The sequence below is a fragment of the Arachis hypogaea genome, chromosome 9, assembly GCF_003086295.3.
Source record: "Arachis hypogaea cultivar Tifrunner chromosome 9, arahy.Tifrunner.gnm2.J5K5, whole genome shotgun sequence".
Lineage (NCBI taxonomy): Eukaryota > Viridiplantae > Streptophyta > Magnoliopsida > Fabales > Fabaceae > Arachis > Arachis hypogaea.
The window spans coordinates 107,611,585-107,675,470 of record NC_092044.1 but is presented as its reverse complement, the minus strand read 5'-3'; the positions used below and the strand labels follow the sequence as shown (position 1 = coordinate 107,675,470).

The 63,886-nt window shown below is 35.1% G+C and overlaps 5 protein-coding genes across 7 annotated transcripts in view; 3 read left to right on the top strand and 2 right to left on the bottom strand.

Annotated features, from left to right (window-relative positions):
• LOC112711560 (uncharacterized) overlaps nt 1-865 on the top strand; it is a 1,575-nt gene extending 710 nt beyond the window's left edge. Inside the window, exons 2-4 of the mRNA XM_025764241.3 lie at nt 113-223; nt 361-441; nt 561-865. Coding sequence (XP_025620026.1) covers nt 113-223; nt 361-441; nt 561-644 — 276 coding nt within the window. The 3' untranslated portion in view covers nt 645-865. The remainder of the gene's footprint in view (nt 1-112; nt 224-360; nt 442-560) is intronic.
• Nucleotides 866-5,090: 4,225 nt separating this feature from the next.
• LOC112711558 (protein GLUTELIN PRECURSOR ACCUMULATION 3) lies at nt 5,091-9,645 on the bottom strand. 2 transcript variants are annotated; one of them, XM_025764239.3, is made up of 15 exons: nt 9,434-9,645; nt 9,253-9,350; nt 9,006-9,147; nt 8,891-8,919; nt 8,670-8,766; nt 8,532-8,587; nt 8,303-8,410; nt 8,075-8,131; nt 7,589-7,680; nt 7,234-7,318; nt 6,809-6,961; nt 6,303-6,403; nt 5,766-6,043; nt 5,560-5,641; nt 5,091-5,310 (listed from the first exon to the last, which is right to left on the bottom strand). In XM_025764239.3, exons 1-15 carry the CDS (start codon nt 9,493-9,495, stop codon nt 5,239-5,241), a joined length of 1,512 nt encoding a protein of 503 aa, XP_025620024.1. In that variant the 5' UTR covers nt 9,496-9,645; the 3' UTR covers nt 5,091-5,238. The 2 variants fall into 2 exon arrangements, with proteins under 2 accessions (XP_025620024.1, XP_025620025.1); XM_025764240.3 differs by lacking the exon at nt 8,891-8,919 and having other exon boundaries at nt 9,434-9,509.
• A 187-nt stretch (nt 9,646-9,832) lies between these two features.
• LOC112711557 (uncharacterized) lies at nt 9,833-14,912 on the top strand. 2 transcript variants are annotated; one of them, XM_025764237.3, is made up of 7 exons: nt 9,833-9,973; nt 10,068-10,135; nt 10,266-10,386; nt 10,564-10,994; nt 11,570-11,661; nt 11,748-11,881; nt 12,869-14,912. In XM_025764237.3, the coding sequence occupies exons 2-7, from the start codon at nt 10,095-10,097 to the stop codon at nt 14,570-14,572; spliced, it is 2,523 nt and encodes an 840-aa protein (XP_025620022.1). In that variant the 5' UTR covers nt 9,833-9,973; nt 10,068-10,094; the 3' UTR covers nt 14,573-14,912. The 2 variants fall into 2 exon arrangements, with proteins under 2 accessions (XP_025620022.1, XP_025620023.1); XM_025764238.3 differs by lacking the exon at nt 10,266-10,386.
• A 686-nt stretch (nt 14,913-15,598) lies between these two features.
• Nucleotides 15,599-17,170, bottom strand: LOC112709462 (uncharacterized). Its single transcript, XM_025761343.1, has 3 exons — nt 17,159-17,170; nt 16,288-17,070; nt 15,599-15,607 (listed from the first exon to the last, which is right to left on the bottom strand). Exons 1-3 carry the CDS (start codon nt 17,168-17,170, stop codon nt 15,599-15,601), a joined length of 804 nt encoding a protein of 267 aa, XP_025617128.1.
• Nucleotides 17,171-24,635: 7,465 nt separating this feature from the next.
• LOC140175199 (uncharacterized) lies at nt 24,636-25,097 on the top strand. Its single transcript, XM_072202143.1, has one exon. It carries the CDS (start codon nt 24,636-24,638, stop codon nt 25,095-25,097), a length of 462 nt encoding a protein of 153 aa, XP_072058244.1.
• Nucleotides 25,098-63,886: the final 38,789 nt, after the last annotated feature.

Below are 63,886 nucleotides of genomic sequence, written 5' to 3'. Positions count from 1 at the left end.
AAAATATTTCTCTATGTAGTATTAGAATCTATATATTTTCATTATTTGTGTTTAATTTTAATCATAATTCACATATCTTCAATGTGTTTTCAAATTTCATGATTTGTACTAGGAGCTTGAAGTGCTAGATGATCCTTTGAGGAAAGAAGTTGCAATTGTGCGCAAGAAGATTGACTTGGCTATCAGAGATTTGAAGCCATTGGGACAAAACTACCAGAAGAAGGTAAAATTCTTGATCTTGAGGCTACAAAATAAATACTAGTCCACCCCTAGTATATAACATCCTACTCTACCAGTTTAAGGAAAATTTAATCATGAATGTGCAGAACTCAATAATGAATAACTTTGGTTTACTTATAGGAGAAAGAGTATAAAGAGGCCTTGGAGGCTTTCAATGAAAAGAACAAAGAGAAATCTCATCTTGTAACCACACTAGTTGAGGTATAGTTTTATATAGTTAAGATTGGGATTTTATAGAGACAATTAGTTCTGATGCTATGTTTTTAACTTTCTTGGTAACTGTTTAACGTCTTTTTATGTTATGCAAATTTCGTTTATAGCTGTTAACTGAGAGTGAAAGACAGAGGATGAAGAAACTGGAAGAGCTATGCAAGACCATAGATTCATTGTCAAGGAAACAATAATATTTGTATGCGGGTGCTATGTTTATTATATTAAGCTTGATTTGTTTAATTTCAGTGGCTTGTATTTAATTGTACTTACATTTTTATGTTATTCAAACTGTTATGTTGCTGTGTTTATGATGAAAAGAAAAAAAAGACAATGCAAGCAATGTACTAACTACTAATTGTTCACATTTTATCAACTGAAAGAGGCAAAGAGTAGCCAGAAATTGTGATGGCCATTCTAAATCTACCAACAAATTTCAACATCAAAGGTTATGTCCATGAGCGCTAGGTATGATTGATAGTTCGGTGGTATCTTTGCTGTGTTATTTGGCGAGTAAATAGTCTCTCAAAAATTACGCGATCTCTAATTTGATCCGCAAAAGATTTTTTTAATCAAATTCATCCCTGAAAATTTTTAGTTTAGTCACGTTAATCCTTCCGTCACTTTTTACGTTGATGGCGTTAAGAGTAGCTGACGTGGCACATTAAGTTACATGTCAGCACACCCCTCTACATCCTAATTGGCAGCCAGCACAATATCTTTATGAAATTTGGTCAAATCAGTCCTAAATGACAAATCCTAATCCCAAATATTGCATATATATATCCCCTTCCTATGGAGTGTAGTTGTAGCGATTGAGACGGCAATATTTGAGGTCGCCGACACGATGGTTGGTAAAGATGGAGGTCGCGGTGGTAGAACTAATCAACTTTGAGCTATTGAAAACGTTTAATCAACTAGAACGAAACCCTAACCCCAAAATTAATTTTCAATTTCATCCAAAAATCACCACAAGAAATAGAACTTAATAATGGTACAATCCTAAAAAAAGTTCACTAAAGATAAATTAAAAGAAACTTCCTTTCCCCAAAATCGAATTCCACTAAGAAAATGCAAACCCCAAAACCAAATAACAAAACAAACACTAAACATAAACAATGATAAGAGAAATTGGTAACGAGTGCTCCTTTAATATTCAAAAAATAGAACCATTGATCAACTTTCATAAATCAACAAAGAGCAAAATTCTAATCCCATAATCGGTTTCAGTTCCAACAAAAAATACTAACAAAAAAAATTTTTATCAATGGCACAATCCTAACCACAAGGTTAGTAAGCAGAACAAAATAAAACCTTAAACAATGACAAAAATGGTCGTCAGTCATGTCTTCAATCACTGTTCTGAAGCCACTCCTCAATGGCGAACTTGCAAACACGCTGTGTCGGATACTTCAATCGGTGCCAATGATGATGACTTGTTCGTCTTCTCCTCAGCGTCGTCAAAAATGAAGTGAGAGGGAGAGTCTTGTGAGAGAAAACAGGAATGTTCCACCGGATGCTTCAATTGACGGTGATGATAATGAAGGCTTCTTTTGTTTTCTCCTCAGCAATATCGAAAAGAAAGTGAGAAGGAGACTCTTCACTCTTGTGAGAGAAACAAGAAAAAATAGGGTCTTATGTATTACTGTGAGTGAATGGAAGTGAGAGAGATCAAAATGACCTAGTTTCAATGTCGTGAACGATTCAACGAAGAAAATAATGGAAGGCTTAAAGTGACTAAACTAAAAAAATTTTTGGGATAAATTTGATTAAAAACTTTTTTTGAAAACTAAATTAGAGATGGCGTGATTTTCAGGAATCAATTTAATCATTTACTCTTGAGCCATTTTAAAATAAATGTCTCTTTCACTTTTTAGATTCATTGAAAAATTAAGATATTTTGAAAGAGACATTTATTTTATAACGAGTAAATTATTATTTTTACCCACAAAAATTATAAACACAACAAATTTACTTATGAAACATAGAAATTAAAATTATACCTATAAAAAATTAATTTTCTACTATAAAATTATCTAAATCCTAAAAAATTACCCAAAATTTTTTAAATTACTTTCGTCTCTACTACTATTATCATCGTCTTCTCTCTCAATCTTCAACATCAATTTATTATCCCTTTTTCGAGCAACCACCACCCATCACCCTCGTCTTCGTTTGCCGCCGTCAATCCCAATCACCACTCATTACACCGCCAAATTCTCAGTCTCATAATTCTATCTTTTTACCATCACTAACACTCTTACCCTCTTCATCTTCTAACTGCAGTGGTACAATTCCACCGTCACTAGCATCTAATCATTCAACAACAACAAATGTAACAACATTCAATTTTAAGTTTTTATTTTTTTTAAAGAAAAAATGCAGAAATAAAAAAAGACCATGCAAAAAAAGAAGTAAAATTTCAGACTAAAACTTTAAAGTGGTCTCTAAGATTGGGCGAGTTACCCATAATCGTTTTTGACTTTTAAAATTTTCTAACAGTATCTCTCACATTCAGCTCAGAGACCCATAGTTGTCCTGTGACCCTTTTCGGCGCACAGTCAGCAAACGGAGTAATGGTCTGGCACCTCTCATGCCATGCTGGAGCCAGCAACGGCTAGCTGACGTGGCAAATCTTAATTTTCTACCCAATGTGGTCCTGGTCCCATTAAAACCTTAAAAACTAAGAATGATTATTATATGTAATATCTCCGTCCCATAATTGTGGTCCACCATTGTGATTTAACGAAGATTTTATTGATGCTTTGAAGCAATGTTTGGAGATGAAGGGCAAACCAGTTATTATTCAGCTAAGCATAAATGCCCTTTATCTCAATCTACTCATTCCATTGATATAATATATAATGCTAAAAATACAAGGAAAAAAATTTTGGGCAAATGATAAATATTCATAAGTGAATTTCAACCTTAATTTTCAAACATGCAATCCAGACCACTGTGCTAGATTGATAATAGGAATAGAAGAATAATTAATACCTAGTTCTTCCTCCTACCAAGTGGGTGATTAAATTTGCAATTGAATCCAAATTTGCAAGTTCCAATTTTAAGATAGAAAGCACAATCTTCAGTATCAGGCCTCAGTGGATATTGCTATTGAACTCTACCACTACTTCTATCTTTCTTCTTCTCCACTTCTTCATCACCTTCAACTTCTACTTCATCATCACCATTACCATGACCATCAACATCAAAATCTCCACTTACCTTATCAACCTCACTCTCTTTCACATTCTCATTCCAGCCATAACCCTCATCATCACCCCAACCATCATTATCATCACTCCCTTGTGCTTCACCTGTTTTCGAGGGCACAACCACCTTCACCACCCAATTCCTTACCACCATATTCTCCACTACCAGCTACAAAGTCCGAATCTTTCTTCTCATTTTCAGCTACCCTTTCATCCTCATCCTTCAAATCCAACTTCTTGTGAAACTCTGCACCAAGTTCATCACAGTTTCATCCTGAACCCCAAATTTTTACTGAGATCTGGCTCTGACAGGTTGATTTTATTATGTGGAAAGCACCTTTGTACATGTCAATGAAATCTCTGTTAAATTACAATGGTGGACCACAATTATGGGACAAAAGAGAAGGGAAGAAGAGATACTACATATAATAATCATTCTTAGCTTTTAGGGTTTTAATGGGACCAAGACCACATTGGGTAGAAAATTAAGATTTGCCAGCTAGCCGTTGCTGGCTCCAGCATGGCATGGGAGGTGCCAGATCATTACTCCGTTTGCTGACTGTGCGCCGAAAAGGGTCGCAGGACAACTATGGGTCCCGGAGCTGAATATGAAGGATACTGTTAGGAAATTTTGAAAGTCAAGGATGATTATGGGTAATTCGCCCAATTTCAGGGACCACTTTGGGATTTTAGTCTAAAATTGTCTCTAATGGAGATATAGAAGACAAACACAGAGGTGGAGGAAAGAAGGTAAGGAAGAGGGCAGTGTGGTGGGAGGAGTTAGAGAGAAGATCTCCCCTGCAACTGAATTCGTTGTGAAGGACCAGCTGCCGGCCACCAATTCAGAGACATCGAAGGTCCAACCTCCCTGCCTCCCGCCAACCTTCTTGTCTTCTCCTCCTCTTTACCCTCTCGAGGTCCACCGCGAGGAAGAGCTTCGCGACCTCCATCCTGGACGAAATTAGCGTCATTCCCTGCATCACCGCAACTGTCACCTATCGTCGGCTGCTTCCCCTTGCGGTTCGTCATGCCACTAGATCTGAATAATATCTCCACCAAAGTCGTCTTCTCAAGGAGCTGCAAATTGCTGCTGTTGTACACGAAGAACGCAAAGATGTTGCTAACTTGGTTGCGGTAGTGTTGGTGAAGGAGGTGGTGAAATCTATGAAAAGAATACAGGGAGGGGTACTCATGTTTGGGGAGTAGAGTTAGGAAGAGGGTAATTCAGAATTTTAAGTGATTTTGTAGTGTTTGGATAATTTTACTTCTTTTTTTGTTAGTAAATTTTGTCAAGCGTTTAAATTTTTGTGGGTAGAAATGGTAGTTTATTCTTTTATTATAATCATATTTCACAAATGGCGCCTATGAATATATGCTAAATAACCAAAATTTGCAAAATATATGAAAAAGTATATAGTAATTCAGGAATATCTTGCAACAGAGTTCTGCATTTCTTATAAATTAGAACATATTCATCACAGTGCTCTGTTGATCCTTGTTTTCAAGGAGACAGTTACAAAATCATCAAGCATATGCTGATATACATAATGAGATACCATTAATTGAGTGGGACTATCTATTTGTCAATGCTCATCACAGGTAGCAGTTTGTACTCTGCCAATAGTTTTGGAACATCATCCATGTGCAACTGCAATAGGATCAAAGGGGGGAATCAATGAGAGGGAAAAAGGGGTATAGATAAATTGTGATATTACTAAGGGTAACTTGCACTTAGTATTATCGGTGCACACTAGACAAATGAGAAAGAAAATATAATGAAGTGTCTTAGGTGCATAATTCTTGTTGGTTCAAAATGAGAAGCCATAATATCCAATAAGAAAGAAAAGAACATTTGAGTTGATAGACATAACATGAAACCTCAAAAAGCAGACCTCACCTGAGAAACATTTCTGACATGGTAAAATTGATGCATCACTTTTTCACCAATTCCCGGTTCTGCATCAGATGCACTTCTTTCTCTGAAGTTACAAACACAACAAAAACAAATATTCATCAGTCAAGTTCAAAAGGCAGAACAAGCCTTGTAAAAATTAAAGGGCAAGATAGTAAAAAGAAAGAATTTTTGGAAGATATAGTTCTTACAGATAGTGCCGGTAAATTAGACGTTGGTAGTCGCGAAGAAGTGGTCCAAGCTCCTTGAGTTTAACTAAATTCGGATCAGACTTCTTCCAGTGCTCACGAAGTGCTTCGATTGCCTTGTCACTTGTAGAAATTCTTCCTCCAATTAATCTTGATGCTACTTCAAGAAGCTCTTTATCTTCCAATTCACTTACAATTGGAAGCCTAGAATTGGACACTGGAACTGATATTTGCAATCTTCTTTGCAATTCTGCGAAAGGAAATTTTTCCACCTGGCTTTCCTGGCATATCAGCAGTCAATTAATCTATAGACATAACGATGAGTCCATAAAGATGACGGAAAAAAGCATATAGTGTAAGTGTTCAAAATTTACAACAGAACTAAAAGGTGAAATTCAAGATTTTAAAGATTAACATCAAAGTCATAATAATCATGGGCTACATAGAAAAAGAAATATTGAAGGTGTAAACACTTTTTCCAAAATCTAGAACAGAGAAATGGAGGGTGCTTTCACAACTCGCAACAAATTTAGCCAATACCTTGAACTGATTTTGAAAATCATCATTCAATGATGCAGCATCCCTACTTTCAGGAATATTTCTAGGTGGAGATGCAGTTAATCTCTTTGCAATTGGGTCATCTGAAGAAGATGAAACAGAAGCAAAAGGAAATTAGGATATGGTTTGACTTTAGAGCCTCTATGACTGTTTTACTGTTCAGTTCTTTTAAAACTTGTATAATCTTGAAATATTTCTGCATCTAAGAAAATATTCCCTATCAAAAAAGAGCATTTACTAAAAGATCACTTTCAATTGGGTGTTTCAAAGCACAAAACAAACAAGAAAAAAAAAATCCAATATTAGAGTATTTCTGTCTGAGAGAGAGAGAGAGAGAGAGAGATGAAATCTTGCATCAGTTGAAATCAGTGCCAAATAAAAAACAGTTGATCAGTTAACTTCATTTGCATACTTTATCAGTCAAAATATATGGATTCAAAAATGAGAAATCAACAATTAAACCAAATAATAAATTAGCTATTGAAAACCTTGAGGGACCAACCACCATGGATCACCGTATGTTGATTTTCCATCAAAGCCACCTATTAGAAGATACCGCGAACCAATTACTGTCATAGAGTGGTATGCTCGTGCAGGAGGGGGTTCGTTGCCAATGGGTAGCCGCTTCCATTGTGCCGAAACTATAAGCAACAGCATAGCAAAAAAATTAACCTAACCCAACAACTAAGTCAATCTAAAATCAAAAATAGAAAACAAATTTCTTCAACCAGAAAATAAATGTTAATCATGCAGCATCAGTAGTAATGTATACAAGTCTGCAACAGGCAACAGATCAACATGGAGATTCAGAAAGCTAACATCAAAAGGAAGGATGATTCCAGAGATTATTAACCAGCTGGATTTAAATAGAACACATTACTAGAGGCACACATATAGATAGAAAACTTCTCACCTCTGTCTAAAATAATGCAATCATTATAATAGATGTCGTAGCGGCTCAACCATCCACCAGTCCCATGCCCTCCAAACATCAATAACTGCAAAATAATTCCAACAAAATAAATAAATAAATGAGGTGAAACTATCACTCATATGGAACAAATAAAGAGTTAAGTCCCCAATGGGAGAATGGGGGAATTGGAACCGCATCAGAAACAATATGATGATAGAACCATAATACTATCATTATTTAATCTTTGTAATTGCAGACGATGAATTTAAACTCTTTCTAATCAGAAAAGCTTCATTGGAAGTTAACAAGTATTGTGCTGTAATAGAACAAGAAAGGATTGTGCTGATATGATTACATAGTGTCCTCCAGAGACAACAGTATGGCCACAACGAGGAGAAGGAGCTTGACCCGGAAGCTTTAATTGAGTCCACCCAGGAGCTTCATTTTCTTCCCTCCACAACATATACAAACTATAAGTAAATAACCGAACTGAATAAGTAGATACCTAGAACTAAATATTTCTTTTAGAATGAGAAACTGTATCATGATTAGAGAAGGAAGGTGCGACTTGAGGAACCATAGGATTTGCTTCAAAGTTCAAACAAAGTACCCCATCTGTTTCATAACTATGGCTCGACCAATTTGGTACATACATAAATCAAGGTATCTTGGTCAAGCAATAGTTGTTATGAATCAAAGGGAGTACAATCTATGGAAGAACCGATGAGAATTAAAATAAATTACAACACCATTTAATCACTATACATTTGAATAGAAACAGATAATCAGATATGATGACTTGCAGAGAACGACACGAGATAAAGATGGTGAAAATACACACCTTCTTCAATAAGGCCCTTTAAGGCCCATAAATCACCCATGATTGGTCCACCTCCTCCTGTTAAAGTAAGGGTTGGGAACGTATTTCAGCTAATAACTTCATACACAAAACACTTACACACGCCCCTATATTTATTTTCTTCTTTAATTTGAATAACAAGGCTAAATTCCTTAAAATTCAACATCAAAGAAAATCAATATTTAATAGAGGAGAACGATGCCACTTAACCTCTGCCGCCATAAACAAGCAGCCTTTTTTCAACCATGGTAGCACTGTGGCCACATCTAGGGTGTGGCAATGTTCCAGAAACTGAGAGCTCCATCCACTCAAGCGATACTACAACAGGAAAAGAGAATAAGAGAATGTTATTATGTTGCCACTTTCTTCCACAGTATAACAACATTTTCTTTTGGTGCATAAAATTTATATTTGGAAAGCCTGGGAAAAAGGAATATACTTGTATCCAAGACATAAACATCAGACAACCACTTTTTTCCATCCCATCCACCAAACCTGCATCACATTAAATCCATCTAATTACATGGCTTTTAAGGAGAAAAAAGAATGCGAGAAAATCAAATGCCATAGGCCTTACATAACAATTTTCCGGTTTCCAACAGCAGCGGCTGCAGCAAAATCTCGTGGTGAAGGCAAGTCACCGAAACTGGTTAGTTCAGACCATTGCCATATATCTGTAACAACGATCAGATCATTTGTTCCACAAGTGTCATTATGCCATGAAATGAAAGCATTAACCCAAAACACATCAACTCTCACAATAGAAACACAACTCAAAGACTATACAAGATGTCATACCAGTATCCAATACCCAAAAGTCCCCTAACCTGATGAATTCAGAGCTTATTAGAAACATTATACACACGCATTTAGAGCAGCTAAACAAAGTGAGTGTGTCATTGAAATCACAAACCTTCTACCACCAGAACGGCCACCAAAGATGAACATGTGACAATCAATGGCAACAGCAACATGGAAAGCCCGCGGGCTTGGACCCACAAGCCCATCATCTGACCCACTTCCTGTGCACTCTGGCGTAAACCATAGCTTGGCCTCTGAATAAAGCAAAAACAAGCTTTAATTTTGTTGAAAGTAACAAAAATACCATCTTTTTTTAAAAATTAAAAAAAAATCAAAACAAAGAGAAAAAGGATGGGAACCAGTGTCATAGACAGCAATGTCGGAGAGGAACTTCTTATCGACAAGACCACCGAAGACTACAACCTTGGATTTGCCGATGTTAACAGCAGAGTGTCCACTAAAAGAAAAAAGAAAAAGAAAATTCCTTGAACCTAATCCATCGAAAAATTAATAGAGAGAGATGTGTGTTGTGTTTGTTACCTGCGAGGTTGGGGAGGAGTTCCAGCGAAATCAGAAGAGGTGGCTCGAACCCAGTAATGCATGGTTCATTCAATCAAGAAAGGGTTTTAAGAATTGAAGTTGTTGAAGATGCAATCCAATTAGAACTTAGTAGTAAAGTGTATGAATGAATCTCTTGTACAATCTGAATCTAGAAGTAGTTGCGAGGGACACGTGGCACTGTTACAGCTGTGCCAAGTCAGATCCTCATGTGTTGACAAATTTTACTATCTCACCATAGAGTTTCCCGCAAGAAAATAGATGACGATCGGGGCAAGAGCAAGATCCGGTAGTGTACCTCTCTCCCTTCCCTCCGTCGTGAGAGGTCGAAGGTGGAGTTGGTTAGAATGAGATTACCACTTCAAAATCAAATGCTGCCCCAAACAACCAACTCTTATTCATTATTAACCTAGGTTAGAATGGCATAACCTAGGGTTCTTCATCCACTTTTCTTTTCTTTCTTTTTTTTTTTTCCCTTCTCCTTCTTATATTCGCCTACACCATCTTTTCCTCCTTTCAAAGGTACATTCCTTTTCTCTTTTGCACAATTGGCTTCTCTTTCATTGGTACTGTTGAATTCTTATTCATTATTCCTTTATTATTTTTTTATGAGCAGCTGAATTTCAAACTTGGAAGCTTGTTCATGGTTGTGCAAATCTCTTTGATGGATCCACTTAATCGGAGGTAATTCGATTTTCACCATTTTAAGGTGCTTCCAATGTTTTACTATGCTGTTTTCAATGTTGCTGGTTTTGTTCTTCTGTATTGGATCTTCTTTTGAGCCATATTAATTAGAAATGTATTCATAACTTAGGAGAACTTCCCTCATGGAGGATTCCACTATATTAACTATTGAATTCCTTCGGGGAAGGTTGCTTTTCGAACGGTCCATCTCAAGAAGAGCTAGACAGAGAGCTGAGGATCTGGAAAAAAAGGCATATTTCTGGTTCCTCAACCTTCTCTTTACAAATCTTTAAGAGCTGTTCCATGGTTCATCCTCTTAGGTTTTAGCTTTGTGATTTTTCATTTTTTCGACGTCAGCATCCTCGATTCTAATGTAGCCTTCTCTTGCAATTGCATTTTCTTTTTCTATCCAAAATAAAACCAATCAGGTCATTGAATTAGAGGAACAAGTTAAGATGGTGACTCTGCAAAGGAAGATAGCTGAGAAAGCAACGGCAGATGTTCTTGCCATTTTGGAGAATCATGGACTAAGTGATTTATCTAATGAATTTGAATCTGAATCAGGCCGTGATACACCATGTGAATATGGTGTGAATAATGATTCTGGAAACAATGGTGAGAGGTTTTTGAGCTCAAAAGGGAGACAGAATGGACCAGAAGCGCTGTCTAGTTCTGATACGGATTCTTCACCACTATATGGTAGTTTCCCTTGGAAAGGACATCATGATTCTTCTCATTCTCGAAAAAAGTACAACAATCCCAAACATAGAAGGGAAACCAGTTGGTCATCTATCAGTTCTTCTTCAAAGAATCATCACCATGGAATGTCTTTTCACAAGATAAGACATAAAAAAACGAGGTAACTCTTGGTGTTTTACTCTCGTTAAATTTGTACTCTTGCCATTTAATTTATCAGGTCTACTAATAAGTATAACATTGTTCCTTTTTTTTGTTTTTCCCTTTGTGCAAGATAACTAATGCTAAATTCACATTTCTATGTTGTTGAATTTGGTTTGATCTCTTTTGTCTAATCCAGGAGGTTGTGTTGTGTGTAATTGAAATTCAGCACATAGGGTGTATATTAACTTACAGTGTGAGAATAATAAACTAAACAATGGTGATAGTAAAGTGGAATGGGGACCGATAATATGAGTATGCACATGATATTGATATTAATATTATTGATCAGAGCAAATTGTGAGGAAAATATTTTTTTACTTTCATAACTTATTCTTTTTCTGCTGAATTGGAAGAAAGAAAAGGATAATTATAATAGAAAAGACAATCATCAAAGGCTGAAAGCTCTTAATTGCAATTCTATTTTAAACTTTGACTAAGCTGGCTATGATGTTGGGTAATTACTTTTATATTTCTCTTGGGACATTTATCTTTTCCGTTGCCTGTTAAGTTAATAATTAGTTTTATCTTTCTCAGATCAGCATCAATCCCTGGATACATTTCTGGTGAGGTTGACTGCCAAGAAAATGAAGTTGTGCCCTATTTTGAAGGATTTCAAAATTGCTCAGGTGAGCCTGATGTGCCAATAATATGTCATAATATTAAGAGGATGATGATTCAGAGACGTGCTTAACTAACAAAATTCATGGAACAGATGGATATGAAAGAGATAAGGACATGGAGAAGGCACTTGAACACCGGAGCCTACCTATTGACGAGTATGAAGCAATGGCTAAAGCTCAAATTGATCTGGAAGAGAAATTTAGAGAGAATAACTATGCCATATCAGTATGCTTCACCTTAACTTATCATAGTATTAATTTCTTTTCAAAATGTTTTTGTTTGGTTGTTGCCTATATGATACTGGTAGGGAAGTTGAGATATTATTTGAGGATACATTGATCCAATTTTAATGTTAAAGAAATTGCTGAAACTGAGCATGCCAGACTTCTCATAGGATCTTATCTTTTTTTAGTAACCATTGACAATACTAGGTTTTGCATCTTCTTCTTTTTGGCATGACCATGGTATTGGAGGCAGAGATTCCTTAAAATATGGAGTTAGTAGGGTGCAGAAGAAAGCAATCTGTCCCTATTCTATAATTGTGAAGCTCTAATTTGTTTAAATAAAAAAAATCATTTGTATTTTATACTGCTTTAAAGTTTAAGGGTACTATTATAAATGGAGTTGGCAGGTGACACGTGGCAATAGGTAAAGATTTGATAAACTTTAACATATAGCATAACTTTGTTCCTTGCTTACTCAAATTTTTCTATCATGGAAGTGGGCAATCATGCATGGAGATTTGGAAGATGGGTGTGATATAATTCGTGAGACCTATCATTTGTTGCTTAGGGGGAATGTGAAAATATATTTATATGGTGCTAGGAAATTGTTAGTTTGTGTAATTGACTTTTAAGTTGTTCACTTGCCTAAATTTTTGAGACCCTTTTCTTTTCTAAGGTTGTATTTCTATTAAGGTTTATGCACAGTGTTTGTTGGAGTTAATAAGTTAATAAAACCCTTAATTGAAGTTCATTTTATCAGATGAGTGTTTGTTGCTCGTTAAATATTGTAAAATGTACTTAATAATTTTGAGGTAATAATTACATTCTCCTGATGGCTCAAATTGTATGCTATATCTATAAATGATTTTTTTTTTTAATTAGCTTTGTATATTAAATGATCTTTTGTATTCAAAGTAGGCTTCCCATTGCTCTTCTATTCTATTTATATTCATTCATCTAAAGTTTACATTTTGGGTCATAAATCCAGGGCTCATATAACTGGAGGAATCATTCTGATATGTATGAGAAAAAAGATGAAAGCAAGGCTCAGCTTAACTCAAATGCTCAAGAGGATGACACTGAAGCTATAGATATTTGCTTATTTGAACGATCCTTAAGAGTCCCAAAATCATTTGATGGGACAAGAGGTTACAACCACCAAAGGAGCGAAACTTTTAGTTCTGATGATTTCCTTGGTCGAGAAAATTTGCATTCCCAACTAAAGGAAAAACAAAGTGAGAGTCCAGAAAATTACCATTCTCATTCTTCAAATCAGCACAATCAAGAACCATATAGTCATTATTACCCTGATTTCAAGCTAATAGATAAAGCAGAATCCTCACGTGTTCTCTTCTTTGAAGAATTAATAGCTGCTGGTGTGAAGGATATTATGCCAAGATCATTTGATGGAAAAGGATCTTATGACAATCTAAAGAGCAAAACTTTTAGTTCTGAATTATTTGGTCAAGAAAATTCAACTTCTCAACTGAAGGGGAGCCAAAATGAGAGTTCGGTAAACTGCCACTATCAGTCTTCAAATCGGCACAGTCAAGAACCATATAGTCATTATTACCCTGATTCAAAGCTAATAGATAAAGCAGAATCCTCACGCGTTCTCTTCTTAGAAGAATTATTAGGTGCTGGTGTGAAGGATATTATGCCAAAATCATTTGATGGAAAAGGTTCTTATGACAATCGAAAGAGCAAACCTTTTAGTTCTGATTTATTTGGTCAAGAAAATTCAACTTCTCAACTAAAGAGGAGCCAAAATGAGACTTTGGTAAACTGCCACTATCAGTCTTCAGATTTGCACCTTCAAGAGCCATATGGTCTTCATTACCCTGATTCCAAGCAAATAGATAAAGCAGAACCCACAGACTTTTCCTTCTTTAAAGGAATATTAAGAGCCGAGGCCAAGGAAAAGATGCAAACGTCAGTTGATGGAACAAAAGGTTACAGCAACCAAAGGAGCCGAATTTTTAGTGTTTCTGATTTCTTTGCTCATGAAAATTCACATTCCCAACTGAAGGAGAACCAAAATGAGAGTACAGAAGACTATCATGATTCCTCAAATATGCACAATCAAGAACCATATGGTTATCATTACCCTGATTACAAGCAAATAGATCACTTCCCAACTGATGTTCATGGTGGTTTGCACCAAAATGAGACCTCAAGAAACAAAAAAGATGACCTCAATGCATTAGTCTGTCATGAACAACCTCATCAATTCAGTGGTGTACTTGAATCACTCAAACAAGCTAAGACATTCCTACAAGAGCTCAATAATAGTCTGCGACTAGTCGACACCGAATACTTCACCAAAGCATGTAAACCCTCGGCTTATGTTAGCAAAAGTGAGAAAAAATTAGACTTCCCGGCCAGAAGTTCCAGTCTCTCCCGGCAACCAACACATTTTCCTGATGAAGCACTGACGGGTTCTAATGTTCAAGATTCGACTTCCAGACTTCATTCAAACTTCTTCGTTGATAGAAGAATATCTAGAACTAATGGTTATTTTAGCAAAACTTGGAGCCTCACTGGAGTGGATCAATCTCTTGCCGACCCACAATTGTTAAATGGGTCAAGATTCAATTCTAGAAAGGACCCCTATGATGCTTTCTGTGATGGAGGCATACTATCTTCTACGAAACAAGTTTATCCTTGCTTTCCTATCTTTCCAATCTATTAAAGATGCAACAACACTGATGTCAATGCCATTTGGTGATGCTCTTTCAAGATCCGATACAAGAAGCAAATTGGGGTTGGGGTTGGGGTTGGGATTGGGATTGGGATTCCTGGAGCATATGATTTCTCATTTTAATTGATGTGAGTTTAAGAGCAAACATGTATATATAATTTCCATTATTAGTTTTCTAGCGGCTTCACCAATGGTGTTGAAGTGATTGTTTTATTCTCATGTTCCTTGGCAATGATTCTATGTATTGTATCCAGTTGCGTGGGAAGAGATTGATTTATGACGGAAAACAAACTTATAATCTTATGGCGGACTTAAATAAGGTTTTTTTGTTTGGGATGTTCTCATAAAGATGCAATTTAAAGATATTTTTAATAATTAAAATTTAACACATATACTCATTTAAATTATGTTATTTTTGTCAAAATTAAGTCAGACAAATTAATTTGACCGAAAAATAGTGAATTAAATTTTAAATTTGTCTAAATTAATATTATTTTTTATAAAAAATGATTACAATATTCCTATTATATAAAATTACTAAAATATTCTTATTATATATATTAATTTTGAGAATTCTAAATTCTAACCATTTTCTTTTTTATGGTTATAGGGTTAAAATTTAAAGTTTTCAATATATATATATATATATATATATGTTTATAATAGGAATATTGTAGTAATTTTTTATAAAAAATATTAATTTATACTAATTTAAAATTTAATTTATTAATTTTTTTGCTAAATTGATTTATCCAATCTAATTTTAATAAAAATAATATAATTTAATTGATTATATGTATTAAATTTTAATTTTTAAAAAATATCTTTAAAAAAAAACGTTTTTGACATTTTTATTTAAGTGACTCCTTTTTTGTTTTAGTTTAGTAAAATTTAAAAGTGTTTTTTTTGGTTAATTTGCTCTATTAAATACTGACGTTACAAGACTAAACACGAATTTAACATGTTTTGTTATATCAGCATTTCAATTTCATATCAATACTTAACGAAGCAAATTAATTACAATGACTACAATTTTAATTTCATATCAATACTTAACGAAGCAAATTAATTACAATGACTACAATTAAAATCTTTTAAATTTTATAGAAAAAAGAATAGTATATTCCAGTGGCGGAACCAGAAATTTTATAAGAGGGGGGCCAATTAAATATAAAATATAACAAAAAATTAACAAAATATGATTTGTAGCATATATATAAAAAAAGTTATTATATTATATAAAAGTCAATGTTCAACTACATACTTTAAGATTTTGATATTTTTAAACTTGCTCGACGATGCTTCATGGAACTAAAATCATCAATTATCATCTCTGAAGTGAATTTTGAAGCAATTTCCTTTTCAATATATACAATCATACAATCTGCTAAAAATTCATCTTCCATCTTGTTTCGAAGCCTTGTTTTAATAATCTTCATAGCTGAAAAGGCCCGTTCAGTTGTTGCTGTTGTCACAGGAAGAGTCAAAACAAGACGAATTAATCTATCAATTAAAGGATATATATTTGATTTTCCTGTCTCTGTCAATTTTTGACACAATTCAGCAAGAGTAGACAAATTCTGAAAATCTGGAGTTTTAACCACATCAAGTTCATAATGTTGTAACTCATAATCCAATTGAATCTTTTCTTGCTCAGAAAAATCTAAAGAATAGAAATTCTTTGCAAGATTGCATATGTTGCAAACACTGAATAACTTGAAAGCATCTTTAGGATCTAAAGATGTACTCAATATGAGGAGCTCGGTTGCTTGCTCACTAAATCTACTATTTAGCTCTTTCAATTGAAAATCTATCACGCTAGTAAAAATGTCAACACGATAGTGGTGTTCAACAGTGACAACATCCTTTTTACGACGAGACCGAATTATGTCACTAAAAGAAGCACCCATATCAGGTATCTGAATAGCATGATCATTGCAGAAAGAACTAACTTTCTCTAAAAGTGCTCCCCAACTACTATCTTTTAACTGTTGAATCAATGACTTTGTACTAGAAACCAGATGCATATCATTCAAAATGTCTTGAGATTTTTGTTGCAATGCTTGACAAAGTTTATCAGTGATTCCCATGATTTCTTTCATTATATGCAAAATGAAAACAAAATCAAATGATAATAAAGATTTAAGAGCATAAGTAGCATCACCACGTTGAGAATATGTAGATCCATTAGTAGCCAAATCTTCCAGAACTGAAGTTATTGCTCCAAACATACGTAAAAGGCTACAAATTGAGTTGAAGTGAGAGCTCCACCTAGTATCTCCTGATGTTTTTAATGTGCCAATTTGATTTGCTCCCCTTCCTGTTTCAATTTGATTAGTTGCAACTAAATGAGAAATTTCAGTTGCATAAGGAGATCGTAATTCATCATTGCGTTTGCAAGAAGAGCACACAACATTGATAATATTACTCAAACTTTGGAAAAAAGCATGAACATCAACAACTTCTTTAGCCGCGGCAACAAGAGCTAGCTGTAATTGATGAGCAAATCTTTACAAGACTTAACAGCAATATTATGAGGAGAATTAAGAGATTTACCCACATGAGATAAAAATGCACAATCCTTTCCATTATTCACTTTTTTCCAATTGCGAAATCCTCCTGATGTGAATGGACTTGATTTTCTAGAAAATAAATAGCATGGAAGACAAAATGCAGCATCCACTTCTGGCGAATATTCTAGCCAAGAAAAACTCTTAAACCAATGAGCTTTGAAATGACGAGGATGACTTTCTAGACCAAAAAGAGGGTACTCATCCATAATAAATTGATATGGTCCAAACTTTATGTATGCTCTACGGATTTTATCTTGTTGATTGATAGGATAATTCCAAATTTGCGGACGCTTTCCGGGATCACGCATCAATGTATCAATATTAACTTGATCTATTTCAGTCCTTGTTATTTTGGAAGCAGGGGGTTGAATATCTTGCTCAACAAGTTGTGTCACAGGTTGCTCAATAATATTTTGAACATTACTCAAAGAATCTGAAGTTGAATTTTGTTCATCATATATTCTCTCTTTTCTCTTGAAAAATGAGTGAATTGTTTTCATCTTTGACATTTTTAACTTAACTTGAACTATCTAACAAAAAAAAAACAAAAATAATTGCATATATATTATTTTCTTTAAAAAAATATTAAACCTATTGAGCAATAACAAATAATTTTAGAAACACAAATATATAATAACCAAAAATAAAGTTATTGATTTACCTGATTATTTTTTTGTTCCAATTCTCACCCAAAAATAATTCTATTGAGTTTTGCCCTCACTTCAATCTTTGAACACTGTCCATTATAAAAAAAATAAATTAATTATTTTAAATAAATAATATAAATAATACTTGACATTGTTATTAACTTAAAAAAATTGAAATATACCTCTTTGAATCTTTGTTGTGTATTCAATGGTTAATATTTTGTTGTTCACTTCTCTTCAATGGTTTTTCTTCATATGTCTTGTTTTGGTATGAAAAGAAAATTAAAATGAGAAGAGTAGAAGACCAAAAGTTTGGAAACCACTAAAAGAGAGAGAAAAGTGGCGCTGATGCCTCTAATGGCTTGAAACAAATATTTGAAAAATGTACTAGTGTTACTTTAATTAATAGTATGGGCTTGGGCTAGTATAATAGAACCATTTTTATTAATTATTAGAATGGGCTATTTGTTAACAAGAGCAACAATAATTCAAATATCTAATACATAGTGCAGTTTTTAATTATTTTAATTTATAAAATTTTGCAACTTATATTTTTTTCAATATTATATATAAAAATAAATTTAATATTATTAATTATTACTATTTACTATTTTTTTTAAATTTTGGGGGGGGACCATGGCCACCTTAGGCCCCCCGTAGATCCGCCACTGGTATATTCTATTCTATAAAAACTAAAATCATATTCAAATGCTTTTTTTAGTCAATTCATCCATGTTCTCATTATTATACGAGTTGAATTATTTTTCGGCCATCAAGGTGTCATCTCCATTTCCTGTACTTATTAAAATTGGATAATGATATTATATTTTGAAAATGATGATGTGAAATACACTTTGGTGTACCATTCCTTTGGCCTTAGGTCAAACTTTATTTATTATTAATAAGAATAAAAAATATTATTGTCTTATCCGTTGCTTAAAGGACATATAACATGGCTTATATGATTGGAAGATGTTCACTTATACTATTGTACGAAGTTGGAAATTTTTTGTTCCAATTGTGCAGACCATGCAGATTTAATTTAAACAATGTTAAGGGTTATGATTCAGTGAAATTGATCTATTATGGACCGCAGGTGATAGAGTTTAAGCATGGACATGCAACCGTGTTACCCGTTTGCGTGAAATTGAAGATAACCCTTGTGTCCTGCTCGGCTAGAATGTAACTTCGTGGTGCACTATAGAAAAGCCATGTTGGAAGCTTAGCAGAGCGAACATTATGTTGGGCTATTTAAACAAAATTTTGCCTAATTATCTAATAATATATGTAAATGGCTTGTTATGAAGCATTTGCGTTCTTGTCATAATGCAATGTGTTTGGTTTTGTAAATTAAAATTAATAATTCATTTTAAATTTTAAAATTAATAATTTATTTTTAAATAATATATTTTCAATTCTTTATAAATATATAATAATATCATATTTTGATAACATAAATATTAATTAATTTACAAAAAATATATTCTAAGATAAATAAAATGGATATTAATTTATTGAATATAAAAATGATATTTAGTTATTTATAAATTATATAATATTCTCTAAAATCTAAAATTTTAATTAAACTCATAAACTATACCTCCTAATTTCTCATTAATAAAAATTTATAAATACAAGTATAAAAATAATGTTAAAGATAAATTAGTAATATTATTTTGTTAACTAAAACAACGAATACGTATCATTACTTTCTATTCTACTTCTTTACGAGAACTACATTTGTCAGCCAAGTGGATATTTTATCTCTCTTATGAATCCGACTTCCAATAATGCTTGCACTTATTATTTCACGATCTATATTCTTTTTTTTCTCAAGTTTTTTACCTTTTTGCTGGATAGGTCGGGAGCTTGGATACACAGTGAACTTATGAGACATCAGGTCGAAATCTATATTAGGCATGTCGGAGACTTTCTAGACAAAGATGTCGGAGTTTTTTCTTAGAAGATCAATGAACTTCTTTTTTAGTCCTTCTTCCAGGTTGCATTGGCCCCTATATTTGTTGTTTTCTCAAGCTGATCTCCAATCTGAACTTCTTCCACCTTTCTTCCACATTGGGATCGCAATTTTTTCCGAATTCGAACATCTCCAAACTCGATGGTGTTGACTTCCTTTTTTCTTGGGCTGCCTTTTAAATTAAGACTTTCATTGTAAAACTTGCGTGCTAATTTTTTATCTCCCTTTATAGTGGCAATTTTTTCTACAGTGAAAAACTTCAGGCATAGATGGGATGTAGAAACGACTATTATACAAGTCAGTTCAAGGTTGTCCGACCTATTAAACCATTGTATACCGAAGTAACGTCAATCATGATGTAATCAATGTTTAATATTTTTGACTTTGCATCCTTTCTTAAAGTAGTATATAAGGAGATAAATCCAAGAGATCGAATTGGCATATTCCCCAGCATAAAGATGTTATCTGGGTATGCCTTTGGATCTTTTTCTTTTAACCCGAACTTATCAAAAGTAGGTTTAAATAATATATATGCCAAGCTTCCTTGATCCATTAGTGTTCTATGGAAGTTTGCATTGACAAGGATCATTGTTATAACCACGGGGTCGTCATGGCCAGGCATTACCCCTTAATGATCTTCTTTAGCGAACGAGATGGTTGGCAAGTCGGGAGATCTGCTATCTTCCCCGACTTGGTACACCTCTTTAAGATGCCTTTTTCGTGATGATTTTGATATCCCTCCTCCAATAAATCCTCCAGCCATTAATCATGTGTATGTGTTGTTCGGGAGTTTGAGGTAGACGTTCTTGTCGTCCTCCTTCTTCATCTTTTTTTTCTTTTTCTTTAATCGTCCAATCTATCTGTCAAGTACCTATTTAGTCGATATTCTCTAGCAAATTTTTCAATGACATTCTTTAAATAATAGCAATCATTGGTAGAATATCTATAGAGTTTGTGATATTCACAATCTTTTGTCTAACTTCTTGCTTTTTTGTGTTTAATCGGATGAGAAGGTGAAAATTTTTCGGTATAACATATCTCTTTACCTTTTTGTCCAGGTTGTTTGTTGCCTTTAAATATGATTAAAATAAAGTTAATCCTTCACCACAAAAAAGTGAAATGAAATTAATCTAGTTGAGTTTGCATAGTAAGTAGTAGCATTAGCATTTTCAATAATCATGTAAGTAATAGCATTAAACTTTAAAAAAATTCTAATGACCCAATATCTTCCAGGTTGTCATTTGCTTTACATCAATAAGCTACAAGCTGATTACCTGTTTTTAAAGCTATCATTTTTTGACATCTTTCCTCTTTAAATAAGGTTAATTTAGTCATTTCTCATTCAATAAAGAATAATTTTTTACTGAATAATTTTTCGTACACATGAACTTCATGTTCTATTTTCTGTCAGAGTACATGTGATAATTTTCCGTATATATTATAGGAAGCTTATCACCTATTCTATAGTACGAATCTGGAACTTTTTCGTTCCAACTTATTTAATCATTTAAATTTAATATAAAAAATATTAACGGTCAAAATTGAGGTGGAAAACATGTTGTGGGTGTGCAATGTGAGTGGTTTATAGGTGGTTTTCAACTAGTAGTTTTCTTATCCTTTCCTCTGATAAAATTGACACTAGTAAAAAGATTTTTAAGACTTCATAGACTTCATTATGAGTCCAGTCATAATTAAATAAATTATCCGAGCCAACGTTGCGTATCACGTAATCTTTTTTTAAACGGGTCTTGAAACTTTTACAATATTAATAATAACATATACTATTTGACTCAAATAAAATATTAATATAAAAAATTATAAAATCAAATATTATTATAAAAAACTGTGAAATCGCCTGAAATTAAAATATACTAATTTAAATATATATATTTTGCTTCATTTAGTTTTTAAATAATCTCTAAAAATAACTTAACATATAACAATTAAAACAAGACTCTGACAATATTTGAACTTAAGATTTCATATGTTTTATCTAAATTTTACATTATAAAAGTATTATTAGTATTTTATTTAAATTCAAATAAAAAATATTTACATATTTGCTTATGTTAATTTGTGTATAATATAAGTGTTACGTTGGGTAATCGGAGGTTAACGGGATGGACTTATTGGGTTGGCCCAATCGTATGAGAGAAGAAGCCTTTGAGCGGATTTGCGTCTTTAGAGACTCCTTCCGATTTGTGAGTGTGAGAGAATGGGGGTGGTACCTGCAAAGACACTCTGATGCCTAAGTTAGCAAGGGTGTGAGTAGGTTTAGAGAGTATTGGGACTTAGAGATACCTGAGGGGTGTCAGTGTATTTATAGTGGTGAACCAATAACCACCGTTGGAGTAGTTTCACCTATTAGGGTGGATAACCGTCCCTTTATCTTAGGGAGGTTACGATATGACTCCTAGAAGTGGGTTGAGAGATTTTAGGAGCGGTTATTATCTACCAGCTAATATTTGCTCCCGACTTCTTTAGAGCAAGTCATGGGTAGAACCGATTTCTTGAGAGAAGGTCGGTGTATTGAAGAGCCCAACCTTGTGGTTGGATCTATAGTTTAGACCTGGGTCTTAGCGTTGGGTCAGGGTATGAACAATAAGTATATAACAAATATTTTTTATATTTAAATATAAAAAGATAAATTTAAATCATGGATATATTTTAAAATTTAACTGATACGTAAAAAATTTTACATGTACATTTAATCACAAATACTACATCATAAAAAATAATTACTATTTTCATTGATCGCGTGAATGATTATCCAAAAAAATGAATATGGTTACACGAATGTGTAAAACATTTTACATTGTCCGAGCATAAAAAATTAAACTCTATATTTTTTTGGTTTAATTATTTGTTGATCCTTATAGTTTGAATTTTCAATTAAGTTCATATACTGTTTTTTTTTATTGAGTCATTATACTATATCAGATTTTATAATTAAGTCCATGCCGTGACAAAAATACTAAAATTAACATAATATTCCGTTAAACATAACGAATATGCCTAATATTTGACTTAAAATTTTGTATAATTTAACAAAATATTCTATTAATTTTAACGTTTTTGTCACGACAGAAATTTAGTTACAAAATTAGTATTTTTGTCCATAATGTTATTTTTGCCCATATTGATTTATGTGTATTTTCTAGTATTTTTGTGTAATAGATAATATAATTATCTAGTATATTCAATTATAAGCAGATAAATTTATTTTTATTTGTTGGTGTGAATGTTTTTTTAAGATGATATTCTATGGTGTAATTTTGAATTTTAATTATAATTATTTTAGTTTATGTTTAGAAATAATTAAAGAAAAATGTTAAGAAAAAATGATTGAAAATAAAAATAAAAAATATAATATAGAAGTATAAATAAACTTTATTAATTATAATATATTAGAATGTATACCAAATAAGTATTTGTTGTTGTGTTAAAGCTAAACATACTTAGAGATATTTTAAATAATTTATTTGATCCAGAAGATATAAAATAGAGTAATATTAATAAAAGTGTTATTGAATATGTTTAAGTAAATCTAAGGTTATATATTCTAAATATTTATAATTAAAAGTTGTTATTATAGCTATTTTAATTAAATATTAATTATATTTAATTATCATGTTTTAATTTAATTGAGATGATAAGTATAAAATTTAATTGATTAGTGGTATATTATAACGGATTTAAATTTTAAAACTATTAATGATAAATGATACTCATAAATAGATCAAATGTTTAAATATTAGAATTTATATTTTTTAAATCATTACTAGGTTGAAATTTATTTATTTATTGTCTTAAAAAATTATAAAGTTATTATTTATAAAAAAATTATTGATAACTTTCACAAGCAATTAAGCGGGTTATTGAAAACCAGCAATCCAAGGGACAATGAACCTCTTATAGCTACCCATTTATGTCATTTCATGTCTAATTTAGAGGATTTTAGAGTCTTTAAAAAAGTTGTTAAACGACAAAATTAATATAGGAACCTTTTGCTTATTGGAACAGTCATGTTCCATAAAAGTACTTGGAACACCTGATAATTTTCCTATATGATTATGTGAACTTATATCAATGATTTACATGTGGTCATCGATCACTTTGACAAAGACCGGGTTGAGGTGAATGGTGATTATAGCATATGTCTCCGGTTAAAAAATGATATTTTTATGCTAAAATAAGTCACAACAATCAGTCATAAAAAATATATATATTATTTAATTTATTTTTAATATATATATTATATTTTAATATATATTTTATATTAGTGATTAATTTTAATATACATATAATATAATTATTTTAATAGTTGTAAAACATAACGATGCTTAACTACTTAAAATTTTAAAATGAGAGATGTTTAACTATTTATGTTTAAAATTCCATGAACAAATTTCTAAAATTAGGGTATATTTTGTTTTACAGGACACAATATATGATTAAATATTTAAGTAAATGTGGGTTTCACGATAACGTATCATTCAAGTTAAATCGTCGAAAATATGCTAGTAATTAACTTCTAGAAGCAATTGGCTTGTCTCCTTAGGACAAGTAGTCAAGTTTTGATTATTAAAACTCTTTGGACTATTAAGATCTTAAAATTTCTTGGAAGACACAACTCAGCAACGTGTTTTTTGAATGCTTAATGTAATTTGATTCTTCAACAAGTTCCTAACTTACACACCACGTTAAGAAAAAAAAAAAATCGTATATTTATAGCTTATACTATGAACCAAAAGGACCATCATATCATTGTACATAACATTTTCTCTATCAACACATACACCCTTATTCTCCTATCATCAAATCCAAGAAGCTAGTTATTTGAGGGAAGAAACAGCATCATGAGAATGAACATAAACTTTGGAAGTGACCATGATCAGCACCTATTGGAAAGTGGTTTATTGAAGACTAATTATGGTGACATGTGTGACAATTATTTTGGATTCCGAACTGAGGCAGGAAAATCAGCAGACCCAAGAATCATGAGGCTGCTAGAGTTTATTAGAGAACTTTACATTAGGAGGAGAGAAACTTTCAAGAAAATGGTTCCTGAGAGGCTCCATGAGGATCTTGTGGGGTTGTTTGAGAGAATCAGCACTTTGTTAACCGGTGCTAATAAATCAATGCACGGGGCAAGAACATTGCAGAGAAGTTTGAGTGCCGGATCATCACAGTTGAAGCTTGATAGGTTTAGGGTGCGCGCTGTTGATGTAACCGGTGCCGCCGGTGGTGGTGGTGCCGCCGGTGAGGTTCAATCTGGTCAAGGTGGCCAGGGAGACAATAAGCCTGCTGGCTCCAAATGAAGAATGGAGTGCCGAATAACTATATATAGTTTTTCTCTTATGCTGGAATGCATATGATTTTATTCAAGGAAATTCATTGTGATTCTTTGATTAATTTTTTTATTATTTCTTATAGATTAAGATTTGTACCATTATTATGTACAATGATGAATATATATTATGGAGTGGTAAATTTTGATATTATATCATAAAATTATTTATTTTAAAAATTTAATTTTATAAAAAATATATAAATAATTATATATTTTATATAAATTTTAAATTTGTATAAGTTTTTTTATATAAGTTTTGTATTTATTTTATATTATTTTTTTAAAAAATAAAAATTAAACTTCATATTTTTTTAATATAAAAATTTTAATATTACATCATAAAATTATTTTTTTAAATTTAAGTTTATAAAAAATACAAAAATAATTATATTTCCAACCGATATTATTAAACTTGAAAATTAGCAAGTGAATTTAAAGTAAGACAACAATGAAATTATCGAAAGTTGGAGGAAAAATTGAATCAAACTAGAGTTTGAGAATAGTTTTTGACCTTTCCGGCAAGTATTAAGAATCATGGCATAGTATTTGATGGTCCTTTCAAAAATGGGTCATCCTAGGGTGCTGAAACGAATTTTTTTTCTGCCGATGCTGAAAGTGTGTGGCATGATGAAGGAGAGGACACGTGGTTTTTCTGCCTCTAAGTTACCGATAATTTCTGCGCTAAAATGGTGATATATACTGAAATTTTGGTTACATGATAATCATCTTTTGTTAATGATGGCAATTATGTTATTGGGCCTATTTTTGAGGACCTAGTAAATATTTAATTTCATTGTTTTTTGTTATGTAATGGAACAAAAATAAAGTGAACACAATGTAAAGACACTGAACAACGGTATTTATTTTACCTTTTGGGCTATGAAATATGTTTTTGAACATGAACATAAAATTAGATTATAAAAAAACTATTATTATAATAATAAATAATAAAAAATATAAAACCAAAGAAAATACATAATAATAATAATATTTTTAAAAAAAGAGAAAACAGCTCTAAAATTAAGGATTTAGGGTACAAAGGGAGAAAATGCTTTTTACTAGTCCATGTTGTTGTAAAGTCTATGTTATTTAGTTTTGGAATTTTTTTCTTTGGAATAAAAAAAATTAATAACTTTATTTATTTTTAAAAAAGAATATTTGTTTAGATATTTAATTCTTTCAGTTTAATTATTTTTAATTTTGAAATGAAATAAATTAAAAAATTTAAATAGTAGTATTTTGAATTTAAATATAAATTGAAAAATATAAATAGTAGTATTCACAAATTATTATTTATTCTTAAAATAAAGTAATCAATAATTCATTATTACTAAACTGAAAATTAAATAATATCCCATTTAAATTATTAAACAAACGCTTTAATGCAAATATCAAAATTTAAAATTTTATAACTTAAATTATATCTATTTAAATAAATTCATAAAAAACTTATTTTCAAAATATTTTTAATTTAAACATAGTTTCTCAATTTAACATAGACTTTCAACAATTATATTTAAACTCAAAATACTACTATTTAAAATTTTCAATTCATTTAATTTAAAAATTAAAATTTATTAAACTTGAAAAATTAAATATCTAAATTAAATATTCTTTTTTCAGAAAAATAAAAGTTATTAATTTCCTTTAATGCATAAAACAAAATTTTAAAACGAAATAACATGGACTTTGAACATCATAGAGCAGTAAGAAGCACCTTTTCTCTTTGTACCCTAAATCTTTAACTTCAGACCTGTCTTTTTTTATTTTTTTAAATATTATAACTATTATTATTGTTATTATCTATTTTTTTGGGTTTTATATTTTAATTGTTTATTATTACCATAAGAGTATTTTCATTATCCAATTTCATTTGTATGCCCAAAAAAAAATTTCATGGTCCAAAACATTAAACAAAAAACGGATTTTAATGTCAAATATTATGTTCACTTTTTTGGCTTCAATAATACAATAAAAAAACAGCCACACTTAAAGGTGACCTCCAATACTTGCTGGATCTTCAAAATAGACCCAATAATTTAACTCCCATCATTATCATCTAACCAAATTTTGGGCAAACATCATCAACTGATCACCATCAGTTTTGGCGCAGCAAATGTCGGCACTTTAGAGGCAACAAAAGCATGTGTCCTCTACTTCAAAGTGCCACATACTTTCAGCACCAGAAGAAAAAATTTTTTTTCAGCACTCTAGTAATGCCCTTCAAAAATATATTTTTTAAATTTTTATATATTATTTACTTATAAAATTTATTTTTTATTTTATAAATTATTATTTTATTATTCATCTATCATATTTATTAACAAAAATAACAACGAAATAGATCTTTTATTAATCGTGATCTCGATAAATAAAAGTAATACTCCAAATAGGTTCCAAAGATTTGGCGGTCCGATAGATTTGTCCCTCAGAAAAATTAACTACGTCCCGGGTTCCTAAAATTACTAGATATATGCCATATATATCTCCAAATTAGGTTGAACCGGTTAACACGACACACTCTCTCTCCTATGTGGAGGTTGTAGGTGTGACGTGTTACGTAAAACAATACGCATCGCACTCAGGACACATTAGTCTCTGGACACGTGGCTAAAATGACGTCATTTTGGGACAACACCAAACGACGCCGTTTTGAGGGGACATATACGTCCCCACCTTTGTTTTCTGAATCTCAAAATTTCGACGTTTTAAAGTTAAATAGGTCCCCTAAAATTTTTATTATAAGTCAAAAAGGTTCTTGAATTTAAGTGGGTACCTTGTATAAAAAAACTCTTCCTCTCCTTTTTTCTTTGTAAAGTTACAAATATCCCAAACCCCCACCTAAATTTTACGAGTAACCCTTCATATTCTTCATCACCCGCATGAATGTGCATATCATGTTAGGGTAAATCAAAGACAATATGTTGTGAGTGTAGCTTAAATGAGAGTTGTGAAGTGGTTATGGATAGATATTTGATAATAATAAAAATAATGTAAGTGTTTGAAATTTTTATTCCGTTGCGATGTTGTATTCTATTGGTTGCTTGGTTAACTTGTGACAAAGTTTTATGTTTTGGTATTTAGATGAGTGAAGACATAGTACCTGTATTTCACCGTATTGAAAGTTTTGTTAAAGACAACAAAGGAGTACTTGTATATATTAATAGAGAAAGTTAAAAAAATTCTCCCAATGGACGTTGAGTTGATCTATTTCTTTGACCTATAGAAAATTTTTCTTGGGCTTGTGTTATCATGACCAATTGATCACAAGGCAATGTATTAGTATGATCTCACTTCTGCTAACTTAGAATCTGGTATTCACTAATTCATGGAGATAAAGAGATCAAAGTTCTTCAAAATAACAAGATACTAAATGAGGATACTGACGAATTCTAATTGTTTGATTGTAATTGTACTTGAGATTTGTCATTTCATGTGCTTGAAACAGTATATTTTGACATACTTTGAGTAATTTCATCATGATTTCATTCTAATTATTCTAGTTCTAGTTTTTTAATTTGAGGGGACTAATTTGACATATATACTATAAATTCAGGGACCTTTTTTACTTATAACATAAATTTTAAGAGACCTATTTGACTTTAAAATGTCGAAGTTTTGAGAATTAGGGAACAAAGTTGGGGACATATTTGTCCCCTCAAAACGGCCTTGCTTGGCGTTGTTCCAAAACGACGTCATTTTAGCCACGTGTCCAGTGACTAATCTGCTCTTAGCGCAATGCGTGTTGTGTTAACCGGTTCAACCTGACTTGGGGACCTATATGGCATATATTTAGTAATCTTGGAGATCCATAATCTAGTTAATTTTTCTGAGGGACAAATCTGTCAAACCACCAAATCTTTGGGGGACCTATTTGGGTTATTACTCGCAAAAATATTTTGGCAATGTGAATCAACGACTTTTTTTTATCCTTGATCATTTACATCCGTAAAAGCTAGCAAAATCGTGTTTGTTGGTAATTCAATCGATTGGAAGTACAACACACTCGATTGAATTTCGCACGACAATATGGATTTTTACAAAATTCAATCGATTGGAAAGGTAATACAATCGATTAAATTTCGTACAGCAATATGGGTTTTTTTCAAAATTCAATCGATTGAAAGTGTTAAACAATCGATTGAATTGAGTACTGCGCTATATATTACGCCATTATAAATTTTTCACCTTTTTTTTATAAATTATTGTTTTATTATTCATTTATCTTATCTTTAAAATTCTATCTTCAATTTGTTTTCAATTTTATTTTGATTTAGATATCCTAATCTTATTTTTTTAATACTAAGATTAATAATTGGTGAATAATCTATCAACAATTTATTTTTTAATTACCCAATTCTACAGTTATAATCGTTTATCAATCTCTTTGATTATCAATTTCTTCATTGTTTTTGTTTATCGTTTATCCATCGCTTTAATATCCAATTTTTATGGTTTAAATTAAAACTCTGCAATTTGGATAATGAAGTGAATGGATATGACTTTTGAATAGTCTGAAATTATTGTTGGATAGATTTTACATCAAGCTAGTTTCATAAAAAAAATGAAACATATATTTAAGCTCAATATTATTGTTCATTATTGGACATATAAAATAGTGATCTTAAGGAAATATTAAGGGTTAAGTATGATTTTGGTCCCTAACGCAGAGGCCAAAAATTTATTTCGTCTCCGACCTTTTTTTCGCTACAAAATGGTCTCCAAGGTTTCAATTTGTTTTAAAATCATCCTTCGGACCAAAATGCCCCTATTCCTTCTTTCCCAAAATCATGCAGAAGCACTAGCAGAAGCACAAGCAGAAGCACCAGCAGAAGCATAAGTAGAAACAAAACCAGAAACAACAACAGTTATTAATCAAACAGAAGCAGCAACAGGACAACAACAACAACAATAATGAATCACCAATGAAACAACAATGGAATCAAGTAGAAACAGAAGAAGCAGGAGTAGAAACAGAAATAGAACAATAACAACAACAATAATAATGGAACAATATAATCAACAAGAAGTAGAAGCAACCAGAAACAATAATAATAAAATATCAACAACATAATCAAAGCAAAAGAAGAATGGAAGCAGAAGAAGCGAACGGCGGTGAGGGTCATGGAGCAGCGGTAAGGACGCAGGTAGCAGTGTGAGCAGTGAGGAGGAGGTGCGGCGAGACGAGGGTGACAGCGAAGGCGAGCAGTGGCGGGATCACAGGCGGTAGGGCGGCGGTGCGGTGGTGCTGCGGTATGGTGGTGCGCTTCCCTTCCCTCCCCCTCCCACGCCCCCCCGCCCCCCCGGTTTCTCACGTCCCACCCCCTTTTCTTTCTCTCCCACCCCACCCCCGATTCTTTGTATCCCTTTCTTTCCTTTTTTTATATTTATTTTATTTTATAATTTTTTAATAAGGAGTAATTTGGTAATAAAAAAATAAAATTGGTAAAAAGGATGATTTTAAAATAAACTGAAACCTTTGGGACCATTTTGTAGCGAAAAAAAGGCCGAAGACGAAATAAATTTTCAGCCTCTACATTGGGGACCAAAATCATACTTAACCCAAATAATAATTATTGATTTTGTACCTAAAAAATACAGTTGGGTTATACATCTAAGTATTTTTGTATCTAAGTCCAATCAAGAAGGTCTAATACCAAAAAATTCCACTTTCATTAATGAAACGCGTGTTATACAACCCGAAAATCACCCGAACGTTACCAATTCAATTCACGCTAGAAAATGAAAAACGGTCCTTCTTCCAACTCGAAACTGCAACCAAGGAATTTTAAATCTCTCTCAAAATCTCTAAAAAATCAGTCATATTCTTTGCAGAAACTATTGCAGAATTGGGTCGATCATTTGAATTCATCAACTAAAACCACACAAAAACAAGAACAAAGGTTCTGCAAGGTACTGAGAAAACTATTGTTATTATGTTCAATTAATTTCTCGCAAATCTCGCATTTCTTTTAGTTCGATTTAAGGTTTAGTGGATTGAGTTCGTTAATTTAGTAGATCGAGTTTCTCTGATTCTATTTTTCCTTTTTTTCTCCGTAACTAGGGCATCGAATGAAATAATTCAGTTCTGATAAATACTCTTAGTTTAATTGAGTTCATTTACATGAAGAAATGAATTGACATGTACTTTTTTAGCTGATTGAATGTTTATCACTTTTTGTTCAAATCAGAGCTGAATTTGATTCATTTGTGAATTGAGTTAGGTTTACTTAATACTACTGTCATGTATTCACCAAATCTGTTATTCCTTAAGAAGTTTGGTTCATCTCTTAGTTTAATTGAGTTCATTTGCATGTAGAACATGAATTGAAATGTGCTTTTCTTGCTGATGATTGAATGTTTATCACTTTTTGTTCAAATCTAAACCGAATTCGGTTCATTTGTAAATTGAGTTAGGTTTACTTGATACTACTATTAAGTATTCACCAAATTTGAACCAAAATTCGATTCATTTATGAATTGAGTGACGTTCACCTGTTAAATGTTGACCAAATTTTTTGTTCCTTACAACAAAAATAAAAAAGATGATCATGTTAAAAAAGGAGAAGCCGCATTATAATGTAAGCATATACACATTAAATCAACTCTATTTTTGTATTATAAATATATCATAACATAATATTTCAAATTCTTGCAGAAAACTCACGATCTGAGATGCTCAACAAAATCAATAGCTGGAGTGTTCAAAGAATTAAGTGTAGAAAAGAAAACTATTGTTGAACAAATAGGATTCGGTGCACTGGGACATATCCCAGAATTGAATGTCTCACACAAGTTCTTAAGGGAATTGATTCGTTGCTTTGATGTCTATTATGGATCCTTGGATACTCTCTACGGCAAAATCTCACTAACCCCGGCCAAGATAAGAGATGCACTGGGCACAAATTTTGGCGGTATTATACTTTCCATCTTTTACATTTGTATATTTTTGTTCTTGTATGGATACCTGGAGGGAGAGCTTGGTCTCTAGGAATCGACGCTGAGTTGTTATCTTTGGTGCCGACCTTTGAGCTTTGTGGTAATCCGAGCTTTACTTCAAGGGGATGTCTAATCGTGTAGAGCTTTGAGCAAGAAACAAAGGGGGGAGTGTACCTGCAAAGGCACTCCGAAGCTTACGTCAGTATTGAGAATTCAATGTGTCATTTTAGGATGGAAGATCATACCTTTTTATGGGTGGAAATGTGCAAGTCAGTTATGCTTCTGCTTTATTGCCTGTATTAAAGAGCAATAATAAGGGTGAGATGTTAGGTTGGACATTTCACATTTGAAAAGCAGTTCGTTAAGCTGAGTTGTAACGTAAGTGGCCAATTAATGATGTTGATTGCCGATTAATAACTATAATGTCGAACTATAACGCCAGCTTTTTGAATAATAACATAAGTAATGCCGAGTTATGGATGATTATGGCAATTTATGATGTTAAATTTGTAACGGCCGGATCATACCCCCAAGCTTAGCCTGGGAAAGTGTTTTAATGAAGCAGGTTGAGCTTTTAATGAAACATAAATCGGCCATTTGAGTAGGTGTATAACCTCGGCTGGTGAGTTAGGCTAGGAGCCCCCAGTTCAAGATGCTTAATCAAAAATTTTTTGAAAATATTAAATGAGAGTAAAAAATGACAGTTTTTAATGAGGAGAGAGAGTGAAGTAATGATGGCAAAAAGTGTTTTGTAATTTCCAATGTTTGTAGGGGCGGTTTGATGTGAGTAGTAGTGGGTGTAGTGGAGTTGAAAGGGTTATGTAACTCTTGGTTAAGTGCATTGGAAAACCAAGAGTTGGGTTCTGTGAATCAATTTAGCGGTTGGAGTTAAAATTAGGTTTAAAGGTTTCAGAGTAGAGAAAAAATGAGTAAAAGAGGTATGTGTAACTCCTTTCTTTTTGTCTTCTGAAATTCAATTCTTGGTTCGTTATCTGTTCTTCATCTTCTGCATTTTTGAATTCAAATGGGGTATGAGAGGGAGACTGAAAGGGAGATAGATTTATCTGATGACTAGGTAAATGACGATGTGAAGGGTCGTGTTTCGTTGTTTCTGGATGTCGATGCTGTGAGTGGCATAGACAAGGCTAGAGCGGTGAGGTATGGGTCTGGAGTTTGTTTGGAGTTATTGCCATGTTCAGAGGATGATAGGGTTTACCACAGAGGGGAAGGTTTTGAATATTTCTTTATGTATAATTATGTGTTGGAGGAGCTGAGGGTGAGGCTTCCATTTAGTGATTGAGTGTCAAGTCTTAAAGCAGTTGAACTGCGTTCCTTCGCAATTGCATCCCAATGGATGGGCGTTCCTACGTGCGTTTGAGATTCTCAGGGAATTTCTGGAAGAAATCCCATCAGTGGAGCTATTTTTCTCCTTGTTTCAGGCGAAGGGCGTGTGGAAAGGTGGCTGGGTAAATCTGAATAGTTCGCCAAGGTTTGGCATATTTAAGCTATACAAATCTTCTTTTAAGAATTTTAAGAAAATGTATATTAAGGTGAGGAACTTTGAGGCCGACTTTCCGTTTTATTTGGACGAAAATTAAGGGGAAAAGTTCCCTCTTTGGTGGTGTTCGGAACCGCAGAATATTCTGGGGCTTGAAATTATAACTCTAAGGGATGAGTGCATAATTGAGTATTTGATTGAGGTTGTTGATCGGAAGGACTTGATTTCAGTTTATGACCTATTGCAGTGGGATGAGAATAAAGATGCCGTTATTGCTTATTTGGGTAAGAGTCTGGATTTTGTTTGTTGTATCATGTCTAAGGTTTTTTGAAATGTTTGTTTGTTTTATTTGCTTTCCAGGGGGTAAGTACCTAGGTGTGTCTGCTGCGAGTTTGAGAGCTCGGGTGAAGAGCAAGGGTTTTGATAAGGAAGGGTCCACTTCGAAGGCAGAAAAGGTTGGTGCTGGCGAGGTTGATCAACTGAAGCTGAGGAGAACGAAGGTGATTCTAAAAAGGAAAAAGGCTGACGTGGTTGATTTGTTAGAAGATTCTGATGAAGGGTTAGAAATTCTAGTAGAGGAATTACGAAGTTTTCATGAAAATCAGAGAAAATTGCGTGACATCATTGAGAAGAATGAAGGTTCATTTCTCTGGGGAAAGGATTATCCATTTATGGTTACTATCGATGAGGTCTGTCAGGCCCCCTCTGATGTCGTTTTAGCTTAGGAGGTTGGGGATGTTGCAATTGATCAGTATATGCAGGTATTTTTTATTTTGTAAGTAATGGTTTGATATTTGCTGTTTTGTGGAAAATTCGTGTGATGATGTGTATGTTTCAGGTGGTGGGTTTGCGGCTGGCGAGTTTAGGTTGTAGCCGAGAAAAAATACATCGGAAAGTTATTGAGAAAAAGGAGGATTTTAGTTTGAAGAATGATTTGGCTGTAAAGACTGCTATGATTTCAAAGCTTGAGGTGAAGTTAGCTGAGGTTGAGAAGCATTTGAGAGAGGTGAAGGATAGCTATGCCAAGGATGTTGAGGATTTAAAAAAGAAAGAATCTGACTTATCTGCTGTGAGTACCCGTGTGATTGAGGTTACCGCTCAACTAAAGGAGGTAGAGAAAAACAAGCAGAGAGAAATTCTTGATTCCTTCCTTGAAGGATTTTAGAGGGCTTCTCTTCAGGCTAGATTCGTTGCTCCCAAGGTGGACTTCTCATCGATGGATCTAGGAAAGATAATTCAGGATGGTGTTATGGTCGAAGATGATGGTACTACTGAGTAAGGAGATAAAAATGTTCAATAGGATAGTTGATTTTGTTTGGTTAACTATGTTGCTCCTGTCGTGGGCTTATTTTGTAATGTTATTTTGCTATTGTTAAAAAACAACTTTTGATACTGTTGATCACATGCTTTTTGTGCATGTTATGACTATAATATGATATTATAGTTTGTGTGATGTGTGGTTGTTTATCTGTTTTGTGATTGTGGCTTGAAGCCAAACATGTTAATGGTATTAATGGTGTAATGCCATTAGTTTTATGGAGAAGTATCATGGAGAGGTCAAGTAGGCCGAGTTTATTTGAGATACCGATTAGTAGGCATAGGGTATGTTTGATAATATTGTGTAACTGGATTCGGTTTAATGGTCGGTAGTAATTTTTGAGAAAGTTTGAATAGTCGGTTTTCGAGTATTGCTCGGTAGTCTGTTATTAATTCTGAGTAGTCTGATTTGGTGTAAGATTGACTGAGATATTCTGAATGATCGGCTTCCGATTAAGATCAGATATTTGTATGATTGATAAATTCTGAATGATCGGGTTCTGATTAAGATCGGATATTTGTATGATTAACAAATTCTGAATGACCGTGTTCCGATTAAGATCGACTATCGAATTGATTGATAGTATCCGAGTGATCGGATTTCGATTAAGGTCGGGTATCGGATTGATTGATTGTATCTAAATGATCGGATTCCGATTAAGATCGGTTAGATGATTGAATGATTGTTTCCGAATGGTCGGATTCCGATTAAGATCGGTTAGATGATTGAATGATTGTTTCCAAATGGTCGGATTCCGAATGGTCGGATTTCGATTAAGATCGGTTAGATGATTGAATGACTGTTTCCGAATGGTCGGATTCCGATTAAGATCAGTTGTATAAATTTTTGACAAATAAATGAGAAGTATGAAATGCAAATAGTATTGACTGGATAATGAATTTATTTATGGTAAAACCTTTAATTCCAAAGGACCAGGTAGGCTAGGCTTGTTAAAACCTCTCCAAGCGAAATTCTTGTGGAAAAATCTTGGTAGTAGGAAAAGGAGTACTGGCTTGTCCATGGTATTAACTGTAATATGACTTTAAAGAAGACACATTCCAAGTGTTAGGGAGATCTTTACCCTCTAAGGTTTGTAATCGGTAAGCTCCATTGCCGATGACTTCTGTGACTCAGTAAGGGCCTTCCCAATTAGCTGCTAGTTTGCCATGTGTTGATGGTCTTCTAGCTGCCTCTGTTTTCCTAAGCACAAGGTCGTTTACTTGGAAAGACCTTGGGTGAAGTCTTTGGTTATATCTTCGGTCCATGTGCTATTGCATGGCCAAATGTTTGACTGCTGTGGACAATCTGAGTTCTTCTACGAGGTAAATTCGGATTGCCGAGCTATGTCTTTTGTGGTTTGGTCGGCCAATTCGGTGCGCAGTGAGGATTGGGAGATCTCCACTGGTATCATTGCGTCAGAACCGTAGACTAACCGGAATGGTGTTTCTTTTGTGGTTGAGTGGATGGTGGTGTTGTATCCCCATATGATCTCTGGGATAAGCTCGGCCCAGAGGACTTTTCAATCATCTCGTTTCTTTCTTAGTGCATGTAGTATTACTTTATTTGCAGCTTCTGCTAAGCCGTTCGTTTGTGGGTGCTCCACTGACGAGAAATGTTGTTTGATTTTTAGTTCCTGCAAGAAGGATGTGAAATTTTTATGGGTAAACTGGCGACTATTATCTGTGATAATGTGCCGAGGAATGCCGAATTGACAAATAATATATTTCCAGACAAAAGAAAGCATTTGTTGTGATGTGATCTTGGCTAGGGGCTGTGCCTCTATCCATTTGAAAAAATAATCAATTGCTACAACTAGGAATTTACCTGCCCTGCTGCTGTGGGGAAAGGGCCGAGGATATCTATGCCTCATTGGTTGAAAGGCCAACTTACCTCGGAACAGTGTAGGAGTTTGGCCGGAAGATGTGTGATTGGACTGTGTTTCTGGCAGTTGTTACAGTTTTTGACTTTTGCTTGGCAATCCTGTCGTATTGTCAGCCAGTATAATCCAACTCTGAGGATTTTTGAAGATAGACTTTGGGCTCCGAGGTGTGTACCATATATCCTTTCATGTGCCTCGGCAACTGCAAGGTCGGCTTCCGTTCTACAAAGACATTTTAGTAATGGACGAGAGAATCCTCGTCTATAAAGGCAATTGTTATAAATTGTAAAAAAGGAGGCTTGTCGACGGAAGTGTCGAACATTTTCGACGTCGCCTGGCAAGATCCCTATCCGAAGATAATCTATATATGGAGATCTCCAATCTGCTTCATGTGTTACACTTAAGATTTCTTTGAGTTTAATGCTTGGCTTAAGAAATGTTGACTGATAAAAGGGATGACCCGTTTAGTTGAGTACTAGCGAGTTTAGACAGAATGTCAGCTCGGCCATTACTCTCCCTGGGTATGTGCTGTATTTCATATTTTGAAAATTTTGAAAGTAAATTTCATACGATGTCAAGGTATTTAGAAAGAAAAGAGTCCTTTACTTGGTATAAGTTGTTTACCTGCTGGACGATGAGTAAGGAGTCGAGTATACCTTAAGATCGGTGATGTTTAGGTCGGCAGCGAGTCTAAGGCCGGCAATTAGGGCTTCATACTCACTTTGATTGTTGCTTGCTTTAAATGAAAAATTGAGGGAATGTTCGATGATGTTGCTGTGGCTATCATCAAGTATGATACATGCTCCACATCCTTGTGGGTTGGAGGACCCGTCGACATATAAAGACCATTCGATGTAATCTTCGGTTGTGTTTGGTACTGAGAACTCATCGATGAAGTCGGCCAAGAATTGGGACTTGATAGATGTTTGGAATTTGTACTTGATATCAAATTCCGATAGCTCCACCGACCATTTTACTAGTCGGCTAGCCAGCTCAGGTTTCCGAAGGACTTGTCGCAAAGGATGATCTGTCCGAACATGAATTTCATGGCTCTGAAAATATGGTCGGAGTCTTCTGGCCGAGAAGACAAGGGCTAGGGCCAGCTTCTCAATGCTTGGATATCGAAGCTCGGCATTCTGTAATGTTTTGCTGGTAAAATAGATCGAAAATTGCTTCTTTTCCCTTTCTGCAACAAGAGCAGAGCTTATAGCCCAGTTAGTGACAGATAAATATAAGAATAATAGTTCCTCATGAAGGGGGTTTGTAAGATTGGCAGTTTTGAAAGATTTTCTTTAATAATTTTGAATGCTTGTTCGCATTCATCGGTCAATTGGAAAGCTTTTTCCTTTTTTAAAGTTTGGAAAAAACATAGAGATTTAGAAGCAAGGCAAGGTAAAAATCTAGAGAGGGCAGCAAGTTGATAAACCCCATTTGTAGGATTTATCTTGTATTGATTTTAGGAGATTTTAATACCTTTTACCCACATTTATTCAATGAATTAGCATGATTTTTTGATTGTCTCCTTATTTGTCTTAGATGTGAAAACATGCTTTTTAGGCCTTTAACTTGATGATTTTAATCTCCCTTTGATTCCACTAGATGCCTTGATGTGTTTGTTAGTGATTTCAGATTGAAAAGGCTAGGAATGGATCAAAGGAGTGAAGAGGAAAGCATGCAAAGTGGAGAAATCATGAAAAGCCAAAGAGTTGAATTCGCCCATGGATGCGCGTGCGCACCAGATGCTTACGCACACCTTGCGAAATGGCCCATGGACGCGTACGCATGCTGTGCGCGTATGCGTCAATGCTGATACTTGATTTTTAAGTGAATTCGTGTCCAGCGAATTCTCAGGAGTTGTGGGGCCCAATCCCAACCAACTTTGGTGCCAAAGATGCTATTTAAAGCCAATGATTAAAGAGCAAAGGGACTTTTGATCATTTTTACACATTAGGATTAGTTAGAAGTAGTTTTAGAGAGAGAAGCACTCACTTCTCTCTAGGATTAGGATTAGGATTATGTTTAGTTCTTAGATCTAGATTTAGATTCATCTTCTTCTACTTCTATCTTTCAATTCCTTGTTGTTACATTCACTCTTCTACTTTGGCATTTTTGACAAAATCTATGATTGATATGAGTGTTGAAGTAAAGGAAAACTTGTTGAAATTCAAGAGGACTTTTATCGTCTTTGTCTAGAAATGCTTCTTGCTACTGACAACAGTAAGTACAATATCTCCAGTCCATAGGCTGCCTGTCCTTCATGTGGAAACAGTCCGACGATGGAATTGAGAGTCTCATGTGCTGAGCTTCCTGATCAAGGGGGATCAAAACCCAGAGAGTAGGAAAGAAACTTTCAATTGATGGCTGCGTCTTCATCGTTTTAATGTTATTATATTTCCATGAAACGAAATTCTCTCAACCAGAAGCAAATGACGCTCCTGGCTCACCATGGGTGGCGTATTGTATACGAGGAGGCTGGTCGAGCGGATTGCTTTGGAAACAACTAATGAAATGGTAAATAAAAAAATCACTTCTCTTGAAATTTTGGTTCAGATGCTTCTAAAATACTGTGCTAACTAAATAAGTTTATGTTTTAGGAACTTTTGAAAAGAGCAAAATTGAGGGGAGGAGAGATAGAAGAAAAGAAGGGGAAAAATAAGGAAAAGAAGAAGAAAGAGAAAAAGAAAATTGTCATCTTGCATTCGTCTTCTGAAGAAGAAAGCTTTTCTAAATCTGAGTATACTTCTCACCATTTTTTATCAAATACTATCTATTTATTTAAATTTTATATTATTATTTTAACAAAACTTTTTGTATGTGTTGCAGAGAAGAAGAAGAAATTAAGAAAATACCACCAAAGAAAAGAAAACAACCACAATGGGTGGCAAAAATACAAACCAAAAAAATAGATGTTGTTCTGACGGATTCGGAATGCAAAACTGAATCCGAAGAAGAGTAAGTTTCAGAAATGATTATTTTATTGTTACAAATATATATTCTATTTTTTTATTGAGTCTTTTTTACTACTTGTTCAAATTTGAAATAATTTCTGTTTATTTGTGAGTTAATTGAGGTTTACCTGATGATGTGATAAGTATTGATATTTCGGTTCATTTCTACATTTATTTGAGGTTCATTTGGTTTAGTTTCACTTGGATTTGCTGCAAATTGTTCATGTGTGCTCATTAAGTTAGTTACAACTCTGATATTTGTCACCAATATAAATTTGATGTGTTTTTGTTGATGATGGACTCTATTTGACTGCTTGTTCAAATCTCAAATAATTTCAGTTTATTTATTTTTTAATTAAGGTTTATACTAATTTTGAATCAAAACTCTTTGTATTAATTGTCAGAACAGAAGAAATAAAGGAGACGAGTGCTGAAAAAAAAACACAAAAAGGAAAAAAGAACAAAGAAAAAAAATGATAGTGTTGAAAAAATAAATGTTGCTCTGGATGATTTATCGCAGACGTAAGATTGAGTTTTTTATATAAAATTCTTTTTCTTTCTCTGCTAAATTTTCCTAAAACCTCATGTATTTTTTTGGTTTTACTGAATAATATTTATTTTTTTGCTTAGACTGCCGACTGTAAATTTGGCCAGCGAAAGTGAACCTGTGTTACAAATGTAGACGAACTTGGCACGGTCTGTAAATTCACCGATCAATACCAAGTAATTTCTCTTAACTTTTATTTACTTCTTCTGCTTTTAATTAGAATATCTTGGTTAATAATTTTAATTTCGTATCTTTTTTATTAGAAAAAATACCTCTGAATCCGGTAATAATTTTTAGAAGAAAAATATGGCATAAAAAAAGAAAAAATAGAGTTCACAAACTCCAACTATGTAAGTTGAAATATTTATGTTGGTCTTTTAAATTTGGATAATAATTTCTATTTAATTATTGACACAGAATTTTTGTTTAATTATCAGTAGCCCAACACCTAATCCTCAAGAACAAATCCTTGTGGTTCGAAAAGAAATTCAATCTCAACCTCTGGATATGTAAAGTTTTTTAGTTTAATTGTATGTGATTTTGTGATAGTTGAGTCTTTATGACTACTTGTTGAAATGTGAAGTAATTTCGATTCATTACTTAGTTTAATTGAGGTTCATTTGAATCCAGAAATGAATTCGATGTGTTTTTGTTGATAATTGAGTCTTTATGAATATTTTTTCAAATCTGAAGTAATTTCGGTTTATTTCTTAGATTAATTGAGGTTCATTTGAATCCAAAAATGAATTTGATATATTTTTATTGATGATTGAGGCTTCATGATTGCTCGTTCAAGTCTGAACTAATTTCGGTTCGTTTCTTTGATTAGTTGAGGTTCATTTGAAATCTAGAAAATGAATTTGATGTGTTTTCATTGATGATTGAGTCTTCATCACTGTTTGTTCAAATCTGAACTATTTTCGGTTCATTTCTTGAATTAATTGAGGTTCATTTGAGTCCAATTTACTATCCTATTCTAATCAATGTGCAGCTTTCACTTAGTGCAGATTTTCAGTTCACTTTTCTATTCTAATCATTCAACATTAACTCATTTCTTATTTACCTTCATTAGAGTTCCTATTGCAATTGCTCTTCTAAGTTCCATTATGGAAGAGATAAAACAACAAAAGACCTTTACTTCTCTCCCTTCGAAAATTCAAACAAAAGAAGCTTCTGTTAATGATTAAGTTGTACTTAAAATTCTTTTTATTAGTTTTGATGGTATATAAGAATAATTTCGGTTCATTATTGAACTCTTTCTGTTTAATACAGTTGTTCTCCGGAATTCAAATGCCAGGCCTACGAAGAAACTCCGTCAAGGTAATCGGAGCAAGAAGCTCCTCTTAATGTGTAAGTTCCACTTAAAATCTCTTTTATTAGTTTTGATAGTATATAATATTATTGAATTCTTTTCTGTTTAATCCAATTGCCCTTTGGAACCCCAACAGCAAGCTTGCAAAGAAGCTCCGGCAAGACAATTGAAGCAAGAAACTCCTCTGAATGTGTAAGTTTTACTTAAAATTCTATTTATTAGTTTTGATGGTATATAATAATTATTTTAGTTCATTATTGAACACTTTTCTGTTTAATACAGCTGTCCTTTAGAACCCCAACAGTAGGCCTGCGAAGAAACTCCAACAAGACAGTCTAAGCAAGAAGCTCCCCTAAATATGTAAGTTTTACTTAAAATTCTTTTTATTAGTTTTGATGGTATATAATGATAATTTTGGTTCATTATTGAACGCTTTTCTGTTTAATACAGCTGCCCTCTGGAACTCCAACAGCAGGCTTGCGAAGAAACTCTGGCAAGGCAGTCTGACCAAGAAACTCCTCCTTCTCCTCCTCCTTCTTCTTCTTTAAGTAATTTTTTAATTGTTTGTTCAAATTTGAATCAAATTCGGTTTATTTGTAAATTGAGTTAGGTTCACTTGATACTACTTTTAAGTATTCACCAAATCTCTTATTCCTTAAGAAATTTGGTTCATCTCTTAGTTTAATTGAGTTCATTTGCATGCAGAAATGAATTGAAATATGCTTTTTTGCTGATTAAATGTTTATCACTTTTTGTTCAAATATGGACTGGATTCAATTTATTTGTAAATTGAGTTAGTTTCACTTGATACTACTTTTAAGTATTTACCAAATCTGTTATTTTTTAAGAAATTTGGTTCATCTCTTAATTTAATTGAGTTCATTTGCATGCAGACATGAATTGAAATGTGTTTTTCTTGCTGATTGAATGTTTATCACTATTTGTTCAAATCTGAACCGCATTCAGTTCATTTGTGAACTTAGTTAGGTTCACTTGATAGTAGTTTTAAGTATTCACCAAATATGTTATTCTTTAAGAAATTCGGTTCATCTCTTAGTTTAATTGAGTTTATTTGCATGCAGAAATGAATTGAAATGTACTTTTATTGTTGATTGAATATTTATCACTTTTTGTTCAAATTTGAACTGAATTCGGTTTATTTGTGAATTGAGTTAGATTCACTTGATACTACTGTTAAGTATTCACCAAATCTGAACTAAATTTGGTTCATTCCTGGATCCAAACGAACCTCAATTAAAAGGAGAAAAAGAAAAAATATAGCAACAACAACAACAATAAAAAAATGACGATTGAGAGAAAACATACGAAAAAGAAAAAGGAATGCGAAAAAGAAGAAGGAGGAAGACGAAGAAAAAGAAGGAAAAACGTGAAGGAGAAGAAGGAATGCGAAGACGAGAAAGGAGGAAAGCGAAAAAGAAGAAAGAAGAATGTGAAGACGAAGATGAAAATGAAAACAAAGACGAAAATAAAGAAGCGTTATTGAAATGCGTATGTGTACACAATAGTATAATGAAAGTGTTTTTTTTTTTTTAGTTTGGACCTATTAGGTTGGACTTGAATACAAAAATATTTAGATGTGTAATTGGACTGTTAAATGAAAATAGATATAACTATAATTATATAATCAGAGAATAAAATGCTAATAAATTTATATTTATTAATATTTTAATGTATATATTTTTTGATGAGTTTAATTTTTTTTTGTTGAAATGAAAATTTTCATATCCTCATCTCCTTCATCATAGCCATAAGAAAGGAAGGGAACATGTAAATTTAATATTTATTCATTAACATGATAAATTTGTGCATAAATTTAATTAAAAAATATATATTTTTAGATAAAAGTGTAAAATCAAATGATAATATAAAACATATTAGACGAACAAATTAAAGAAATAATTGTTTTTTATATACTAATAATTTAATATAATTCTACATAGTTAAACAATTAATAAAATGAAGTTCATATTAAAGAATATTAGAAAAAAATAACGAAGTTCATATTATTAATAATAATAATGTTAGAAAATGATATTGTTGTTTTAGTTTTTTAGCATTCGTCTGTGGTCATTGTGTTTTTTTTTTCTCTTATTGTTTTTTTTTTAATTATCAAGTCATAAAAAATAAAGAATAATTTAAAAAAATAAAAATAACAAAATCAGTAACAATTATACAAATTAAAATATATAGAAAAATAGATTAATATATAATAGAATTAATATGAGTATATTTTATCATTAAATAAACAAAGTTAATATAAAATCAAATTATACCTAAACAAAAAAATAAAATAAAATAAAAGTTAAAATAACAAAAGTGATAAAAAGATCATTTTTATAATTTTGTTCAATCATTTTTATATATGAAAAACTAAAAAATAATAAATTTTTAACTAAATTATTTATATTTATTGTATTCAATTTAAATAAGCAATAAATTATCTTATTTTATTTAGTCCATAAATTTATATATTATAAAAATCAAATCAATTAATTGATATACATAATTTTAAATTGTATAATATTTAAATATTTAATCAAATTAATCAATTGATATAATTAGTTCATCATAATAAATTATATATATATATATATATATATATATATATTATTAAAGATAAAGAGATTCGAATCCACAATTTCTAAATAAATATGGAGAAACTGTGCTATTTAAGTATAATTTATGACCATAATAAATTATATTTAATAAATTAAAAAATAAATAAATAAATATTTTAAAAAATATGTCACATCAATTTTATCATTAAGTATAAAAATAAAAATCAACTTTTATATACAACAATAACAACAAACAAAGTCTTGTCCCACTAAGTGGGGTCAGCTACATGAATCAAACGATGCCATTGTGCTCTGTCATGTATTATGTCTACAGAGAGACCGTTTACATGTAGATTTTGTTTGACCACCTCCTAGATGGTCTTCTTAGGTCTTCCTCTGCCTTTCGCCCTTTGTCCATCTTCTATCTCATCCACCCTCCTGATTGGATGTTCTATCGGTCTTCTTCTCACATGTTCAAAGCACCTGAGACGCGATTCAACCATCTTTTCCACAATGGGTGCTACTCCAACTCTCTCCCTTATATCTTCATTCCTTATTTTATCCAATCGCGTATGACCACTCATCCATCTCAACATCTTCATCTCTGCCACTCACAGCTTATGTTCGTGCTCCCCTTTAGCTGCCCAACACTTCGTACCATACAGCATAGCCAGTCTTATAGCGGTGCGATAGAATTTACCTTTAAGTTTTAAAGGCACTTTTTTGTCGCATATTGGTGCACGAAATTGTGATCAATACTTTTCACAAATCAAATAATCCCCGGTAATGAATCCAAAAACTTGGTGTTCAATACCATGGCATAAACACAACTTCGCACAACTAACCAGCAAGTGTACTGGGTCGTCCAAGTAATAAACCTTACGCGAGTAAGGGTCGATCCCACAGAGATTGTTGGTATGAAGCAAGCTATGGTCACCTTGTAAATCTTAGTCAGGCAGACTCAAATGGATATGAATGATGATATACGAATAAAACATAAAGATAAAGATAGAGATACTTATGTAATTCATTGGTAGGAATTTCAGATAAGCGTATGAAGATGCTTGTCCTTTCCGTCTCTCTGCTTTCCTACTGTCTTCATCCAATCCTTCTTACTCCTTTCCATGGCAAGCTTATGCAAGGGTTTCACCGTTGTCAGTGGCTACCTCCCATCCTCTCAGTGGAAATGTTCAACGCACCCTGTCACGGCACGGCTATCCATCTGTCGGTTCTCAATCAGGTCGGAATAGAATCCAGTGATTCTTTTGCGTCTGTCACTAACGCCCCGCCTTCAGGAGTTTGAAGCTCGTCACAGTCATTCAATCATTGAATCTTACTCAGAATACCACAGACAAGGTTAGACCTTCCGGATTCTCTTGAATGCCGCCATCAGTTCTAGCCTATACCACGAAGACTCTGATCTCACGGAATGGCTGGCTCGGTTGTCAGGCGAGCGCTCGGTTGTCAGGTGATCAACCATGCATCGTGTATCAGGAATCCAAGAGATATTCACCCAATCTAAGATAGAACGGAGGTGGTTGTCAGGCACACGTTCATGGGTGAGAATGATGATGAGTGTCACGGATCATCACATTCATCAAGTTGAAGAACAAGTGATATCTTGGAACAAGAACAAGCGGAATTGAATAGAAGAACAATAGTAATTGCATTAATACTCGAGGTACAGCAGAGCTCCACACCTTAATCTATGGTGTGTAGAAACTCCACCGTTGAAAATACATAAGAACAAGGTCTAGGCATGGCCGAATGGCCAGCCTCCCAAAGAGGGTTCAATCATAAAAACATGATCAAAAGCTCCAAATACAATAGTAAAAGGTCCTATATATAGAGAACTAGTAGCCTAGGGTGTACAGAGATGAGTAAATGACATAAAAATCCACTTCCGGGCCCACTTGGTGTGTGCTTGGGCTGAGCATTGAAGCATTTTCGTGTAGAGACTCTTCTTGGAGTTAAACGCCAGCTTTTATGCCAGTTTGGGCGTTTAACTCCCATTCTTGTGCCAGTTCCGGCGTTTAACGCTGGGAGTTCTGAGGGTGACTTTGAACGCCGGTTTGGGCCATCAAATCTTGGGCAAAGTATGGACTGTCATATATTGCTGGAAAGCCCAGGATGTCTACTTTCCAACGCCGTTGAGAGCGCGCCAATTGGGCTTCTGTAGCTCCAGAAAATCCGCTTTGAGTGCAGGGAGGTCAGAATCCAACAGCATCTGCAGTCCTTTTTAGTCTCTGAATCAGATTTTTGCTCAGGTCCCTCAATTTCAGCCAGAAAATACCTGAAATCACAGAAAAACACACAAACTCATAGTAAAGTCTAGAAAAGTGAATTTTAACTAAAAACTAATAAAAATATACTAAAAACTAACTAGATCATACTAAAAACATACTAAAAATAATGCCAAAAAGCGTACAAATTATCCGCTCATCACAACACCAAACTTAAATTGTTGCTTGTCCTCAAGCAACTGAAAATCAAACAAGATAAAAAGAAGAGAATATGCAATGAATTCCAAAAACATCTATGAAGATCAGTATTAATTAGATGAGCAGGGCTTTTAGCTTTTTGCCTCTGAACAGTTTTGGCATCTCACTCTATCCTTTGAAATTCAGAATGATTGGCTTCTTTAGGAACTCAGAATCCAGATAGTGTCACTGATTCTCCTAGTTAAGTATGATGATTCTTGAACACAGCTGCTTATTGAGTCTTGGCCGTGGCCCAAAGCACTCTGTCTTCCAGTATTACCACCGGATACATACATGCCACAGACACATAATTGGGTGAACCCTTTCAGATTGTGACTCAGCTTTGCTAGAGTCCCCAGTTAGAGGTGTCCAGGGTTCTTAAGCACACTCTTTTTGCCTTGGATCACAACTTTATTTCTTTCTTTTTCTTTCTTTTTCTTTTTCGAATTTTTTTTTCGAAATTTTTTTTTGAATATTCACTGCCCTTTTTTCTTGCTTCAAGAATCATTTTTATGATTTTTCAGATCCTCAGTAACATGTCTCCTTTTTCATCATTCTTTCAAGAGCCAATATTCATGAACCACAAATTCAAAAGACATATGCACTGTTTAAACATACATTCAGAAAACAAAAGTATTGCCACCATATCAAAATAATTAAACTGTTATAAAATTCAGAATTCATGCAATTCTACTCTTTTTCAATTAAGAACATTTTTTATTTAAGAGAGGTGATGGATTCATAGGACATTCATAACTTTAAGGCATAGACACTAAGACACTAATGATCACAAGACACAAACATAGATAAACATAAGCATGATTTTTCGAAAAACAGAAAATAAAGAACAAGGAAATTAAAGAATGGGTCCACCTTAGTGATGGCGGCTTGTTCTTCCTCTTGAAGATCCTATGGAGTGCTTGAGCTCCTCAATGTTTCTTCCTTGTCTTTGTTGCTCCTCTCTCATGATTCTTTGATCTTCTCTAATTTCATGGAGGAGAACATAGTGTTCTTGATGCTCCACCCTTAGTTGTCCCATGTTGGAACTCAATTCTCCTAGGGAGGTGTTTAGTTGCTCCCAATAGTTTTGTGGAGGAAAGTGCATCCCTTGAGGCATCTCAGGGATTTGATTATGAGAGGGGGTCTCTTGTTTGCTCCATCCTCTTCTTAGTGATGGGCTTGTCCTCATCAATGGAGATGTCTCCCTCTATGTCAACTCCAACTGAATAATAGAGGTGACAAATGAGATGAGGAAAGGCTAACCTTGCTAAGGTAGAGGACTTGTCCGCCACCTTATAAAGTTCTTGGGATATAACCTCATGAACTTCTATTTCTTCTCCAATCATGATGCTATGAATCATGATAGCCCGGTCTATAGTAACTTCGGACCGGTTGCTAGTGGGAATGATTGAGCGTTGGATAAACTCCAACCATCCCCTAGCCACGGGTTTGAGCTCATGCCTTCTCAATTGAACCGGCTTTCCTCTTGAATCTCTCTTCCATTGGGCGCCCTCTTCACAAATGACTGTGAGGACTTGGTCCAACCTTTGATCAAAGTTGACCCTTCTAGTGTAAGGGTGTTCATCTCCTTGCATCATGGGCAAGTTGAATGCCAACCTTACATTTTCCGGACTAAAATCCAAGTATTTCCCCCGAACCATAGTAAGCCAATTCTTTGGGTCCGGGTTCACACTTTGATCATGGTTCTTGGTGATCCATGCATTGGCATAGAACTCTTGAACCATTAAGATTCCGACTTGTTGAATGGGGTTGGTAAGAACTTCCCAACCTCTCCTTCGGATCTCATGTCGGATCTCCGGATATTCACTCTTTTTGAGTATAAAAGGGACCTCGGGGATCACCTTCTTCAAGGCCACAACTTCATAGAAGTGGTCTTGATGCACCCTTGAGATGAATCTTTCCATCTCCCATGACTCGGAGGTGGAAGCTTTTGCCTTCCCTTTCCTCTTTCTAGAGGTTTCTCCGACCTTGGATGCCATAAATGGTTATGGAAAAACAAAAAGCAATGCTTTTACCACACCAAACTTAAAAGGTTTGCTCGTCCTCGAGCAAAAGAAGAAAGAAGAGAGTAGAAGAAAAAGAAATAGAGGAGATGGAGATGGCTTTGTGGTTCGGCCAAAGGGGGAGAAGTAGTGTTTTAGGTGGTGTGAAAATGAAGGAGTGAAGAAGGGTTTATATAGGAGTGGGGGGAGGGTTAGGGTTCGGTCATGTATGGGTGGGTTTGGGAGGGAAAGTGGTTTGAATTTGAATGGTGGGGTAGGTGGGGTTTTATGAAGGATGTGAGTGGTGAAGAGAAAGATGGGATTTGATAGGTGAAGGGTTTTTGGGGAAGAGGTGTTGAGGTGATTGGTGAATGGGTGAAGAAGAGAGAGAGTGGTGGGGTAGGTGGGGATCCTGTGGGGTCCACAGATCCTGAGGTGTCAAGGAAAAGTCATCCCTGCACCAAGTGGCGAGCAAAATTGCTCTTTGTGCCAATTCTGGCGTTAAACGCCGGGCTGGTGCCCATTTCTGGCGTTTAACGCCAAGTTCTTGCCCTTTTCTGGCGTTTAACGCCAGTCTGGTGTCCCTTTCTGGCGTTAAACGCCCAGAATGGTGCCAGACTGGGCGTTAAATGCCCATCTGCTAGCCTTACTGGCGTTTAAACGCCAGCAAGCTCTCCTCCAGGGTGTGTTGTTTTTCTTTCTATTTTTCTTTTTGTTCTTGCTTTTTCAATTGATTTTGTGACTTCTCATGATCATCAACCTACAAAAGAACATAAAATAACAAAGGAAAATAGATAAAATATAACATTGGGTTGCCTCCTAACAAGCGCTTCTTTAATGTCAGTAGCTTGACAGAGGGCTCTCATGGAGCCTCAGAAATACTCAGAGCAATGTTGGAACCTCCCAACACCAAACTTAGAGTTTGAATGTGGGGGTTCAACACCAAACTTAGAAGTTGGTTGTGGCCTCCCAACACCAAACTTAGAGTTTGACTGTGGGGGCTCTGTGTGGCTCTGTTTTGAGAGAAGCTCTTCATGCTTCCTCTCCATGATGACAGAGGGATATCCTTGAGCCTTAAACACAAAGGATTCTTCATTCACTTGAATGATCAATTCTCCTCTATCAACATCAATCACAGCCCTTGCTGTCGCTAGGAAGGGTCTGCCAAGGATGATGGATTCATCCATGCACTTCCCAGTCTCTAGGACTATGAAATCAGCAGGGATGTAATGGTCTTCAACTTTTACCAGAACATCCTCTACAAGTCCATAGGCTTGTTTTCTTGAATTGTCTGCCATCTCTAGTGAGATTTTTGCAGCTTGCACCTCAAAGATCCCTAACTTCTCCATTACAGAGAGAGGCATGAGGTTTACACTTGACCCTAAGTCACACAAGGCCTTCTTGAAGGTCATGGTGCCTATGGTACAAGGTATTGAAAACTTCCCAGAATCCTGTCTCTTTTGAGGCAGTTTCTGCCTAGACAAGTCATCCAGTTCCTTGGTGAGCAAAGGGGGTTCATCTTCCCAAGTCTCATTTCCAAATAACTTATCATTTAGCTTCATGATTGCTCCAAGGTATTTAGTAACTTGCTCTTCAATGACATACTCATCCTCTTCAGAGGAAGAATACTCATCAGAGCTCATGAATGGCAGAAGTAAGTCCAATGGAACCTCTATGGTCTCATTTTGAGCCTCAGATTCCCATGGTTCCTCATTGGGGAACTCATTGGAGGCCAGTGGATGTCCATTGAGGTCTTCCTCAGTGGCGTTCACTGCCTCTTCCTCCTCTCCAAATTCGGCCATGTTGATGGCTTTGCACTCTCCTTTTGGATTTTCTTCTGTATTGCTTGGGAGAGTACTAGGAGGGAGTTCAGTAGTTTTCTTGCTCAGCTGACCCACTTGTCCCTCCAAATTTCTAATGGAGGACCTTGTTTCAGTCATGAAACTTTGAGTGGTTTTGATTAGATCAGAGACCATGGTTGCTAAGTCAGAGGTATTCTGCTTAGAACTCTCTGTCTGTTGCTGAGAAGATGATGGAAAAGGCTTGCTATTGCTAAACCTGTTTCTTCCACCATTATTGTTGTTGAAACCTTGTTGAGGTCTCTGTTGATCCTTCCATGAGAGATTTGGATGATTTCTCCATGAAGGATTATAGGTGTTTCCATAGGGTTCTCCCATGTAATTCACATCTTCTATTGAAGGGTTCTCAGGATCATAAGCTTCTTCTTCAGATGAAGCTTCCTTAGTACTGCTTGGTGCATTTTGCATTCCAGACAGACTTTGAGAAATCATATTGACTTGTTGAGCCAATATTTTATTCTGAGCCAGTATGGCATTCAGAGTGTCAATCTCAATAACTCCTTTCTTCTGATTGGTCCCATTGTTCACAGGATTCCTTTCAGAAGTGTACATGAATTGGTTATTTGCAACCATTTCAATCAGCTCTTGAGCTTCTGTAGGCGTCTTCTTCAGATGAAGAGATCCTCCAGCAGAGCTATCCAAAGACATCTTGGATAGTTCAGAGAGACCATCATAGAAAATTTCAATGATGCTCCATTCAGAAAGCATATCAGTGGGACACTTTCTGATTAATTGTTTGTATCTTTCCCAAGCTTCATAGAGGGACTCTCCTTCCTTCTGTCTGAAGGTTTGGACTTCCACTCTAAGCTTACTCAATTTTTGAGGTGGAAAGAACTTTACCAAGAAGGCATTGACTAGCTTTTCCCAAGAGTTCAGGCTTTCTTTAGGTTGTGAGTCCAACCATATTCTAGCTCTGTCTCTTACAGCAAAAGGGAATAGCATAAGTCTGTAGACCTCAGGGTCAACCCCATTAGTCTTGACAGTGTCACAGATTTGCAAGAACTCAGCTAAAAACTGATGAGGATCTTCCAATGGAAGTCCATGGAACTTGCAATTCTGTTGCATTAGAGAAACTAATTGAGGCTTAAGCTCAAAGTTGTTTACTCCAATGGCATGGATAGAGATGCTTCTCCCATAGAAGTCGGGAGTAGGTGCAGTAAAGTCACCCAGCACCTTCCTTGCATTGTTGGCATTGTTGTTGTTTTCGGCTGCCATGGGTTCTTCTTCTTTGAAGATTTCTGTTAGGTCCTCTACAAAGAGTTGTGCCTTGGCTTCTCTTAGCTTTCGCTTCAAGGTCCTTTCAGGTTCAGGATCAGCCTCAACAAGAATGCTTTTGTCCTTGCTCCTGCTCATAAGAAAGAGAAGAGAACAAGAAAATGTGGAATCCTCTATGTCACAGTATAGAGATTCCTTGAGGTGTCAGAGGAAAAGAAAAATAGAAGGCAGAAGTAGAAAATTCGAACTTATCAAAGAAGATGGAGTTCGAATTTTGCATTAAGGAATAGTGTTAGTCCATAAATAGAAGGATGTGAGAAGAGGGGAAGTAATTTTCGAAAATCAAGTAAAAGATTTTGAAAACATTTTGAAAAACACTAATTGATTTTCGAAAATAAAAGTGGGAAAGAAATCAAGTGATTTTTGAAAAAGAATTTGAAATTAGAAATCAAAAAGATTTGATTGAAAGTTATTTTGAAAAAGATGTGGTTAAGAAGATATGATTGTTTTTAAAAAGATGTGATTGAGAAGATATGATTTGAAAAACATTTTTAAAAAAATTTGATTTTGAAAATTAATGACTTGGCTATCAAGAAAAGATATGATTCAAACATTAAACCTTTCTCAACAGAAAAGGCAACATACTTGAAATGTTGAATCAAATCATTAATTGATAGCAAGTATCTTTGAAAATAGAAAGAAATTGAATTTGAAAAAGATTTGATTGAAAAGATATGATTTGAAAAAGATTTGATTTTGAAAAGATTTTGAAAACTTGAAAAAAATTTGCATTGAAAACAAAATCTTCCCTCTTGTGCCATCCTGGCGTTAAACGCCCAGAATGGTGCACATTCTGGCGTTTAACGCCCAAAACTCTACCCTTTTGGGCGTTAAACGCCCAACCAGGCACCCTGGCTGGCGTTTAAATGCCAGTCTGTCCTTCTTCACTGGGCGTTTTGAACGCCCAGCTTTTTCTGTATAATTCCTCTGCTGTATGTTCTGAATCTTCAATTCTCTGTATTATTGACTTGAAAAGACACAAATTAAAAATATTTTTGGATTTTTAATAGTGAGGAATAATCAAAATGCAACTAAAATCAAATAACAATGCATGCAAGACACCAAACTTAGCAGTTTGTATACTACTGACACTAATGAGAATGCATATGAGACACATAAACACTCAAGTCAAGAGAATTCAAAGATCAGAGTAAGAAATCATCAAGAACAACTTGAAGATTAATGAAGACACATGCATGAGTGCAAGAAGAACAGAAACATGCAATTGACACCAAACTTAAAATGAGACTCTAGGCTCAAACAAGAAATTTTTGGATTTTATGATTTTCTAAATTTTTTTGTACTTTTTCGAAAATTAAGTGGAAAAAGAAAATAAAGGTATCAAAATTCTTAATGAGAATTCCAGGAATCATGCAATGTTTAGTCTAAGACTCCGGTCCAGGAATTAGACATGGCTTCACAGCCAGCCAAGCTTTCAAAGAAAGCTTCGGTCCAAAACACTAGACATAGCCAAAGGCCAGCCAAGCCGTAGCAGATCACTGCTCCAATAGCAAGATTGATAGAAATCAACAAGCTCTTGTGATGATAAGTTGAAACCTCGGTCCAATGAAATTATACATGGCTTCATAGCCAGCCAGATTTCAACAGATCATCATGAAACTCTAGAATTCATTTTTAAGAACTCTGAAAAAAAAATACCTAATCTAAGCAACAAGATGAACCGTCAGTTGTCCATACTCGAACAATCCCCGGCAACGGCGCCAAAAACTTGGTGCACGAAATTGTGATCAATACTTTTCACAAATCAAATAATCCCTGGTAATGAATCCAAAAACTTGGTGTTCAATACCATGGCATAAACACAACTTCGCACAACTAACCAGCAAGTGTACTGGGTCGTCCAAGTAATAAACCTCACGCGAGTAAGGGTCGATCCCACAGAGATTGTTGGTATGAAGCAAGCTATGGTCACCTTGTAAATCTTAGTCAGGCAGACTCAAATGGATATGAATGATGATATACGAATAAAACATAAAGATAAAGATAGAGATACTTATGTAATTCATTGGTAGGAATTTCAGATAAGCGTATGAAGATGCTTATCCCTTCCGTCTCTCTGCTTTCCTACTGTCTTCATCCAATCCTTCTTACTCCTTTCCATGGCAAGCTTATGCAAGGGTTTCACCGTTGTCAGTGGCTACCTCCCATCCTCTCAGTGGAAATGTTCAACGCACCCTGTCACGGCACGGCTATCCATCTGTCAGTTCTCAATCAGGCCGGAATAGAATCCAGTGATTCTTTTGCGTCTGTCGCTAACGCCCCGCCTTCAGGAGTTTGAAGCTCATCACAGTCATTCAATCATTGAATCCTACTCAGAATACCACAGACAAGGTTAGACCTTCCGGATTCTCTTGAATGCCGCCATCAGTTCTAGCCTATACCACGAAGACTCTGATCTCACGGAATGGCTGGCTCGGTTGTCAGGCGAGCGCTCGGTTGTCAGGCGATCAACCATGCATCGTGTATCAGGAATCCAAGAGATATTCACCCAATCTAAGGTAGAACGGAGGTGGTTGTCAGGCACACGTTCATGGGTGAGAATGATGATGAGTGTCACGGATCATCACATTCATCAAGTTGAAGAACAAGTGATATCTTGGAACAAGAACAAGCGGAATTGAATAGAAGAACAATAGTAATTGCATTAATACTCGAGGTACAGCAGAGCTCCACACCTTAATCTATGGTGTGTAGAAACTCCACCGTTGAAAATACATAAGAACAAGGTCTAGGCATGGCCGAATGGCCAGCCTCCCAAAGAGGGTTCAATCATAAAAATATGATCAAAAGCTCCAAATACAATAGTAAAAGGTCCTATATATAGAGAACTAGTAGCCTAGGGTGTACAGAGATGAGTAAATGACATAAAAATCCACTTCCGGGCCCACTTGGTGTGTGCTTGGGCTGAGCATTGAAGCATTTTCGTGTAGAGACTCTTCTTGGAGTTAAACGCCAGCTTTTATGCCAGTTTGGGCGTTTAACTCCCATTCTTGTGCCAGTTCCGGCGTTTAACGCTGGGAGTTCTGAGGGTGACTTTGAACGCCGGTTTGGGCCATCAAATCTTGGGCAAAGTATGGATTGATATATATTGCTGGAAAGCCCAGGATGTCTACTTTCCAACGCCGTTGAGAGCGCGCCAATTGGGCTTCTGTAGCTCCAGAAAATCCGCTTTGAGTGCAGGGAGGTCAGAATCCAACAGCATCTGCAGTCATTTTTAGTCTCTGAATCAGATTTTTGCTCAGGTCCCTCAATTTCAGCCAGAAAATACCTGAAATCACAGAAAAACATACAAACTCATAGTAAAGTCCAGAAAAGTGAATTTTAACTAAAAACTAATAAAAATATACTAAAAACTAACTAGATCATACTAAAAACATACTAAAAACAATGCCAAAAAGCGTACAAATTATCCGCTCATCACAACACCAAACTTAAATTGTTGCTTGTCCTCAAGCAACTGAAAATCAAACAAGATAAAAAGAAGAGAATATGCAATGAATTCCAAAAACATCTATGAAGATCAGTATTAATTAGATGAGCGGGGCTTTTAGCTTTTTGCCTCTGAACAGTTTTGGCATCTCACTCTATCCTTTGAAATTCAGAATGATTGGCTTCTTTAGGAACTCAGAATCCAGATAGTGTCACTGATTCTCCTAGTTAAGTATGATGATTCTTGAACACAGCTGCTTATTGAGTCTTGGCCGTGGCCCAAAGCACTCTGTCTTCCAGTATTACCACCGGATACATACATGCCACAGACACATAATTGGGTGAACCCTTTCAGATTGTGACTCAGCTTTGCTAGAGTCCCCAGTTAGAGGTGTCCAGGGTTCTTAAGCACACTCTTTTTGCCTTGGATCACAACTTTATTTCTTTCTTTTTCTTTCTTTTTCTTTTTCGAATTTTTTTTTCGAAATTTTTTTTTGAATATTCACTGCCCTTTTTTCTTGCTTCAAGAATCATTTTTATGATTTTTCAGATCCTCAGTAACATGTCTCCTTTTTCATCATTCTTTCAAGAGCCAATATTCATGAACCACAAATTCAAAAGACATATGCACTATTTAAACATACATTCAGAAAACAAAAGTATTGCCACCACATCAAAATAATTAAACTGTTATAAAATTCAGAATTCATGCAATTCTACTCTTTTTCAATTAAGAACATTTTTTATTTAAGAGAGGTGATGGATTCATAGGACATTCATAACTTTAAGGCATAGACACTAAGACACTAATGATCACAAGACACAAACATAGATAAACATAAGCATGATTTTTCGAAAAACAGAAAATAAAGAACAAGGAAATTAAAGAATGGGTCCACCTTAGTGATGGCGGCTTGTTCTTCCTCTTGAAGATCCTATGGAGTGCTTGTGCTCCTCAATGTCTCTTCCTTGTCTTTGTTGCTCCTCTCTCATGATTCTTTGATCTTCTCTAATTTCATGGAGGAGAACAGAGTGTTCTTGGTGCTCCACCCTTAGTTGTCCCATGTTGGAACTCAATTCTCCTAAGGAGGTGTTTAGTTGCTCCCAATAGTTTTGTAGAGGAAAGTGCATCCCTTGAGGCATCTCAGGGATTTGATGATGAGAGGGGTCTCTTGTTTGCTCCATCCTCTTCTTAGTGATGGGCTTGTCCTCATCAATGGAGATGTCTCCCTCTATGTCAACTCCAACTGAATAATAGAGGTGACAAATGAGATGAGGAAAGGCTAACCTTGCCAAGGTAGAGGACTTGTCCGCCACCTTATAAAGTTCTTGGGATATAACCTCATGAACTTCTATTTCTTCTCCAATCATGATGCTATGAATCATGATAGCCCGGTCTATAGTAACTTCGGACCGGTTGCTAGTGGGAATGATTGAGCGTTGGATAAACTCCAACCATCCCCTAGCCACGGGTTTGAGCTCATGCCTTCTCAATTGAACCGGCTTTCCTCTTGAATCTCTCTTCCATTGGGCGCCCTCTTCACAAATGACTGTGAGGACTTGGTCCAACCTTTGATCAAAGTTGACCCTTCTAGTGTAAGGGTGTTCATCTCCTTGCATCATGGGCAAGTTGAATGCCAACCTTACATTTTCCGGACTAAAATCCAAGTATTTCCCCCGAACCATAGTAAGCCAATTCTTTGGGTCCGGGTTCACACTTTGATCATGGTTCTTGGTGATCCATGCATTGGCATAGAACTCTTGAACCATTAAGATTCCGACTTGTTGAATGGGGTTGGTAAGAACTTCCCAACCTCTCCTTCGGATCTCATGTCGGATCTCCGGATATTCACTCTTTTTGAGTATAAAAGGGACCTCGGGGATCACCTTCTTCAAGGCCACAACTTCATAGAAGTGGTCTTGATGCACCCTTGAGATGAATCTTTCCATCTCCCATGACTCGGAGGTGGAAGCTTTTGCCTTCCCTTTCCTCTTTCTAGAGGTTTCTCCGACCTTGGATGCCATAAATGGTTATGGAAAAACAAAAAGCAATGCTTTTACCACACCAAACTTAAAAGGTTTGCTCGTCCTCGAGCAAAAGAAGAAAGAAGAGAGTAGAAGAAAAAGAAATAGAGGAGATGGAGATGGCTTTGTGGTTCGGCCAAAGGGGGAGAAGTAGTGTTTTAGGTGGTGTGAAAATGAAGGAGTGAAGAAGGGTTTATATAGGAGTGGGGGGAGGGTTAGGGTTCGGTCATGTATGGGTGGGTTTGGGAGGGAAAGTGGTTTGAATTTGAATGGTGGGGTAGGTGGGGTTTTATGAAGGATGTGAGTGGTGAAGAGAAAGATGGGATTTGATAGGTGAAGGGTTTTTGGGGAAGAGGTGTTGAGGTGATTGGTGAATGGGTGAAGAAGAGAGAGAGTGGTGGGGTAGGTGGGGATCCTGTGGGGTCCACAGATCCTGAGGTGTCAAGGAAAAGTCATCCCTGCACCAAGTGGCGAGCAAAATTGCTCTTTGTGCCAATTCTGGCGTTAAACGCCGGGCTGGTGCCCATTTCTGGCGTTTAACGCCAAGTTCTTGCCCTTTTCTGGCGTTTAACGCCAGTCTGGTGTCCCTTTCTGGCGTTAAACGCCCAGAATGGTGCCAGACTGGGCGTTAAATGCCCATCTGCTAGCCTTACTGGCGTTTAAACGCCAGCAAGCTCTCCTCCAGGGTGTGTTGTTTTTCTTTCTATTTTTCTTTTTGTTCTTGCTTTTTCAATTGATTTTGTGACTTCTCATGATCATCAACCTACAAAAGAACATAAAATAACAAAGGAAAATAGATAAAATATAACATTGGGTTGCCTCCTAACAAGCGCTTCTTTAATGTCAGTAGCTTGACAGAGGGCTCTCATGGAGCCTCAGAAATACTCAGAGCAATGTTGGAACCTCCCAACACCAAACTTAGAGTTTGAATGTGGGGGTTCAACACCAAACTTAGAAGTTGGTTGTGGCCTCCCAACACCAAACTTAGAGTTTGACTGTGGGGGCTCTGTGTGGCTCTGTTTTGAGAGAAGCTCTTCATGCTTCCTCTCCATGATGACAGAGGGATATCCTTGAGCCTTAAACACAAAGGATTCTTCATTCACTTGAATGATCAATTCTCCTCTATCAACATCAATCACAGCCCTTGCTGTCGCTAGGAAGGGTCTGCCAAGGATGATGGATTCATCCATGCACTTCCCAGTCTCTAGGACTATGAAATCAGCAGGGATGTAATGGTCTTCAACTTTTACCAGAACATCCTCTACAAGTCCATAGGCTTGTTTTCTTGAATTGTCTGCCATCTCTAGTGAGATTTTTGCAGCTTGCACCTCAAAGATCCCTAACTTCTCCATTACAGAGAGAGGCATGAGGTTTACACTTGACCCTAAGTCACACAAGGCCTTCTTGAAGGTCATGGTGCCTATGGTACAAGGTATTGAAAACTTCCCAGAATCCTGTCTCTTTTGAGGCAGTTTCTGCCTAGACAAGTCATCCAGTTCCTTGGTGAGCAAAGGGGGTTCATCTTCCCAAGTCTCATTTCCAAATAACTTATCATTTAGCTTCATGATTGCTCCAAGGTATTTAGTAACTTGCTCTTCAGTGACATACTCATCCTCTTCAGAGGAAGAATACTCATCAGAGCTCATGAATGGCAGAAGTAAGTCCAATGGAACCTCTATGGTCTCATTTTGAGCCTCAGATTCCCATGGTTCCTCATTGGGGAACTCATTGGAGGCCAGTGGACGTCCATTGAGGTCTTCCTCAGTGGCATTCACTGCCTCTTCCTCCTCTCCAAATTCGGCCATGTTGATGGCTTTGCACTCTCCTTTTGGATTTTCTTCTGTATTGCTTGGGAGAGTACTAGGAGGGAGTTCAGTAGTTTTCTTGCTCAGCTGACCCACTTGTCCCTCCAAATTTCTAATGGAGGACCTTGTTTCAGTCATGAAACTTTGAGTGGTTTTGATTAGATCAGAGATCATGGTTGCTAAGTCAGAGGTATTCTGCTTAGAACTCTCTGTCTGTTGCTGAGAAGATGATGGAAAAGGCTTGCTATTGCTAAACCTGTTTCTTCCACCATTATTGTTGTTGAAACCTTGTTGAGGTCTCTGTTAATCCTTCTATGAGAGATTTGGATGATTTCTCCATGAAGGATTATAGGTGTTTCCATAGGGTTCTCCCATGTAATTTACATCTTCTATTGAAGGGTTCTCAGGATCATAAGCTTCTTCTTCAGATGAAGCTTCCTTAGTACTGCTTGGTGCATTTTGCATTCCAGACAGACTTTGAGAAATCATATTGACTTGTTGAGTCAATATTTTATTCTGAGCCAGTATGGCATTCAGAGTGTCAATCTCAATAACTCCTTTCTTCTAATTGGTCCCATTGTTCACAGGATTCCTTTCAGAAGTGTACATGAATTGGTTATTTGCAACTATTTCAATCAGCTCTTGAGCTTCTGTAGGCGTCCTCTTCAGATGAAGAGATCCTCCAGCAGAGCTATCCAAAGACATCTTGGATAGTTCAGAGAGACCATCATAGAAAATTCTAATGATGCTCCATTCAGAAAGCATATCAGTGGGACACTTTCTGATTAATTGTTTGTATCTTTCCCAAGCTTCATAGAGGGACTCTCCTTCCTTCTGTCTGAAGGTTTGGACTTCCACTCTAAGCTTACTCAATTTTTGAGGTGGAAAGAACTTTGCCAAGAAGGCATTGACTAGCTTTTCCCAAGAGTTCAGGCTTTCTTTAGGTTGTGAGTCCAACCATATTCTAGCTCTGTCTCTTACAGCAAAAGGGAATAGCATAAGTCTGTAGACCTCAGGGTCAACCCCATTAGTCTTGACAGTGTCACAGATTTGCAAGAACTCAGCTAAAAACTGATGAGGATCTTCCAATGGAAGTCCATGGAACTTGCAATTCTGTTGCATTAGAGAAACTAATTGAGGCTTAAGCTCAAAGTTGTTTGCTCTAATGGCAGGGATAGAGATGCTTCTCCCATAGAAGTCGGGAGTAGGTGCAGTAAAGTCACCCAGCACCTTCCTTGCATTGTTGGCATTGTTGTTGTTTTCGGCTGCCATGGGTTCTTCTTCTTTGAAGATTTCTGTTAGGTCCTCTACAGAGAGTTGTGCCTTGGCTTCTCTTAGCTTTCGCTTCAAGGTCCTTTCAGGTTCAGGATCAGCCTCAACAAGAATGCTTTTGTCCTTGCTCCTGCTCATAAGAAAGAGAAGAGAACAAGAAAATGTGGAATCCTCTATGTCACAGTATAGAGATTCCTTAAGGTGTCAGAGGAAAAGAAAAATAGAAGGCAGAAATAGAAAATTCGAACTTATCAAAGAAGATGGAGTTCGAATTTTGCATTAAGGAATAGTGTTAGTCCATAAATAAAAGGATGTGAGAAGAGGGGAAGTAATTTTCGAAAATCAAGTAAAACATTTTGAAAACATTTTGAAAAACACTAATTAATTTTCGAAAATAAAAGTGGGAAAGAAATCAAGTGATTTTTGAAAAAGAATTTGAAATTAGAAATCAAAAAGATTTGATTGAAAGTTATTTTGAAAAAGATGTGGTTAAGAAGATATGATTGGTTTTAAAAAGATGTGATTGAGAAGATATGATTTGAAAAACATTTTTAAAAAAAATTGATTTTGAAAATTAATGACTTGGCTATCAAGAAAAGATATGATTCAAACATTAAACCTTTCTCAACAGAAAAGGCAACATACTTGAAATGTTGAATCAAATCATTAATTAATAGCAAGTATCTTTGAAAATAGAAAGAAATTGAATTTGAAAAAGATTTGATTGAAAAGATATGATTTGAAAAAGATTTGATTTTGAAAAGATTTTGAAAACTTGAAAAAAATTTGCATTGAAAACAAAATCTTCCCTCTTGTGCCATCCTGGCGTTAAACGCCCAGAATGGTGCACATTCTGGCGTTTAACGCCCAAAACTCTACCCTTTTGGGCGTTAAACACCCAACCAGGCACCCTGGCTGGCGTTTAAACGCCAGTCTGTCCTTCTTCACTGGGCGTTTTGAACGCCCAGCTTTTTCTGTATAATTCTTCTGCTGTATGTTCTGAATCTTCAATTCTCTGTATTATTGACTTGAAAAGACACAAATTAAAAATATTTTTGGATTTTTAATAGTGAGGAATAATCAAAATGCAACTAAAATCAAATAACAATGCATGCAAGACACCAAACTTAGCAGTTTGTATACTACTGACACTAATGAGAATGCATATGAGACACATAAACACTCAAGTCAAGAGAATTCAAAGATCAGAGTAAGAAATCATCAAGAACAACTTTGAAGATTAATGAAGACACATGCATGAGTGCAAGAAGAACAGAAACATGCAATTGACACCAAACTTAAAATGAGACTCTAGGCTCAAACAAGAAATTTTTGGATTTTATGATTTTCTAAATTTTTTTGTGCTTTTTCGAAAATTAAGTGGAAAAAGAAAATAAAGGTATCAAAATTCTTAATAAGAATTCCAGGAATCATGCAATGTTTAGTCTAAGACTCCGGTCCAGGAATTAGACATGGCTTCACAGCCAGCCAAGCTTTCAAAGAAAGCTTCGGTCCAAAACACTAGACATGGCCAAAGGCCAGCCAAGCCGTAGCAGATCACTGCTCCAATAGCAAGATTGATAGAAATCAACAAGCTCTTGTGATGATAAGTTGAAACCTCGGTCCAATGAAATTAGACATGGCTTCATAGCCAGCCAGATTTCAACAGATCATCATGAAACTCTAGAATTCATTCTTAAGAACTCTGAAAAAAAAAATACCTAATCTAAGCAACAAGATGAACCGTCAGTTGTCCATACTCGAACAATCCCCGGCAACGGCGCCAAAAACTTGGTGCACGAAATTGTGATCAATACTTTTCACAAATCAAATAATCCCCGGTAATGAATCCAAAAACTTGGTGTTCAATACCATGGCATAAACACAACTTCGCACAACTAACCAGCAAGTGTACTGGGTCGTCCAAGTAATAAACCTCACGCGAGTAAGGGTCGATCCCACAGAGATTGTTGGTATGAAGCAAGCTATGGTCACCTTGTAAATCTTAGTCAGGCAGACTCAAATGGATATGAATGATGATATACGAATAAAACATAAAGATAAAGATAGAGATACTTATGTAATTCATTGGTAGGAATTTCAGATAAGCGTATGAAGATGCTTGTCCCTTCCGTCTCTCTGCTTTCCTACTGTCTTCATCCAATCCTTCTTACTCCTTTCCATGGCAAGCTTATGCAAGGGTTTCACCGTTGTCAGTGGCTACCTCCCATCCTCTCAGTGGAAATTTTCAACGCACCCTATCACGGCACGGCTATCCATCTGTCGGTTCTCAATCAGGCCGGAATAGAATCCAGTGATTCTTTTGCGTCTGTCACTAACGCCCGCCTTCAGGAGTTTGAAGCTCGTCACAGTCATTCAATCATTGAATCCTACTCAGAATACCACAGACAAGGTTAGACCTTCCGGATTCTCTTGAATGCCGCCATCAGTTCTAGCCTATACCACGAAGACTCTGATCTCACGGAATGGCTGGCTCGGTTGTCAGGCGAGCGCTCGGTTGTCAGGCGATCAACCATGCATCGTGTATCAGGAATCCAAGAGATATTCACCCAATCTAAGGTAGAACGGAGGTGGTTGTCAGGCACACGTTCATAGGTGAGAATGATGATGAGTGTCACGGATCATCACATTCATCAAGTTGAAGAACAAGTGATATCTTGGAACAAGAACAAGCGGAATTGAATAGAAGAACAATAGTAATTGCATTAATACTCGAGGTACAGCAGAGCTCCACATCTTAATCTATGGTGTGTAGAAACTCCACTGTTGAAAATACATAAGAACAAGGTCTAGGCATGGCCGAATGACCAGCCTCCCAAAGAGGGTTCAATCATAAAAACATGATCAAAAGCTCCAAATACAATAGTAAAAGGTCCTATATATAGAGAACTAGTAGCCTAGGGTGTACAGAGATGAGTAAATGACATAAAAATCCACTTCCAGGCCCACTTGGTATGTTCTTGGGCTGAGCATTGAAGCATTTTCGTGTAGAGACTCTTCTTGGAGTTAAACGCCAGCTTTTATGCCAGTTTGGGCGTTTAACTCCCATTCTTGTGCCAGTTCCGGCGTTTAACGCTGGGAGTTCTGAGGGTGACTTTGAACGTCGGTTTGGGCCATCAAATTTTGGGCAAAGTATGGACTATCATATATTTCTGGAAAGCCCAGGATGTCTACTTTCCAACGCCGTTGAGAGCGCGCCAATTGGGCTTCTGTAGCTCCAGAAAATTCGCTTCGAGTGCAGGGAGGTCAGAATCCAACAGTATCTGCAGTCATTTTTAGTCTCTGAATCAGATTTTTGCTCAGGTCCCTCAATTTCAGCCAGAAAATACCTGAAATCACAGAAAAACACACAAACTCATAGTAAAGTCCAGAAAAGTGAATTTTAACTAAAAACTAATAAAAATATACTAAAAACTAACTAGATCATACTAAAAACATACTAAAAACAATGCCAAAAAGCGTACAAATTATCCGCTCATCACATATAAAACCAGATGCAATCCGCCATTTTGACCAACCTGCTTGGATCCTATGATTTACATCCTGT

What these genes read in the sequence shown, in the direction of transcription:
- LOC112711558 (XM_025764239.3), bottom strand. Translation starts at nt 9,495, where the DNA reads ATGCATTACTGGGTTCGAGCCACCTCTTCTGATTTCGCTGGAACTCCT. An exon ending in TGTTTATGTCTTGGATACAA is followed by an intron (nt 8,411 to 8,531) that starts GTATATTCCTTT and finishes TTCCTGTTGTAG; the next exon opens with TATCGCTTGAGTGGATGGAG. An exon ending in GCTTGTTTATGGCGGCAGAG is followed by an intron (nt 8,132 to 8,302) that starts GTTAAGTGGCAT and finishes TTACTTTAACAG; the next exon opens with GAGGAGGTGGACCAATCATG.
- LOC112711557 (XM_025764237.3), top strand. Translation starts at nt 10,095, where the DNA reads ATGGTTGTGCAAATCTCTTTGATGGATCCACTTAATCGGAG. An exon ending in CTGAGGATCTGGAAAAAAAG is followed by an intron (nt 10,387 to 10,563) that starts GCATATTTCTGG and finishes AAAACCAATCAG; the next exon opens with GTCATTGAATTAGAGGAACA. An exon ending in AGAATAACTATGCCATATCA is followed by an intron (nt 11,882 to 12,868) that starts GTATGCTTCACC and finishes TCATAAATCCAG; the next exon opens with GGCTCATATAACTGGAGGAA.
- LOC140175199 (XM_072202143.1), top strand. Translation starts at nt 24,636, where the DNA reads ATGAGAATGAACATAAACTTTGGAAGTGACCATGATCAGCACCTATTG.